Source organism: Sapajus apella, unplaced genomic scaffold (assembly GCF_009761245.1).
Source record: "Sapajus apella isolate SASKATOON/1434 unplaced genomic scaffold, GSC_monkey_1.0 scaffold5, whole genome shotgun sequence".
NCBI lineage: Eukaryota > Metazoa > Chordata > Mammalia > Primates > Cebidae > Sapajus > Sapajus apella.
In genome coordinates this window covers 19,120,374-19,192,462 of record NW_022436945.1, presented here as the reverse complement: position 1 = coordinate 19,192,462, position 72,089 = coordinate 19,120,374, and the positions used below count along the sequence as shown (strand labels likewise).

General features: G+C 32.7%; 1 non-coding gene across 1 annotated transcript; it reads left to right on the top strand.

The window, feature by feature from the left end:
* Positions 1-39,039: 39,039 nt before the first annotated feature.
* On the top strand, positions 39,040-39,144 carry LOC116548891. The gene has a single exon (XR_004267602.1). It is a non-coding gene; the product is annotated as a U6 spliceosomal RNA (small nuclear RNA).
* Positions 39,145-72,089: the final 32,945 nt, after the last annotated feature.

Sequence of the window (72,089 nt, the reverse complement as noted above, 5' to 3'; positions counted from 1 at the left end):
AATCCTAGTTTCTACTTTATCCCACCAAACTGACTTCACTAATTGCCACCAGTAGATTTAAGGAGACAACCTAGGGTGACAACGGTTGGAAAGTGTCATAAAAGAAAAAAAGAAAGACATGTTAAAAACACTGCTCAGGAACAGGGTCAGGTAAGACAGGTTCTCTGGAGTTCTGTGGAACTCTTCAGTACAGAAGAACTTGGTCCCGAGGAGAAGGTTTTTATTTCTACCATTCTACTTTACTATAGAATTTCAATGTTTTTAGGGGTTTTCATATTAATATGTTCAATATCAATAAGAGTTATCTGAAGAAAGGATGAAATCGGACCATTTGTTGTTACTTCCAAATTAGTTATATTAAAGTAAACAATGAGTTATCTTTAGAACGAAATGAATACAGAGAATGAACCAACACCATAGAAAGAGGAAGAGCAACATTACTCTTGGCTCATTCCCATTTGCTGCCTATCCCAGATAGTATTTATAAATTCAAAAAGGAAATTATTCCCAGTCCTGTTTCTAATAGAAAAGGACACCACATCTAAGCCTCAGTGCAAAGGTATTCCTAGCAGTAAGATTCATACAGGCTGGGGAAGAGGTTCCAAACATAGCTGTGTTTTGAAAGTAGTGCTGTCATTGTGAATAAGAATTTCTGGAGTTGGTATATGAGTCTATATTCTTAGAATTTTTTTTGTAATTGGGATTAACAGCCTGCTTAGCTAACCACGCTTCCACTGTTCCCCATTACTTCCTGTTCTTATTCTATATTCTGGTGAGGCAACTATTCAAACAAATGCATAACCAAATTGTCAAATGTTAAATAAATGAAGTAAAGAAAAAAGAATAAAAAGTGATGCATTAATAATTATTGAATTAACTATAAAATTAATGCATGGAACACATCACTTAATTTTGAATAATGGTTTCATTTACTAAAACTTAACACAGTGTCCAATACATGTGCCACACACTGTACTTTGTATATATTAATCTAATATTCAGAACAATCTTAAGAGATAAATATTACTATTAGTTTTACTTAGTATGAGGCCATTTCACTTTTAAATAGAAGAATATGGATTTGGCCCCAACTCAGTATTTTCTTTGAACTTTGCTATAACAGTTTCTTTAAGTGTTTTGCAGTTAATAATCAACAAAGTTAAAATTAGACATTTTCCTCTTAAAATCAAATTTCTTTAAGCGTTATGCAATTAATAATCAACAAAGTTAAAATTAGACATTTTCCTCTTAAAATCAAATATTATAATACATTTTTAAGCATATTGACCACTTTTTCAGTACAATACATGGGTAGCAAAAGGACCTTCCAACAGAGAATAAAAATAAATCTCAGCTCTGAACTAAGCAGAGAATCTCATTTGCATGGACATTTACATAATAATGACAAAGTCTCTCTTCCCTAACTTATTTTATTAATAATATGATATGTCAATAAGAATTATTTTTAAAACCCATAGTTACATGCAGCTAGTTTAATGAAAGACATCAGTCTGGAACCTCATGGAAGCTGTAATTGTACCCTAACTTTTTGCTTTTTTAACTAAAATATGTGTTATGCTCATTCCAAAAATGGATCCAATCTGACATGGGTCCTCTCCTCTCCTTCATAAATGACTTATATTTTATATCCAGGGAATTCTGCCTTGACCACAAAATAGGAAACATTGCATTTTTAATACTGTATATTAATGAGTATAATCCAAATTTCTATAAATGTTTTCCAATGTATTGTCTTAATTACTTCATTATACTCAATGTTGTAAGAGAAAATCAAATAATAAGTAAATAAGTGAATGTCACAGAATTATAAAAAAGAAATGCTAGCAAGATATCTTCTAGTGCTATTACCCCATGGAGACCAATTTTGTAAACTTTTAAATGTCCACATCCTTGTAAAATGTTAAATCTCATAATAAGTTTTCAGTCACTGCAAGGCCTCCAATTTCTTTTGAATTTCAAACATTGCCAATACCTGAATAACACATAAAGATATTTTCTGATACAGATGTGAAGTGTTGTTTATATTTTTATCATAACTTTAGGAAAGGTAATATTACTTAGCAATATGTTGATTACTTACACAGATTCTTTACTCAGTTATACATCTACTTTTCCCCAACCAGACCAATAAATAAAATTTTGCTTTTTGTAAGATAGACTCCATAAAAACCAAATGAAAAACATTTTTTAGAAAAAAATTTCAGGAACCAGAATACTTGAATTCAAAAATTAATTTGAAGATGATTATTAATAATGCAAACCTAGCAATACATGTCACCTTAAATCTGGTTACCATACATTTCCTATTATAATACAAGCTTTCTATTTGCTTGTATGATTTTGACCTTGGCATGCAATCATGCCATTATTTCAGCAATCCAACGTTTCTCACAAAGGTTGAGCAAACAAAGAGATAAAAAAATGTGAATGGAAGAAAAAGCAAAACAGCAGTAAAAATATTCAAAGACTACATTAAAAGTGACAGAAAATATTTTCAACATAATAAAAATAAAATCATAGTAGGAAGTAGTCACTTTGCTTGTATCATTTTGGCACCCATAGTGACAGGTGTCTTTATTCCTAAAAGAGTTTATTACTCCCATAACGTAATGGTTACTGTCAGAAAAAAAAAAAAAAATCCATACCTCGTTACTTTCAATCTCATTTGTTGCTCCATGTTATGCATTTAAGAAAATGAAAACACATTAAAATGCTCACATATCAACATAACCAGTTATGGAATTTCTAGCGGGATTATGCCTGAGGTATTGCAATTTATTAAATCAGTTGGGACAAGGAAATTTCTTTTGTAAATGCAATGGAAAACATTAAGCATATTTTCTGAGCTTATTTCTTACGTTACCTTAATTTCACAGAGGTGCTTAATGGAATTTTTTTTTTTTACAAACAATATAAATAATTTAAAATAATAAAGAGCACATTATTAATAAAATTATCTAATTTGGTAGTGATATTTCAAATAATCATATGGCTTTGTGATGTTGGAAATTATCAGAACACCAAATTTGCTTTGTAAATTAATAATGTTTGGTCTTTCTAATTTTCTTTTTTATACATATTTGAATTACATCAGGCATTGTATTTGAATAATATATTTTAGGGGCCAAGGACACTAATAAGTAATATGCATGCCTTCACCCAAGTTCAAAACTATTTGCAATATATAAATGATTGATTAGATAGATGGGTATTTACTTAATATCTATCAGCTTAGGTATAATAAAAGGTTAATTTGAGGACAGTGGCTTAATATTTAGCTGTTCTGGGTTCCTGATACCTATCTTCTAATTTGAACTTTCTCCTACAAACCTGGATACTTTCCTTTTTCAGGGACATAACTGTCCTTATAAGCAATCTCTGTAGAGAGAATGTTTTAAACGAGAAGCCAAAAAGATAGGGCAACAAATGCTCAATTCATGATTAAGAAACGCAGCTACTGTAGAGTAAAACCATCTGCCATTAACCTCTCCTGCTTTTCACTCTCATAAATTTCAAGCCAAACAAATAAATCTTTGATGAGCAAGATGTGACTGACCTTAGGGTTAGAGCTACGAAATGTATAAGAATTGTCAGAATTCACGGACTAGTCTTCCAATGGCAAACTCCAATGTTATCAACTTCATGAATACTCCTAGGAACACTGTCCAGTCTTTCCTTATTTCTAATGACTTGGCTGATGAGGAAAAAGTGATCGTTTTTCCTTGTTACTTTGCCTCTGCTTAGCCTTTGTCTCCCGTCTAAGCCAGGTGCTGAAAGTAGAACCTGAAAGCTCTCCTTCTTGGATGAAATCCTTGAGACACTCTAATGTAAGCTCCAATGACCTGAGAACCACATAATGCCATCAGTGAGGGATGATTTCCTCAGTTGTGGACAAGATACAGTATAGTTTAGTACACTGATGATTCCGAGAGCATGGCTTCATCGACGCTTGAAGATTCAGGCCGTATGAGTATGATATAATCATGATATATTACTCTCAGCCAGGGCTTTTATGCTCTCTCCGTAAGCTCTAGACAGAGCAGAAGGGGTGTGGCAGCAGAAGACAGCAGGAATCAGTAAAGAAATATCAACGCAAAGGCCTGCAAGGAAACTTAAGAAATTGAAATCTGTGAGTTCATTCCATACATTGACAGTTTCAGTGCCCCTTTGAGAGAGAAAAGAAGCTGCATGAGTAGATGGGAAAAATATGGAAAAATTGATGTCTATGTGTTCACTAGAGCAGTGGTCAGCAAACTACTGCCCAGGACTAAATCTGGCCTTTTGTCTGTTTTTGTAAAAGAGGTTAATTAGAAGCAATCATGCCTATTTGTTTAGGTGCAGTGTTTCCTTTGGGTGCTTTTACACCACAACAGCAGAGATGCTTATATGTGACACAGACTGTTTGGCTGGTTAAGATGAAAATATTTACTACCTGGCATTTTACAGAAAACCTTGATGATCCCTGATGTAGATGAACATTGCTGCAAAGAGTGGGGCGAGACTACGAATTGACTTATCTCTGAGCATCTGATAGTTCTGCCAAACACAAGCACAAAAAAAGGTTTTATTTTCAAAAACTTTATAAGCGTATTTGAAGAGTGGATAATTTTGGAGGAATCTATCAGAATAATCCATACATCTAACAAGGACTTTAATTCAAAAACCTCTCCAGAATAAAGCCAGTCTGCAAATACGTACTAAGTATCTCTTCAGCTCCAGACCTTGTCCTACTTACAAGTGTTATGCTAGTTAATAAGTCCAGCACTCTCTCAGTTTGAATGTGCTTTCATCCAGGGAAAAACAGAGAAAAATAAACACATCAATAATGTATACTCATAGGTCCAAAGTAGAAAATATAGCAGGACATGTAATAACCTGAAAAAGAGTAATGAATGCATTGGTCATATCAGACTCAACACACAACGTGGGACCATGCCCACTGAGCCCAGCTGAACACTTGCCAGCCCTCAGATATGTAAGTGAAATGGACGTGCTAACTTTTTTATGCCATTGTGTTTTGTGCTGCTTTGTCAATCACAATTATTGTGACAAATACACATCACATTTAAATCAAAATAAAAAAATCTTTTCATGGTTACGTAGGTTTATATGATTTATTGTTGATCACCTTTTTCTCATCAAGTATCAGTCTACTTTTTCTTCGTTATACTTCAGCTACACTGATATACTCCTCCTTCAACATGCCAAGAACTTTTCTGACTTAAAGCCCTAATTATGTGGAATGCTTTTTCTTCATGTATGTGTTTGACCTTTTACATTTAATTCATATATGAAAATGCATGTCACTGCATCAGAGAGAAGTTTCCTGACCACACCATCTAAAATAGAACACTGTTTACCATTGAGCTCTTTAGTATATTAATTTTTCTTCTTCATTGGTCTTAATGCCTGGTACTATATTATGCATTTCACCGTTCATTTAGTCACTGTCTCCTCACCTAGAATTTTAACACCAGGACGATAAGGACTTTAATTGTTATATTTGTTTGATTTTCTACTCTATTCCTGGGATACAGAATAATATCTGAAAATATTGTGGTTATATAATAACATTTATTGAATAAATAAATAAATAGTAGGATCACTGGTGGATTTCAGAGTCTCTTATTGCTGTCATCCTTTTTAATATACGTATACAATTTTATCAATTTTTTCAAAACTTATATAAGTTTGATGAATAATGAGCTTGTTTTTGCTATATTAGAGATAAAGGGAACAGTTTAGGGTTATGCTTATGGTTGAAGACAAGCATTTAAAATGCCCTTATAAATTATATTTGAAAGTGTTTAGGAAGAACCTAGAATATCTGCAATTATACAAGAGTTTATTTTCTCTTAAGGAATGACTCTGAAACACTAATAAACATAAACATATGTTTAATTGTAAGAATTGCCTGTTGTTCAAAATTTAAAGAATAATAATGTTAGAAAACAACACTATATAATCTGAGAAAGGGTAGTCTTCTAAAATCCCTTCAATCTTCATGTTCATATTCTATAAAGAGGCACTACATTTGTGAGCCTGCCAGGTGTTTGAAGAGAGGTACAGATAAACACTCAAGTAAATAGCGGGGGAAAAAATGTTAAATGAGATACAGAGGTTTTTGGAAAAGCCTGAAAAATTAGTAGAGAGTATATATATATTTTTAAATCTTAAGTGCTGCTTAGAAATATGGCTTTTTAGTACATAGAAGTAAAATAAAAGTATATATTTTATGGCTCTCCAGGCATGATTTGCTTAGAAATGGAGACATATCACAGCATTTAAAAACATTTCATGCTTTGTAATTAAATGTGCCATCTTTCTCAGTAATGGACCTATGTTTTATTTATGGGTGGTATAGAGCTTTAATCAACATAGATCAATATATTTTGAGATATATTAGGTTTCCAGATAAATTTTTACAAGTGTTTGTGGAAGTCATTGACGGTTGAAAATAATTGCTAATAAGTAGTTAATAATGGGGAAAAACAACAGCTCTTTCAGTATATACCGAAAATTATAATATAAATAGTGGCAAAACATTATGTTACTGGAAAAGTTTACTACTGGCAAATATGACTGATTCACAGGGCCTCAGTTCTGCATACTATAGGGATGCTAAGCAAATCAAATTTACTGGGTCAGTGAAATTTACTGACCCTACTAGTGTTCCTTCATCCACTTACCTCAGGCAAATAAGCATAGTTTGTGCCTATATGACCCAAACAATGGATTGCAGCAAGGTCCATTGATATTTTCACCCATCGAAATGACTAAGTTGGACTGTCACCTGGTCGATCTGATTGAGTGTACATAAGTTATGCCACAGAAGTCAAAGTTGTTTTTCCATAGCTGCTTTCATCGTGGCATACAAACGTAGATGTTTTATGTCTCTCCAGAGTGCCATTTGAAAAGGAGTTCTGGAAAGCACTCTTTTTCTTCTCACAGTGCAGATACCTAAACAGGATACTTCTCACTTGATCGGCCACCACCCGCCCCTTCTCTGAGTCACCACCTGGCACTGCCATGGTTTAGAACACTGAAATGCTTGTAGCCACCATGAGTCCTCTTACATTTTGTTTTATGCCTGGGATTCACAGAACTGATCATTTGCTCCAGGAAATTCCATGTGGGTCTTTGACATCTTTTGGCTGCCTACAGTTCATATTCCCACACTACCGTGTTTGCAGACAAACATAAATTCATAGTTTATTATTATCTATTGTTTATACCTTCCACTAATCACAACCTTCAAATTTTAGTTCAGGGCTCAATAATATTCACATTAAATAAATAAACAAAAAGTCTCCCTAGTTATGTGAAAGGAAATAACTTGCAGTGCCACCATGTGTAATGATTAATGTTGATTTAGAAAACAATTGAAATGGAAATACTCTGAAATTTTAAAACAGAGTTATCTGAGCTTATATTTAACCCGATTATTTTTGTTGGACATTTATAGACCCAAATCATTGAGCCTAAGAATTGTATTTTGATCAGATTTGCTTAATCCCTTTTGGTTAAATGTGAAGTGTTTATACACAAAGAAGGTATTATATATACTTTAGTTTCTATGCTATGGTCTCAAATGTATTGATAATTGTAATAAGGCAAAGATGAATAATATGGGCTCTGTGTACAGTCTAGACATTATTTTTTAATTTTGCTGGAAGACTCAAGATATGAAAATATTAGCATGTTAGAATTTTTTTCTAATAGTTGATAACAAATATTCAGAGAATTTGGTTAGGCAATTCCCACAAAGAGAAAAAATGTGCCCTTTCTTAACGTTGAAGGAAGAGCGGCAAGTCTTATTTCAGTGGGAATTTAAAGCATCTAATAATCTTAATGAATTATTTTTTAAAAACAACAGAAATAATATTTTTAAAGAGGTTGAACATACTGATTTTTTTCCAGCAAATTTATGTCCTTTTATATTTATTGGTAGTCCACTTACATTTGCTATTTCTTAGAGAAGCAAGGTTGTAATTTGCTTATTTGAGGGGAATGATTTGTAACTAACATATGATGAATTTATGAATTGTTTATAAACTTGCACACACAAAATTGACTAATTTTATAATTTTATGAGTTTGTTGTTAAAAATGGAGACTATAAGTATGTTCATTTCAATACTTAGTATTAAAGCACATGAAGAAAGAACAGTCAGAGTATTAGCTTCACATTACCATCCTATTGTGCTAAATTTTTTGACTTTACTATTTTAAAATTAATTTATTTAATTTCTAACTTATAGGAAATCTGTGCTACAAGTTAGTTGACATAAGCTTAAAATAGCTAGCTTTTGTTGCATGTTTAACATGATTTAGAAATATGGATTTGGGAATCACTGGTGTTGTGTATAGCCCACTAGTAGATATAGGAATGTAGAGAGGTTATGTAGGTGGAGACAACAGAGTAAAAGCAAAAATAGAAAGAAATCGTTAAGAAGAAACATTATTAAGAAAGTAATTCTATGATCCTTTGAGCTACTGTCACCTTAGGCTCAATACGTCATTGCCCTGCACAGTTAGAAATGTCTGCCATCTCTTCTATATATGTAGTCCAATTATTCTTTACTGAATAAAAATAAATAAATAATAAAATAAATGAATGGGAAGAAATATAGCTGAAACTTATACATACATTTAGAAAATTTCAAAGCATGAAAATACAAAGCATTCATTTAATCCACATTCATAATTTAAAAACATGAGTAAATGAATGAAATATGAATTAGAAAAATAATTATAAAATGTCAGTTTTTTGTTATGTATAATTAAGATGGGAGAAAAAATAAGTGTTAAAGAGATGACCAAAGACCAAAAATGTATTCTGAGACAAAGGTAGCATGAAACAAGCTGTTAAGAGAAAGTACTTGAACACAATATATTAATTTATTAAATCTATTTGTTCTGATAAAATTAGTTCAAATAACATTTATTTGTCTTGGTTATTGCTCTTTCTGTTACCATTATTTTTTACAATGTATAGCATTCTGACAGTTTCTTTAGGAAAATTAAGGTAAAAATCAGTCAAGATGAAATTAAGTCAATCATAATCCTTCTTAAATCACATCTCATGCCCAAGCCCTTTATGAAAAACTACGATTCAGAGTTACATAAAATTCCACTATTAAATACATAATAGTTAATTACCATATCAATCAGTTTAGCTCTATTTTACATAGTAACATAAGTCATGTGCTCTGGATTTAAATTTTACATTTTATTAGGGAACAAATGACAACTACAAGATATTGTGTAATGATTAAATTAGATAAGGCATATTAGAATTTGCCAAGTAATGGATACTCTTTCATTATCTCACTATTCTCACTCTAGAAAAAAAAATTATTTCAGATCACCTTACTTCCCTTTTTTTTAATCATCCCCTGAAAATGACAATTTCCACTGCCTGAGAAATGTAGTGATGATGATGATGATGGAAACTTGTGATTTGGTCCTGCTATCCATTATGACAAACATTGGTAATAAACTTTGACATGTTCTATATTAATAGATTTCATTATTCAGAGATTTTTAATAATCATTCTATTTTTTAAGGAGGTATAAATGACAAAAATGGAACTTTCATACATACAATTATGTTGAAAAATAACCAGTTTGATACTAAAATTAGTAAAGGCATTATGGAAGGTTAATTTTTTTATTGAATACATTTGTACTTAACTATTATTCAATGAGCCATTTTACATGTAATTATGTATTAAATTATTTCCATTATTTGCATTATGTTAAACTACATATGTTTATGATCAAGAATAAAGTATTGAAGTGCAATCTAGTTATACAAAGGAAATTATACTATTCTTTTTTTTTTTTTACATTCAAAACAGGAATACTTTTCTCTGAAGAATACATTAACTTTGTAGGCAATAACTTAGTTAAAAAGTAAAAGGAAAGAGTTTATTGGTGGAGAGTTTCTTAAAAAAAAGGAAATTACATTAATCACACTTTTATATTTGGATCAGTGATTTTGTTTTGATGTACATTATCCTGTTTGCTCCTTTATTCCTCAAATGATGCTGCAGATAATTTTAACTTTACTAGGAGTTTGTCTATTTTTCTCACAGCTATGATATTTAAGTTACACATTTCTAATAAGGAGGTGGAGAAAGGAGGTTCCAGTCTAAACAAGAACTACATTTGTAGATTTGATATGCTATTCTCTAAATATAGCTCATTGTATATGAGCTTAGGTTTTCTCCGAATAAAAGGAAAATTTTGTGCATTACTAAAAAAAAGTACAAAATGATGTATTTAAACCCAATTCAGGGGACTCAGAAGGATATTTAGGAAAGTCAAAGTCTTTAAAGTTCTTAGGGCAAGATAGAGCAGTGATAATGTTATCTTAATCTTTTTGGTGCTGTTATATTGAAATACGAAAAACTGTGTCATTTTTAAGTGTTAGGAGCTTATTTGATTTGGTTCTGGAGGCTAAGAAGTTTGAGACCAAGGAGCTTCATCTGGTGAGGGTCTTTGGCTAGGCCATAACATGGTAGAAGACTTCAAGTGATGAAAGAGAGGAAGTGGAAGGGGGCTGAACTCATCCTTTTCTCTGGAATCTATGCCGTCGTTTTAATGGAGATGTTCAGACCATTGACATTTAATGCTATTTTCTTTTGGGGTTAGATTTAAATCTATCATATTGCTACCTGCTTTTTTCTCAGCCATATCTTATTTTTGTTCTGTTTTCTCATTGTCTGCCTTATTTTCAATTCTTTGATTTTTGAAAATGATTGTAATTTATCTCCTTTATTGAATTGTTAGTCATAACTCTTTGTTTTGTTAATGTTAGTGGCTACTTTAGGTTTATAGTATTTTATCGTTAACTTACCATAGTTTACCTCGTGATATTATACCATTTTATTTATAGTACAAAAAATTATTATATGCTTCCCATTATCTCTCATAGTGTTTCTTTTATTACTATCTTACAATTTTGCTTATGTTAAATAGTACATACTACATTGTTATTTTGCTTAAATATAATATACTGTTATAATTTTGTATAAAAGATAACTTACCCATTATCTGAAAATTAACAATTCTGTCAATCCAAAGGTGAGGCTGACAGATTGTACAAAAATACAAGATCCATCTATGTGACACCTACATAAAACACCTTTTAACATAATGAGACTAAATTGTCTTAAGAAAAAGAAAGCAAAACAATAAACTTAGCTATGATAGGCTGACTAATGCTATGAGACATGCCCACGCCTTAATTTCCAGAATCTGTAAGTATGTTACATTATTCAGTAAAATATACTTAGAACATGTAGCCAAAGTTATATGCCTTGAAATAAGGATAGTATTACAGGATACGCAGGTGGGCTCAACCTTATCACGTATGACCTTACTAATAGGCATCTTTCCATAGCAGAGGTGGAGGAGATGTGGCAGGAAAATAAGTATGGCACGTGTGGCAGAAGAGAAAGTCAGAGAAATTCCAGCCTTGAAAAGTATTTTACATATCATTTCTGTCACTGAAATGTAGAAGATTATTGCAAGAACAATCCAGAGACTCATGGGAGGAAAATTTGATCACCAGGTAAAAGCTGGAAATAAAATGTGGATTTTAACTCTATTACTACAATGATGTGACTGAGTTCTGTCAACCCAAGGAGCATAGAAAGAGGCTATTAAGAGCTCACTCATAACAGCCTGCTGACACTCGCATTTGGACTTGTGAAATTCAGAGCAGAGAACCAATATGGAAATACAAAATTTATTTTTTTACGTGGTGTTGTTTTTAAATGGCCAAATTTGTGTCAAATTTTATGGCAAAAACAGAAAATTTATACATAAGCAGGATAATTCACCATTTTACACTATCATAGATAATCATATAATCGGGTCAATAGATGCATAAAAATCATTTGACAAAATCTAACATCTATTCCAGGAAAAAAATTATTATCAGTCTAGAGGAAAATTTTTTCAACCTCATACTGGTTATATAGGAAAAAAACATATAGCTCGTATTCTACTTGTTAACTATTAAACAGCTTCTCTCCTACAATTAGAAAAAAAATATAGATATCTAACCACTTACATTAAGTTACATCTTACAGGATGTAACTAACACAATAGGGTAAGAAAAAGGAGAGTCACTCAAATATCAAAGAAGGGGTAAAACTGTTTATTTGCAGACAACATCATTGTGTATATGAAATAAAAAATGGAATCTCCTAACATTATTTGAACTAAAATTAGAAATGAATTTTGCAGCACTGCAGAATTCAAAATCCATACTCTGCAAAGGAGACATACAAATGGCCAACTGGTCTATGAAAATGTGCTCAGCAACACTAATCAGAGAAATCCTAATTTAAGCCATAATGAGATACCACCTTATACTTGAATAGCAAGTCTTAAAAAAGAATACATGTTGGCAAGGATGTGGTAAACTAGATGATGGCATTATCAATGGGATATTTTGCTTTTAACCTGCCTATACTATGAGGAGTCACATTGATATAGATAACTTGGGAAGACCTGCACTGTTTTCCAGTGATTTTCTCATTGGACTTTAAATTTTCTGAGAGCAGCACCATCCATGGTGACTAGATCACAATCTGGAAAGAGATGTGCTGATTTTTTACCTGAATGAATACATAGAGGGATAGTATTCTTCCTTGTCAATTATCTCTTCAGAATTAGTAACCTTAAAATCCTTACCATAGAGGAAAACACCAAAAAAGTAAATAAACTTGCAGGAATCAGGAAAAGTCTAACTTCTACAGCAGGGTGCCCAAGCCCCAGGTCATGGGCCAGCAGTGGTCTGCAGTGTGTTAGGAAATGGGTTCCATGGCCGGATGAGAGCAATAGGCGAGTGAGCAAAGCTTCAGCTGTATTTACGGCTGCCCCCCAACACTTGCACTACCACCTAATCTCCGCCTCCTGTCAGATCAGTGGCTGCATTAGATTCACACAGGAATGAGAACCCTACTGTGAACTGTGCATATGAGGGATCCAGGTTGAGCACTGCTTATGAGAATCTAATCCCTGATGATCTGTTATTGTAGACCACCACTCCCAGATGGGACTGTCTAGTTGCAAGAAAGCAAGCTTGGGGCTCCCACAGATTCTATATTATGCTGAGTTGTATAATTATTTCATTATATATTACAATATAAGAATATAGTAATAGAAATAAAGTGCACAATAAATGTAATGTGCTTGAATCTTGCCAAAAGCATCCCCCCACCAACTCTGGTCTGTGGAAAAACTGTCTTCCACAAAACCAGTCTCTGTTGCCAAAAGGTTTGGGAACCCTTGTTCTGTAGTATTATTATCAGCTTGATAAAATGTTGAAGTTTTCCCTTATTTATTCTGAAATCTGATACACATGGTGGCAGAGTAGTAATCATTAATTTACCCAAATGTTCATGGTGAGGTGTGTGGAAGGGTGCTAAAGTAATCCCTTATTTGCAGAATTCCACCTCTTTCTCGGTCACGTGTACCCTTGTCATTCCCACTGCCACGTGTTTAAGTGCCAGATTGGTCATCATGATCATAATCAGCATTGTTGCTCGTCACTGTTAAGCCTAACCACAGCTTTAACACTACTCATGACACTGCAGTTTACACGTACTTGGAAAATCTGGAGTCATGCAAAACACTGTATGTGCAGAAGATGGTAAGAGGGCTTCAAATTATCTTCCAGATCTCTGCCATCTACTTATTCCACACTCAAATACACAATTTGTTTTGATCGCCTATCAACTTCAATTACCTTTTTTCCCTCAGAGTAAAATGCATTTTTTACAGTTTTGTTGTCCTAGGCATAGCGTACATCAGAAAATATGGCAATTTCTTTTTTTCTTAAAGGGAGTCTTATATTAAAAATAAACAACAACAACAATAACAACAACAACTCATAGTGTAAATGGTGTCTAAATACAAGTGGTTCCTCTATTGTTAATTTTTATGTAAAATCAATTTAAGCCGGGGCTATTTTATGTGCTGGGGAAATGCCACATTCTTGCAACTGACACCAAGGTGCAAAATAAGTGAATAATATGTTATATTGTTATTCTAAACTCACATCCCAATATTGTCATCATTAAAATAAATAGTATACCTGGCCTGCTTGAGCCTCACACAAATGATAAATAGCTAAGCATCTGCCAAATCCCTTAGATATAGAGTTTTCTACATTCTGTGTCTTCGGCTAAAGGGAAATAATAGTTAAAGAAATCCAACTGGCAGCAGCAGTCAAGTAGTCTACCATTTGAAGACAGTGCTAAGTAGCAGCTGTACCAGTATTGGCATAGTAAGCTTCTGGAAGATCCTTGAGAATCCGTCTTTTTATTTCAAGTGTTAATAGGCAACAACATTCAAATGTATTTGGATAACTGATGATAGTCTTCTAAAAATGTGTGAGGTAAGCCATTAAAACTGTAAGGGAGCTGATAGTTAAATATACAGGAGTAAAACATGTGCATTTGTTGATTAAATTATATCACTTTTTCACCTAAATGTGACTGAAAGCATTGCCAATTTGATTGATGAATGCTTTCCCATAAATCTAAGCACAGGATTAGAAAGATCACTAAAAGAACCAAATGCACTGTGACTGGTGCTTGGATACCAAGACATAGAAGGCAAATAATTACGGGATACATATGTTAGCTCCATTTCAAAATTTCAAGTAGTACATTTCAATAATGGGCTGCACTAGTTTTGGCATAAACACAAAATGACCATGTGTTTGTAATTGGAGCAGCCCAATGTATATTAGTGACTAGAGTATTGCTCACATTTTTATTTCATCATGCAAGGATAAAACAACAGCGTTCTGATACAAGACATTTATATTTCTGAGGGTTGGTGGGGATGATGACACGTAGAGCCACCATCCCACCACCATCAGAAGCAAAGTCTTCTGTTCCAGCCAAATTTCTCCTATAAGAATATACTGAATACCACATTTTTTGTTTGTCATTTGATCGAAACCATATAAAAGAAGGAAGCTAACATATGAACAACTTTTTTGACTTTACTACGGCTATTCCATTTTCTTTAAATCTGTTAGTCTGCACACTTATAATTAAGATTTATAAATTTATAAAAAATTAAAGTAACATAATTCTACATTTTTACTAAACAATTTGCTGTTTGTCAATTATTCTAATGTCTTAACAGTAACCAAAGGAACACGTTGTTCCAACCAAATCAACATACTTTACATCTATTAGTTAACAATAACATTTATTACTATTATTACTTTATTAGTAATAGTTAATATTGTAATCTGTGCTCTATTCAAACAATTAGTAATTTATAAAAATAACTATAAATATATATTTTCAATTTTTAAAATATATTTAATTTATGTAACATATATACTAAACTTAAATTTTTAAAATGTTTATTTGACTTATTTCATGCAAGTGCTCATGAATTGTTCTTTTTGACTGAGATACAATTAGAATTTATCTGTATGGCGAAGACAAAAAAGCATGAAATGAATCTATAAATCATTTAGATTAAAAGTTTACTTGCTAGCATTTCCCACTTAAATAATAACTATATCCATTTTGTGGAAAGTGTAAACTGTACTAATAAGGGTTTGCAAGATTTAGTTATATCTCTAAGGCATATATTAGGCATGGTTGAAGGGAAATCCTAATAACATTTAAAATTCTGCCTATTAAATTCTTAAAGGGTACATTTCTTTCATGTCCTGTAATTTTGCTTTATGAATGAACACCTACTGATTTCAGTTAAATAATATATAATTTTTATGAAAATACGTTGGTGATATTTGCTCATGATAAAGTTTATCAGTGCGTAGCTTCTCACATATTTCAGAGTAATTGGCAATAATATTTAAAATCTAACAGTCTTAATCATTTAGCTATTATAATTAATAATTATATTAATGTATCATCTATACTGTCTGGTGGTAATGAAATCTAATTAGTGTTGGACATCTTAAAAGCTGTTGGCTGAAAAGCTTACATGCTGAATATCTAAAGCTTTATAAATATATTTAGAATTTTAAACATGATAATTTTTAAGTGTCTGTATTCATATATTGATGTAGCTTCTCTATATTTTCTCTAAAATCTGAACCTGCTCTAAAATTTGTATTTCAATAATTATGTTTTAGGAAATATACAGATACAGAACTATGAAAAGGTAGCCCTTTTAATATCAATAGAAAATCACTTAATCATTATATTACTAAGATATATATATATATATGTATATTTAAAATTTTGTCCATATTTTCACCTGTTCTTATATTTATGATTGCATTACAATTTACTTTCTGTCTTAAGCAAGTTTATCTCTATTTCTTTGTCTTGTTCTTTTCCTTCTTAAGCATTTTGATTCCTAGACAGCAAATAAATAAATAACTTCTATAGTTATTGAACATATACTATTTAACTTTCTCTCTGTTCTTCCTCCTTTCATTCTGTTTATTCTACATAGGAAATGATTTCAAATTATGCCCTCTCAACTCCAAATTTTCCCTTCATTGTCTGCTCTGTGAAGATGGAGTATGACTATATAACCATTTGTCTTTTGCCAGGTAGCACGATGTTACTCTTTGTTGTAGAAAGCACTAGAGAGACATTGCAGAGGGGTTCTCTTCCTTTTTTCAGTCTACTCAGATTTCCCACTTCTGCAGTGCAAGTAGTTTCTCTAACATCTGGCTTCTACAGTGTAAGCAGCTTTTTTGGGGGCAGGCTTTCCATGTCTGCTTAAACAGATATTTAGTTTATTTATTTATTCACTTAATATTTCATTTTTATTCAATGTCTAGAATGCAACAGATATTATGCTAAAGGAGATATACACCAACTATATTTAACACAAGACCAAAAAGCTCAGGGATGTATCACAGAGAATTCCAGAGGAATACAACTTAGTTCAGGAAAAACATGAATAGAAAATAATACTGTTGTATATTTTGCCTAAATGAAAATTCCTTCTACAGGCCACATGCCAGTGGATCGAAGCAAAGGGCATTGCACATGAATGAAAACAAAAAAGAGAAAGAAAAAGAAAAACGTTTGCTGTGTATCAAATTGTCATCACTTCATACTTTAGACTCCCCATAGAGAACAAATTGTGCTTCTTCATAAAGTAGAATAAAGCTAGATCTTTATCATCAAAGACAGGTGTTAAAATATAAGCATTATACTCAGAGTTGGAGTATTATACATTGCATCTATAAATTAAACAAACAACAAAATAGATAATTTTTGTGATTACTAAAACATATTCTACATATAGTAATTTTGCTTCATTTTAATTTATATAGTCAATATTTAAGCCTTAATTTCTCCAAAACTCACCAAAGAACACCTCTAAAAAGAAAAAATAATAGGTGCCTTGCTATCTTTCGACTTCTAAGTAGATATACAGAACTGAGACAAATTAAAAAAAAATCGGAATTATTTCCAACTATGCTTAAGGTAGCAGCAGCCTTTCGTATCTTATTGCACATCCTTGACTTCTAGACTTCCATTTTTTAACATAATTTCCTTCAATTATTTCAGCCAACAAATATTTGTTAAATGCTTATTATGTATCTGGCAGTGTCATATTCTGGATTGTCAAAAATGGAGAAAATAAACAATATTTTCTTTTAAGGAATTCACAGTCTAGCAAGTAACTCTCTCTGAATTAAGGCAATGTTTCCTAGAGAAATCTCCCATATGGAAAATGCAAAGAAAAGGAAAACCTTTTCTTTGCATTTTCCATATGGGAGATACAGGAAATAGTATGTGAATGCATTGGAGGTTATGGAAAGACAAACAAAAATGATACATTGTGCTATGTGAAGATAATGAGTAGTCTATGATCCTTAAGAGATGAAGGAAGACCTATTCCTCTGAAAAAGTTAGCAGAGGTAGATTTGGAAGGGCTTTTTGTTATGTGTAACGAAGAAGTCAGATCATAACCCTCTGACTATAAACTCTAATTTTTATAGTAATTATGCTAACTTTTACAATGCCATTATTATGTAACAATCTATTACAGGTAAATATTGAGATTAACAGAAAATAAACTAGCTTTATAATTTTCAAGTATTTTTGTAAGCGTATAAGCATCTGAATATAATGTAAACTGACAATGGCCTATGTTTTAATTTGTGGTTAAAAAAATAATAGTTTTAGTCAAGTAAGTATTGGTGCATATAACGCCTACATACAAAACTCAGAGGAAAGAAACTATGAAATAGGCGTGTGAGTTAATTCTTGCTGAAAATAGCTTTTAAAAATAGAATAAAGGGATAGAATAATCTCTGTGTTACCCTACAGATTATGAAGTAATTCCTGCACACCTTTAATCCTCTCTCAATCAATGCCTTGAATTTAGTAGAACAATTTGAGAAAGTTTATGCTGGGACTTAACCTACATCTAATCATCAGTTCACCTTATCAAATGCCTAATAAATTACTTCAGTGTATATTTGAGACTCCACGTCTCAGTGCAGAATTGTCAATTGCTAATTATTATTTTGCTTCTATCACACAGAGACAAGTATTCTTCAAAGAGAAAAACGTTCAGAGAAATAGATATACTTACTCTATCCCTATAATACTTGAAAAAAGCTAATGCAACCATTCTCTTTTTAGTTGTTTTTGTTTCTAGGATAGATAGTAAAATTGTGTACCTTGCAAATCATTCAACTAAAATATGGAATATGTTTTCATCAAAAAAGATACTGTGTTTTCAGTGTTATCCAACGAATTGATATTGAGCATTAACATTAAACTACTATTTTATCAGTAGGAAATAGATAAATATAGGGATAGAAGGATGTCTGCCTTGCAGGAACTTAAAGCTAGTAAGAGACCTTTCAAGGGTTGATTACACTGTGAAAGAATGTGTGAATATTTATAATTTGGTATAGGCTTTAATGGAACAGTTAATCTGTAAAGCATACTGATATGGTTTGGTTCTGTGTCTCTACACAAATATAATGTTGAATTGCAATTCCTGATGTTTGAGGTGGGGTCTGGTGGAAGGTGATTGAGTCATGAGGGTAGTTTCTAATGGTTTAGCACCATTCCCCCTGTGCTTTCTTGTGGTAGTGTTCTCATGAGATCTAGTTGGTTGAAAGTGTGTGATCCCTTTCCTGCCACTGTCTCTCTCTCTCCTGCTGGCCAGATAAATATGTACCTGCTTCCCATTGACCTTTACCATGATTGTAAGTTCCCTGAGCTCTCCTCAGAAGCAGAAGCCAGAACAGCCCACAGAACCGTGAACTGATTAAACCTCTTTTCTTTATAAATTACCTAGTCTCTGGTAGTTCTTTATAAAAGGCTGAGAACAAACTAATACATGTACCTTAAAGCTTGGAAAAATAAATGAAGGTAACTGTTTGGACCATGTCATGGATTTGGAAATACTGAATAGTATAAAAGAAAAGACTGGAATTTTGATGTTGTAATAATCTAAAATGGAAACAACTTTGCTCAGTAGAATAAAATTTAAAAGGATCTACCAAAGTCCATTGTGATGAAGGTTATAATAATCCAAACAATGCTTCATCAACATTGATATTCAACAGTTTGAAGATAAATAAGAGTATAGAAACTCTGAATCTAGATTGACCTATATGGCTGATGTGGATCTATGTAACATTTCAAGAATTACTTAGGATAGGCCCAAAGACTGTGGCCATGAAAGCTGAGAGCATGAAGAATATGACAAACATTTTTAAGGAAAGAATCATGATACCTTAAAGACTACCTGACTGTTTCAGAAAAGAAGATGTCAAGAAGTCTGACACATTTTTCTAAGCATAAATAAAGTTAACAAATTAACTACAGAAAAATATGGAATGGCCCCATTCTTAATAACTTTTGAAAGCATACCAGATAATTAAATAATTGAATTAAGCATGGTTTTCACCAAGAGGATGAAATGTTACAAAAGCCTGAGGAAAAGAATATTTTAATAAAGTCAACAGAGACCATTTTGGAATGAATAATTTCTCCTATAGATTATAAATAAGAAAAAATGCAGATTTTTAAATTTTATATTTGTTAATTGAAGTAGTTTATGTAACTTGGAAATTAACTTCTTTTGTATATTAATAGCCAAATAGTCCAAGTTGTTTGCCCATGTGAAATTATAACTGAAATGTTTCTATTAAATCAATGTTAATATGTGTTGACCTCTTCCATACTGCCATATCCCTGGCATTTGTCTTGACAGGTAGTCCACAAATATATGTTGAGTTTATAAAAGAAAAAATAAAAATTTTAAAGTTGCAAGTTAGTTTCTCTAATATATCCCATGGACTTGCATTCCTTAACTGTGAATCAAAACAATATTCTGTTTTTTGACCCTCATTTAGAAGATTAATATAATTTCCTCTCATCAATATGTTTAAAAAGATAAAAACAACTTTGAATTTTGAATATGTAAAACAATCCCCAGTACATTGATGTTTAAATCAGTGCACGTGTGCTATCAATAATCTGGTGGTGGAGGAGGAATAGTAAGAGAAGGAGAAAGAGAAGGAGAGGCAGCAGAGCTGTGGCAAGAAACATTCAGGAGACAAAGGCAGAGATAAAGAAACAGCAGCAGCAGTAGCCATAGCCAGTTGACATCATATCTGTGTTTAATGAAAAGGACATTCACATCAGAATGGACTCAAGATTCAGGGCAGGAAGTGAGATTATAGGAGAATGTGCCCGCTTGCAATGTGTGAATATTCTGTCTGTTTCCTTTAACTGTGGCCACAGTCCAGACTGTTTTTGGATATCTGGTGCTGGCTAGACTCCCAGGATTGGATCTCTGCCCAGGTCTATCTTGTTGGTCTGTGGAATACTCCTCTAAGCGATTTCATTTGGAAGTAGGAACACTTCAGTGAGTGTCACAGCAGTTCGATTTTTAAGTCTGGTCAGCAGAGTATGCAGTTAGAAAACTGTACTTCTCAAAATCTTTCCTAGAGTAAGAAAGTGACTGCCAGAAGTTCCAGTGTCTGGAATTTGCAGTTGGAGTTGAAACGAGGAATACACAAAACCATCATAGAAAACAGTTAAGTTGCAGTTCTGCTCATATTATCTTCAAAGAAAAAAAAAAAAAAGGAAAAGAGTAGGAATGTAGAGTAAGCCATTAAGTAAGATTGAGAACAGATTGAGCCAGAGATGAAGTGTCCTGATAGAGCAGTTTGTTAAGTTGGGTGTATTAATTTTCTATTGCTGCCTTTAAAATATCACTAATTTAATGTTTTAGCATAAATGCATTACCTCACAGTTCCGCAGATGAGAAATCTGGAAGGATCTGCTGGATTCTCCCCTCAGACACTCATACAACCAGAATCAAGATGTCAGCAGAAGTGGGATTTTGTCCAGAAGCTCGGGAGAATAATTCTTTTCCGAATGGTTCAGATTATTGGTTGAATCCATATCCATGCAGTTATACACCGTTGTTTACATGCTGAATCATTATGAGCTGCTAGAAGTTATCTGCATTTCCCAGTTCATGGCCTCCTTTATCTTCAAAGCAAGTAAGGGCATGTAAACTCCCTCACATAGCATCCCTCCTGCCACTTTTTCCATTCCAATTTGAAAGTCTTTTCTTTTCCATGTCTAATTGCTCTGGATTGGGCTTCCCTTATTCTGCTGACCAAAAATGGTGAGAATCAGCATACTTGCCTTTTTGCCATCTTAGAGAGAAATCTCAGTTTTTCTCCATTGGATTATGATGTTAGCTGTGGCTTTTTCATATGTGGTCTTTACTGTGTTGATGTAAATTCCTTCTGTATCTATATTGTTGAGTGTTTCAATCATGAATGAGTGTTGAACTTTGCCAAAGGTTCTTTTTGTGTCTACTGAGATGATTCTGTAGTCTCCTGCTCTCATTTTGTTAATATATTGTATCACATTGATTGATTTGGGTATGTTGAGCCATTCCTGCATCTTAAGGATAAATCCCACTTGATCATAATATGTGATCCATTAACGTGCTATCAAACCCAGCTTGTCAGAATTTTATTGAGAATTTTTGCATTTATTTTCATCAGGGACAGTGGCTTGTAGTTTTCTTTCCTTGTAATGTCTCCATCTGATTTTGGTATCAGAGAGCTAATGACCTCATATAACAAATTTGAAAGTGTTTCTTCTTATTTTTTGGAAGACGTTAATAAGTATTGATTTTTGTAATATTTGGGATAATTCACCCATGAAGCCATTGGTTCTAGGATTCTCTTTGTCAGGGTTATATTTTGTTGTTATTATTGATTCAATCTCTTTATTTGTTATTAGTCTGTTCAGATTTTTTGGGGGAGTTGGTTTTGGTAGATTGTAAGTTTCTAGAAATTTATCATTTCTTCTAGCTTATCCACTGTGTTGGCATGTCATTGTCTATAAGGGTCCTGCATAGTCTTTTTTATTTATTTAATTTTTATTGTTTACTTATTTATTTTTTTTTTTTTTTACTTTTTTAGAGGCAAGGTCCTGCTCCGTCACCCAGGATGGAGTGCAGTGGTGCAATCATAGCTCACTGCAGCCTCAGATTCCTGGGATCAAGTGATCCTCCTACCTCAACCTCCAAAATAACTGGGATTACAGGTGCATGACAACATGCCAACCCAATTTATTCTTTTTTTTTTTAATAGAGACTGGATCTTGCTATGTTGCCCAGGGTTATCTCTAATTCCTAGGCTTAAGGGATCCTCTCACCTCAGTTTCCAAAAGCACTGGGATTAGAGGCCTGAGCCATGGCACAATGCCTTTTTATTTTTGCAGCATGTGTTACATCACCCCATTCATTTCTGATTTTATTTACCTGAAGCTTATGTCTTATCTTTACTCTTAGTTAAGCTAAGGTTTTGTCAATTTTGGTTATCGTTTCAAAAAAGGTTTTAGCTCTAAGGGCTTATGTAATTATTTTAGGCACAGTTTGGTTTATCCAATATGATCATCTCATCTCAAATTTTATAACCTTAATTATATATATATATATAAAATTATATATATATAATATATTTATATTATATATAAATATATATATTAATATTTATATTTATAAATATAAATATATATATTTAATATATAAAATATATTATATATATTTTATATATAATATATATATTTATATATAATATATATTTTATATATAATATATATATTTATATATATTATATATATTTTATATATAATATATATATTTATATATATTATATATATAATATTTATTTTATATATATATATATATACAGTCCCTTTTGCCATGTAACCTAACCTGTTCATAGTTTCCAGGGAGCTGGGTATAGATATAGATATTTTGGGGGTTCATTATTCAATAATTATTTGCCTATATATAGCTAATAGAACTAAGCAACCATTCATTCATTCTTTAGGAATAAAGAATGAAAAGTATATCTGAATGTAGTCAAAATGAACCACAATAGAATTGTACCCAAACAGAAAGAATCTTTCTATTACAGACACAAATGGAATCAATATTACCTGCCTAGATGTTAAAGTTGTAATGTTTTAAACATATTATTGTGAGATAAGATGTTTCTGAGAGACAATTAAATGACCAGGGAAAAATCCGATTCTCCCTACATGCCTTGGCTAAGAAGAGCATATGGCATAAGATGCTATAAAGCCGGTCCTCATTGAAGTTACATTCTGAATAACTTCCCTATGATATTAAACTTTAATGAGAGCTAAGTTAGAATGAATGTGTTATACCTATTTATAGTTGCATTGAAGAATCTGGTTACACTGGAATCTTTTTGCTTTTTGTTCCTCTAACTTTGCTTTTATTTCAGCAAAAATGGAAATGGTGATATCTTTACTTAATATATTTAGTGACCTGAGAATCAATCTCATGCTGCTTTCTCTTCAAGCTTCAGCTTAAAAGACACCACAGATTTTTTTAAAGGGAAACACCATCTGAATGGATTTCTTCCTAATGACAGGTAATGTTATAAAGTAATGCATTTTGGCATGTGCAGGGACTGTCGCTACTTAGCATTTTGAGGTACATCTGTTTTTTCATATTACAATAGGACTTAGGAAATAAAGACTACTTGGGCAGCATGTAAAATGCCAAACTACCTGTAAGTCCATTTTGGCACAGTGAGATACTGCTGTATTCACCACTTGTCTATTTTAGGGAATTCATAAGCACAGCTTGGCTTGTTTCTTAGAGTTCAAAAACCTGGCAAAGTACATCACTGCAGCTCTTTTTCATCTGCTGTGTTGACACAAAGATCAATGACCCCTTTTGAATGATCAAGATTTTGACAGCTTAATTTCTGTGTTATGTGTTGCTAAGGTAACACAATTTTCGTGAATTCTACAGTTAATAAATCCTTAAGAAATGTCTTCCATTTTTAGTATTGCAAGTAATTTAATGTTGAAGTTAAAAAGATTTATTTCTTGGTTCACTTTCCATTCGCTGAAGAAACTCACTTTACCTGTTGGCTATTGTCTTCCTTCTTAGAATAACTGACTCAATCCGGACAGAAAAAGAAACTTAAAACACGGTGACTTATAACTGAAAAGGAAATAAAATATCTCAAAGAGGAAAATAAAGCAATACATTTTCTTTCTAGCCTGATTATGCTTTAGAGATGAGCAGACAAAAGTACAGCTTTTAATGAAATCTTTAGATTTGCAGTATTATTTTCAAAGTCTGGTATGACACTCAATTTGTATTGATACTACATACAGCATTTTCAGAGAAAAGTAGGGTATTAGTGTTCTAGTGCTGTGTAACAAATTGCCACCAACTTAGTTACTTAAAACAACACCATTTATTATCCTACAATTTGATAGGTCAGAAATTGAAGTATGGTTGAATTGGATTTTCTACCCACAGTCTTGTAAGGCTAAAATCACAGTGTCAGCTGAGCTGTGTTTCTTTCTGACGTGAGGATCCTCTTTCAAATTCATATGGATTTTGTAAGAATTAACTATCTCATAATTATTTGGAGTAGGACCCTCATTCTCCTTCTGGCTGTTGGATAGGAACAAGTTTCTGCTTTTGGAGCTGCCCACAGCCCTTAACCATGTGGCCTCCTGCATAGGTTCTCTCCACTTTCTATGTCTCTAACTTTAAAAAGAGCTCAGTCTTCATAAAGACTCAATTGATTACATTAATCTCACCTAGTAAGCTCCCTCTTAATGAACTCAAAGTCAACTGATCAGTAACAAGATCTCAGGAGTGATATCATATATTCACAGGTTCTGCCAGAACTCCAGGGGAGGGGGTTATAATCAGGGTTTATATGGCAGGGACCAGGAATCATGGGGCCATCATAAAAATCCTGTTTTCTGCCAGTAGATTATGTGTATTCGAATACAAAGTACTGGTATTCATAAAACAAATAATTCCAAGCATGTTTTGGTGAATGACTGATACTATGTTAAACAATCAAATCCTATAATTTTTGTGTTTACAAAGTTCTCCATTATGATACATTTGCTTTGTAATCATAAAATAGAGAAAAGCATCTGGCCCATCTGTCTGCCCATTGACTAAAAATATAGATAGATGATTCAACTGTAATATTTAGATACAAATATTTTTAAAACCGTAATGATAACATCCTAATAAATGTACACTATAAATATAAGTATATAAATATACATTCAATAAACATGTATTATATTAAATATTTAATATTTTTGTAAGAATTGTCTTATACAATTATGGAACTTAAAACTATGACAATTCATTAAAAATTCTCTGTTTCAATGTCCAAGAAAATAGTTCTGTTCCTAGGAACTAGTTCTGTTACTAGGAAGTGTATATCATGTAAAATATAAATAGAAAGCAAACACACAGCTTAAAAACGTATTCTGGGGATAAACCCATTTAAGAAGTTTGTAAAAACTACATGCCCTGATGGAGAAAAATGTAATTGGTTAGACATACAAATCCAGGAAGATTTATGTCATGGCAATAAATATCATATGAGAAATTAATCACCTGTTACAGGCCATAGCAATTTTATATGGAGAATTCAGAATGGGGTCATATGAATGGATATCAAATCTGTAAGTCAGTTATTCAGAAGACAGAAAGTACCCAAATGGATTTTGAACATAGTTGTTGGAAATATTAATATAAAAACACATGTATCAAATTTTTTAAAAACTCTCTACAAATCTCTTCTGTAAAAGGAAATGTCCTTTTGATAAAATATGCAAAGTCCAATATCACATAAAGCAATATTGTATAAATATTTTTTACATAAAACAGAAGCATGTTTTTTAAAACTGCATAAATGTGACTAGGTAGTGAAGAATCCACAGAGGAATTAAATGAATTTGTAGTTTCATATGTTGATGCAATCTGACATCCATATAATGAAGACAGAATTTATTTTCTACTATTTCAAAGATTTATCTCTTCTTGTTGTCTAACATTTTCAGTTGATATCAACACTATCTGCCTAGTCAGAGTCAACACAGCATTATTCCTCAATTATCAGAACAAATCATGAAAGTATTTTTATTCCAGGCTTAAAAGGTACCTTGAATTCATTTCAATTTTTCATATTCATCACAATTTTCTACTAATTATTCTTGTTTTACTTTGGAATTTTTTTTTTTTTTTTTTTTTTTTTTTTTTTTTTTGAGACAGAGTCTTGCTCTGTCGCCAGGCATACCAGGCTGGAGTGCAGCGGCACTGTCTTGGCTCATTGCAAGCTCCGCCTCCTGGATTCAAGCAATTCTCCTGCCTCAGTTTCCCCGGTAGCTGGGACGACAGGTGCATGCCACCAGGCCCAGATAATTTTTTTAAAAAATTTTAGTAGAGAGGGGTTTCACCATGTTGGCTAGGATGGTCTCGATCTCCTGACCTCATGATCCGCCCGCGTCGGCCTCCCAAAGTGCTGGGATTATAGGTTTGAGCCACCGCGCCTGGCCTACTTTGGAAAATTTTAACCCGAGGGAAATTTTTATGTACATATGTTTAGGTTTCTCCAGGTAAATTCTGATTCAGAAAGTCTGGATTGTATCCCAAGCATCTACCTTTCCTGAAAGTTTCATAGGTTATTCTAATAAGGCCTTAGATGAAAACTATTATAGTTTTTTCTGGTTTTCATTGTTGATATACATTTCTTTTTAATAATTTATTTCTTCATTACCATATTTCATGCAAAAAGTTCTCAGATTGTATAATCTTAAAAATTACTGTTAGATTATTTTTCTTTCTAAAAATTTATATATTACCACATCTTTTAGTGACAAAGTTACAGTTTCTGAGCATGATAGCCAAGATTCATCAAAATGTATTGTTAGTCTCATCTGCATTAGTTAATGCATTAATTAAACATTTTGTTCCAATGGTATTGAACTTTTCCTGTTCACCGCCATTGCATACATTTTCATATTCTTGTGACTTTTTGAATACTCCTTTTCCATTTGTTTTCCATTCCCAAAATATATGTCACCTTTTTCAATCTAAGAAAATTTCATCTCATCCTTTAAGATTTGGCTGAAGTGTTATCTCTTCAATAACCTCTTACGGTATTTAACCAAAGTTAGTTGGTCACTCCTCTCTGGTTCCACAAAAGGTTTCTTTTTACTTAGTAAAGTACTTAAATTTGTACAAGTCTGTCTTCTACACCATTCTTCCACTTCTTCAAAAATATAAACCATATCTTATTTACTAGGCCAAGTCCATATTATGTTCTACAGACCAGGGCTCACAGACTCAATACATATTTGTTTTGTAAATAATAAATGAATGTATGCACACATGTGTACATCAGTGAGAGTTTTTCTTCCAACAAACTTTCCAAAGACTATGAGAAATGATAATGCTGAAAGTGTGACAATTTGATTAAGAGTCAAAAATAATATTTAATAGCACAGACATGGGGCCCTTATCACCATTGAGGAAGGTCTAAAACAAAAGGCTGTGATAGTTTTATGGATTGGAATTGAAGGGAGAGCAAGAAGTAAGGGCTAAGAATGGAAAAAGAGTACGGAGCACTGAGTCAAAGTGGGGAAAGTGCCTTCAAGGTCTTCCCCTCCTCCCTCCAATAAGAAATTCTCAGCTGACACACCTAAAGAAGACCTCTACCTCAAGTCCTCAGATAAGAAACCTAGGAATGAAGGAACTGGAAATGCAAATACATACATGAAAGAATGTAACTCACACATGCACACTTCCTGTTGGTTCTGTTTCTTTGGAGGACACAGATTAATTCACCATCTAATCTTTAAAAATTTTAACTATAAATAACTGACTGATCTCTTCTTTTGTTCAATCAAATCATTTGCTCGTCTCAAGATACTGAAGCATGTAACTTTTCTTGAGCTATAAATGGATTTTAGCTTCCTAATCTTTTAATTTATTTGTACTTAATTTCCCAGAAACATAATTGTTTCCTCTAAGGAAGTATTTATCTCATAGTGTTCCCTACAAATCCAAAGAGTTTTATACGTCTAAGCTATCTAATAAGTAGGTTACAATTCAGTCTGTTAACAGCTTAAAGGTTAGTTTACTTTATTTTCTTTTTGTTTTATTGTACTTTAAGTTCTGGGGTACATGTACAGATCTTGCAGGATTGTTGCATAGGCACACACATGATAGGGTGGTTTGCTGTCTCAATCCCCCCAACGCCTACATCAGGCATTTCTCCCAGTGTTATGACTCCCCAATCTCCCCACCCCTCACTGTCCCTTCCCTAGTCCCCCACCCACCAACAGACCCCAGTGTGTGATGTTCCCCTCCCTGTGCCCATGTGTTCTCATTGTTCAACATTTGCCAATGAGTAAGAACATGTGGTGTTTGGTTTTCTGTTCTTGTGTCAGTTTGTGGAGAATGATGGTTTCCAGATTCATTCATGTCCCTCCAAAGAAACTGATCATTTTTTATGGCTGCATAGTATTTCATGGTGTATATGTGACACATTTTCTTTGTCCATTCTATCATTTATGGGCATTTGGGTTGGTTCCAAATCTTTCCTATTGTAAACAGTGCTGCATGAACATACGGGGTCATGTGTCTTTATAGTAGAATGATTTATAATCCTTTGGATATATAGAAAGTAATGGGATTTTCTTGATCAAACTTGTTATTACATAAGTTTTCACATTCATTTGTGTAGCACCTAAAACATGGTTGTAATGTATATGTTTTACATGGTGGTCCTGGATAAAGAATGGAAAATGATAAATTAAAAGTGCATGATAATTATACATATAAATTTATTTATATTTAAGACAATACCAGTGCATAAATAAGAAAATATCTTCAGGAATTATAGACCACTTGACAACTGTTTTCTAAAAATAATAGATGCTCACAATTGCCATTTTTGGATTATAGTTGCCCAGATTTTAATGAAACTAAAACACCCCTATGGATATAAGTATTTTGCATCCTTTTCCTTTCCAGGAAGGCTTCTCATGAGATATTTTTTACAGCTGTACCACAGTTAATGAGACCACTGATGCTTTATGAGTTACATACTTCCATCATAATAAATTGAAGTTCAGTAATTATTTATCTAAATATTGGTTGTTGCTGAATCATGTCTTTGAGAAAATGTCTAAGGACCTTGAATATTTTTACTTCATCCAAGATGGCAAATAAAATAATGATCCTTATATTTACTATCAAACCTTGACAGCAATCCTTATGAGATTTTTCTTCCATCATAGTATTTAGAGTATCTTCCAAACTGTAGACTGCCAGAAACTTGTTGAACATGTAAAAATTCCAATAAAACAAAAAAAAAATATAGCTATATAACTTGATATTGCATTTTTAATGATTTTAAATTAAAATCATTTGAAAGAATAATATGCACTTATATTTATTCAATATATGTTAAATATAATCTCAAAATGAACTCATCTTTCATTATACTATATGTTAATACATTTTTCAAGATATTTTGTTGATTTACTTTCAAAGGCTTTGGTTTCAAATAAACTGAAAGTTTATTGTATATAGACTTAAATACGTGCAATTATTGTATTCATAAATTTTATTAGTAAAGTTGATTGTATAAAATGTATTAAGTAAACTTTATAAATACTTATGACTGATCATGGCCTGCACAAAACAGTAATTTTTTTAATAGTAAAAATGAAACAAAAAATAGTTTCGACTTTTATCATAATGGAATTCATACAAAACAGATTTTCCTATATATTTATCATTTGACAAGAGGAATAGCCATCTTATAGAATTACGTATGTTCTATTTCCCTGGGAATTCAATTGTACCCAGAGCAGGTGGTCTGTATTTAAATAGACAGTAATAGAGCTTGCACATAGACTAATAAAAATGTCTATTTTTTACAGTTTTGGAGACACAAAATATATTACCTGGTAACATGTACATCATTTGTCATCAAACATCGTTTTTCTTAATTATATCAATTCTAGTTTTCTTTTGATTCACGTACACTTTTCTCTAACATAAATGTCAGATAAATATGTGTATATTTGAAGTAGTTTTTATTTACATCAATTTGTTTTCATCTACAAATTGTCAACAGGAAAGATAAATAAGCTTTCCAAGGAGGAAAGTTGATATAATTTATTAGAGACAAAATTATATTTGAACATTGATCTGCGAAATCCATTTACCTTTCTTTTTTTTCTTGATGTTGTGATTTGAAAAGCACTAATTTTTTTTTTTAATTTAATGAAAACTGTCTGGATCATGTGCAACTAGACTGAACGAGGCCTCACAGATCGATGACTGTAAGTCTGGCTGGCTGACTTACATTTCATGAAATCGTAAGTGAATACTGAAGTGTCTTCAGTCTTGTGTAAGTGGAAACCGTGCCTGCACATTGTTAGTGAGGGTAAACGTTTCCAAAACCTCTTCTCTAACAAAAAGAGAAAAGCAAAGATTGAAGAGTGAAAAAGGATATTGTATAACAGTCAGAAAATTTCAAAAGCACTAAGGAGGAGAAAGAGAAACACACCAAGTAGGATTTCATGAAAATTAATCGTACATAATAAGTGAAAACTGTTTTTGAATTTTGCATGTCTTTAATTCCTTCAGAATTTCTCTTTCTCATCAGAACTTCTTAGCCACAATGATTGTTTTTAGAACTATTGGTCTGGATTTTCTAATCCTACAAAAATATCTTTTTAAATTACATAAAATAGAGTACAATCAACTAGCACACTTAATGAATTGAGCATTCCTTATTATTTAATTTTATAATCCCTCATTATTATTATTCATTATATTGTGAACATATTTCTAATTGTTTATATGTCTATGTTAGATTATTTTACAAGTTGCTCAAAAGAAAAAAAAACTATGTCTTAATCACAGTATTTATATCTCTAGTGAAAAACAGTATAACTGCTTTTTAAATGATTTATCAATATAGTTTTACTGATTAAATATTTCTCAGGTAAAATCCAAAATATCTCTAGAGTTTTTACTCTATTTGTTTGGCATCACTTTGATCCAAGTAAGCATGTAAGAGTCATTTAAACTGTAGAGTAGTTCCATCTTCCAAGTAAATCGCTGTATAATTGTTTTGGTTTTTATTTCTCCCTCTATTTGGATATAGTGTGGAAAACATAGAGAAAAATAAACATAGAAGAAAAAAAAGACAAAGTTTGTATAATTTGGAGATGGAAGTTTTTTGTTTTCCAGAATTCCCTGAAAAGTAAGGGGATATCCATTCTCTTTTTTTACCATATAACTTGACCACTGTGGAGCAACTAAAGATAACTTCCAAATTCATGTCTCTGTAGAGTTACTCATAGCTTGCTTTCATGCCAATGTGTATGATGCAGGCATACATTTTTACTGAAGTGTTTAGCAGGACTGCAGCTACATGACTCAACTTTCACATTGGTTATGTAATTTGAAGTAACTCATATGTTAGTATATTATAAGTATATTTAAAATGCCTTCAACATTTCAATTTTTGGAAGGTAATAAAAATAACTGCTTCAGCTTTTCCTTTTAAAAATAATAGGAAGGACAAATATGATAATGTAATTCTTCCCTGATCATAAAACTAACCTCAAACATATGCCATATGGTTAATTTCTCAATATAGGCATTCCAAATAAATCAAAAACAATGTTAACAGAAATAAGAATTAAAAAGTCCCTGATAAATATGTGTTGGTATGTATAGTACTTTTAATTATAACACATAACTAGATTATAAAAATATAAAATTTTGAGGAACATGCTGTCACTTAGGGTCCTGGCAAAAAGAGTATATTCAAATTGGGAAATTTCAGGAGACTTTGATAAATCCATTAGAAAATATGGAAAAACCTCAAGACAGTGTAGGATTTCCTTATAGCTATTGTTAGTGGGCAGTCACAATTACCACACCTTCAATTTCTAGTATCATCACATGGAAAACACAAAAACAAGAGATCCACAGACATTTATTTACTAATAGAGCTCTATGTATAATGCCTAATGCAGAAAATTAAACATTCAGCAATAAAACATACATTTAAATATCACTTATATTTGCACAATAGAATAATACAAATTTTCATATATTTTCCACAAAAAGACATGGTAAAAATGACTTAAATATTTTTAAAAGAAAAATAAACACGTTTACAGTTTTCTTTAGGTATATTTATTGTGTAAAAATTGCATTAATTTGGAGTAGAAAATATTCTGACTCTTAATACGCATTGTTATACCATAAAGACACCATAATGAATATAGTGTCTTCTCATCCTTTATTATAATAGGTCTCTCAAATCACTTTGACCTACCAAAAACAGTGTCATTATAGATTTTTTTTTTTCAATTTAGGGATTTTTAAAAAGTTGAATCATATATACTTTTTCCTTTGTAAACTTTATGCATTTCACAAGAGAAAGGAAAAATAAGTAACACATGGAAGCTAACACAGCAGTAATACTACTAAACTAAATATTAGTTAAGATATAAATATTAAAAAGAGAAATGTATTTAACACTTTAAAAAATCATTAAAATTATTATAGGTTACTTGTCTAAGCAATAGAAAATCAAAATGTAAAGAAAATTTAGATTTAAAATAAATAAATCTGCAGTCATAATATAAAATTTAATGCAACTCCCTCATAAATTATATTTGTCCTGGTTTATTCTGAAAACTGAGCATGTGAAAGAATGCCTATTGAACACAGAGCTTCTGTTTCTCTTTCTCTGAATATATAGAAAGTACTGTGCCTCAAATATAAAGGATTAACAACTTTACAAAAACCAAAGCAATATTTACAAAATGATGACTATATGCCACAAGTAAATTCTCAATACTGTTTAAATAGACATCAATTTATATGAAAAATTCAATAAAAATATTAACAGTATTTAATATTAAAAGCTATGTTCAGAATCTACAAAACATTCTTATCACTAACATGATAAAAATAAATATTTACAGCTCAGGAAAAATGACAATGGATTTTGCCTTCTCAATTTCATTAAGTTCTTCTGTAATTTTACTTATTATATTCTTCTGCTACCTTTGGGGTTGGTTTCATCTTTTTTTCCCCCATTTCTGTTAGGTGCAATGTTAGATTATAAATTTAAGGTATTTTTAACTTCTTGATGAAGGTGTTTAGGGATATAAACATTCCTCTCAACACTGCTTTGGCTACATCTCAATGATTTTGGTAAGTTGTGTCCACATTTTAATTAACTTCAAGTACTTTTTTGATTTTTGTCTCAATTTCAGTGTTCACCTAGGAGTTATTTAGTAATAAGTTGCTTAATGTTCATGTATTTGTGTAGAATATATCTCAATAGATGATCAAAGAAGAAAAAACAGTTAGGATTCCTATTTGTATACCACAGCAGGAAAATATTAAAACACTTTAAATGTGTCCAATAATGGGATTTTAAGTTAATGAGTTTCTAATCATAGTATTATATAGTATACAGTACTGAGAAAATAATTTTATAAATAACCACCTTATATTTTAAATGCAAAATAAGCTAGATATACTGATAGTTAATAGTTACTTGCTCATTTAAAAAGTATGTGTTGAATGAGCTATATCCATTTGTCTATGAAGGGGGTTTTCCTACAGATGTATTTTATAATTGTTAGAAAATAATCTAAATTCTTGTTAATGTTACTATTAAAAAACAGCAGTCATGTAAACATATGAAAGCGTAATCTTCCATGAATTAAACATATTTATATAACATAGAAAAAAAATTACACTATATTTAATAAAAAGTAGTACTGACAATATAAATATGGTTTGCCATTGAGAGAAGATATAAACCCTAAAAATATTTTTGAGGAAAAATATTTCTTCTCTTTTAGCATATTTGGATTATGAAGAAACAGATACTAAAATATTGATAAATATGTATATATTTCTCATTACCTATGGGCTATTCATACATATATTGTTATATGTGCATTGTATATTATATGTATCATATATAACATATATTTATATATCATATGTATGTATCATAGGCAAATATTAATATACATATAATATACATATGTATTATTCATATGTATATGCTATTCGTTTCAGTAAAAATGTGTGTGTCGAGAGGTCATTTGGATTTCTAGGATTTTCCAAATAAGTTCTAGTTCTATAAATAGTTAACATAAATAATGAAATAATGCCAGGCTTTAAGCAATTGAAAACATTTTTAAAAATCAAACTTGCTTAATACTGCCTTATATAATTTTCTTTTATCTGATCTCAGTCCACTTAACAATATTACTTTAAAGTCTGGTGGCTTTTCCCATTACCACTTGCCAATTGTACCCTTGTATCAGAATTTTAGGGTTTGTTTCTTTATTCTCAGCGTTTTGTACTTCCACTTCATGAAAAAAAATTAGGATTTTGGTCTCGATTTTTTAATTATGTATTCCTATTTGACCACATTATTTACTTACTCTACCTAGGCTCTACCTAAACTTTAGGCTCTACCAATTAGTTTCAGCTAGCTGATTGAGTTTCATTTTTCCTATCTTGTTATAAATTCTTAAATGAAGACATCTGAGAAGAGAATAATAAGACTTTAAATAACTTTATTTAACAATAAGACATAAATACTATGATTGATTTAATTTTCAAAACTAAAAACAAATATTTAATATGCATTACCACATCTGTTAATGTTTATTTTAATGATCTTAGAATATATAACCTATATTTAAATGGAACTCCTATTGGAGATTTCTCCAGAAATGATATTATAATCATAAAAATTTATGATTAGCTTTGGATTCATCAAACTACTACAACTGTTCACCATCCTAAAAAAAATGTAAAAATTGATTTTAATTACTAGTATTACTAGGTGTTCTTAATTAAATATTATTTGTTCTTTAAAACGTTTACATTCTGACAAACTATAACAGTTTTGCAATATTTTTAATAAGGTAAAATGAATATTTTGAAGTAAAGGCACTATTAGTAATCAAAATATTATGCCATAAATTCTAAATCCTAATTGAACAAGGCCATGTTAAGAATAGTTTGAATACCTTCAAGCAATAGCCCTGTTTCTATTCACTCTTCCAATTCTTTTCTTTACCAAATATAGGCAATTTCTGTTTATTACTTAGTATAAATTTACCCAAATGATGCATTAACTTATTCTCAATTAATCAAGTTACAAAGCTCTATGGTATCCCAATCCTTGCACTAAAAGTCTCTACAGATGGAGCCCATGCACTATTTGACACAGTTCTTGTTTCCACGTCTGTGGCATTTACAGGATTACACAGAGTAATAGCAAGCTTTGGAAAACAGAACTACAGTTTAACAAGGGTTTGAACTGTGTAGATCTGCTAGTATTTGGATTTGCTTCTGCCTCTGCCACTTCTGAGACAGCAAGAGGAACGATTTCCCTTCCTGTACGGTCCAGCCCTACTAGGGTCATAAGGTGTTCCTTATTGCTATGCTGAGGCACTGGATCTGAGAAATAAGGAGACAAGACACAGAAAGACAAAGAAAGCACAGGTGGGCTCAGGGGGCCAACACCACTTAAGTGGAGACAGGTGAGGCCCCAAGTGTCTAGGCGCCTCTATATTTATTAGGCACAAGACAGGGGGAAGGGTAGTAAGTGATGTCATCTTAAGGACAGTGATAGGGGTCAAGACAATCAAGTGAGCAATAAACAGGGGCCCAACCCCATTAGGTCACCGAGTCAAGGAGGTGGGCAGTGTGCAGTGAGGAGGGTGCAGTGTGCAACATCTCTTATCTAGGGCAGGCTGCTTCTAAGATTTCCTAGGGGAGGATGCTCCGAGTCAGCATAACAGCAACAGAGCTGCAGGGTATACAGCCACCTGCTGGCAGCTTCCAATAATTTCTATAGGAGGATGCTTTGAGTCAGCACATATCAACAGAGCTCACAAAGTATACAGCCACCAAGGCGCGATTATACCGGGGGAGTTTTAAACCTTCGGTTGCTTTTGGGCTTGCCAAACTGAGGTCAGCTTCCACAAGAACTGGACTCAAGGTACTGCAACTCCTTTTCAGGAGGAGTGACTCTTGCTCCAAGCCTGCCATACAGCAGGTATCTCTACGATACTGAACGCTGCTGCCTGCGCCAGCCTGCCATGTAGCACATGCCCTTTCAGGCAGGGGTGCTACCACCTGGGCCATACATTCTTGTCCTGGTGTAACTGTTTTTCCCTTAAATCATGCTCTGCACCATGTCTGCTCTAGACATTCCTCCGACTACCTGTTTATTCCTTAATTCATTCTCTATACCATACCGTGTCTGCTCTAGACATTCCTCTATGAACTAAGATATAATTATATATATTTATATATATATATGTGTGTGTGTGTGTGTGTGTGTATGTGTGTATATATGTGTGTGTATATGTGTGTGTATATATATATATATGGAAATAACTGAGTAGTAAGATATTCTTCAGGCACTAATTGTTCCAACTATAAATTAATACATGATTATATATAAATGATTATATAAAGGAAATAACTGAGTAGTAACTATGATATTCTTCAGGCACTAATTGTGCCGGGGATCTGCTTAGCTCTCCTTCCTCAGTGCCCAGATTGGGGGTTATCCACACCTTCGTCCTCCTTATCACCAAGGTACTCAACATGAAGATGATAAGGTAAAAACCTTTTTGATGATCCACTTCCACTTAAAAATAGTAAATATATTTTCTCTTCTTTATGATTATTTTAATAACATTTTCTTTTCTCTAGCTTTATTGTAAGAATACAGTATATAATATATATAACCTATAAAATATGTGTTAAGTGAGTATGTTATGAGTAAGGCTTCCAGTCAACTGTAGAATATTACAAATTAAAATTTGGGAGACTCAAAAATTATATGAAGATTTTTTACTGTACCAGGAATTTGGTTACTTCTAATCCTTGCATTGTTCTGAGGTCAACAGGACTTGCAAAATTAAAAGTAATAAAGCATTTGAGTCTGGGTGCAGAAGTTAGGTAAATGCTTGAATAAAATTCTTTTGTTGTTAGAAAAATCCAAGAAGTTAATATTAAAAGGCAAATGTGATTGTATAATTAGAGAATCTGGAAGTGATGAAAAAAGAAAATAGTATTTATTAAAATTATCATTTGTACATTGCATTTAATGTTAATTCCACAGGCTTCAGTATCCTAAGGCATACTCCTGCATAATGTTTGACAGAAAAATGAATACTTTCCAATAATAAAAACATCATAACTTACCAAAACTATGCTAAGTTCATTCTTTTGCAGGAATAAGAGAGATGCTTAATCAAGGTTATACAATGGGGGCAGCGTAAAAAAGTCCTTGACAGACTAGTTCTTATGCAAAGCATCTTTAACTAAAGACATTGTAAGATGCATAATGCTATCCAAAATAAAGCTGCTGATACTACATTGTGACAAGTGTCTTTAAAAAAAAATGGCAATTTTCTGAAAGAATAAAACCTAAATTAGAAATATTACATGACACCTTTTGGAAACCCAATGAAAGGAAAAGTATCATAAAAGCAGTCTCTCTCTTACAAGGAAAGAAAGGGAAGAACTTCAGGACAATGTAAATTATCACCTTTATACTACAAGCTCAAAGGCAGATGCTATTTCTATATAGAAGAATACCAGCCTGATTTCCTTACTCCTTTTTCTTTGAGTTGCTATTCTATAGTATCAAGGGGATTAGAAAATCTGGCAGTTTTACACAGTCTTCAGCATTTCTAACTCATTTCTAACTTTGCAGTGACTTGATGATAGTTAATTGTCCAATTCTTTTGTCCCTGGTCAGGACCACAAAGCTTCTTTTGGATGTAAGTAATCAATAAATTTTTGCTGAATGGGATATTAATATGTAGCTAGGAGTGCTTTAAAAAGAGTGTTGTGTCAGTTGTGTTTGTCCTTGATTCTACTTACTTTGATTTTCTCATTGCATTTTTATTAATAATATTTTATATTATTATGGTATGTTATCATTTGAGGGGCACTTTTAAAGTACTCAAGTAACTTTTATGTTTTTTACTATTCTCTACATTACAAATATGTAAATGTTATGCAAAAGGCTGCATGCATATTTATCTAGCATGTGTCTATTGAATACTAATCACATAATGTTATCAGTTTAAGGTGCTGGACAGTAGACTAAATGATAATGCCAAATAATAACTACTAGTTTAATAGCTCCTTGTAATTTATCTGTAAATCTTTTGCATGTAGTGTCTTATTTGCTCGTAAATACATACCTATCTGACTTTGTTAATAAGAAATACTATAACTTTTGTAAATTTCTGTTTCTCACATAAATATCTTTAAGAAAGTGGACACATCATGAAAAATAAAGATTAACAAATTGTAGATGTGATATTAAAATTACAATGCTTTTGAAAATTTATCCACACCATAGACAATAACAAAAAAATCAAGTGAAAATATTCACAGTGGAACTCAATTATATGAAGTGCTTTAATAAAATATATTTTTAAGAAACTTATATAACGTTTTCACTTTTGGTTATTACATTATTCAAGTTTTTCCAGAAAAAACGTAAGTAATGGGATTTAGAGAGAGAAAGAGAAAGATAAAGAGGGAAAAAGGGTGAAAGAGACTACTCACTTTGGCAGCACATAAACTAAAATTGGAATGATACAGAGAAGATTAGCATGGCCCCTGAGCAAGGATGACAGAAATTTGTGAAGCATTCCATATTTAAAAAAAAAAAAAGAAAGTGAAAGAGAAAGAGATGTGTTATAAGAAATAGACTAATCTGATTATGAAGGCTGACAAGTCTCAAGATGTACAGATAAATTAGCAGGCAAGAGATCCCAGAGACCAGAAAGCTGGTGGTGCAGTTCCTGCCTGAAGGCTGGAAGGCTGAGACTCAGGAAGAGCAGATACTTCAGTTTGAATTTCAAGGCCTGCAAAAATACATAATATTTTAATTCCAAGGTAGTTAGGTAAAACAATTACCTTAATCTGAAAAAGGTCATAATTTTGTTTTGTTTACGTCTTAACTAACATGAAGAGGACCAACCACATTAGGAGGGAAATCTGCTTTACTAAATTATATGGTTTGGCTTTGTGTCCCTACCCAAATCTCATGTCAAATTGTAATCCCAAGTGTCAGGGAGAGACCTGGTGGGAGGTGATTAGATCATTGGAGCAGATTTCTCCCAGATGCTGTTGTTGTGACAGTGAGTGAGCTATCATGAGATCTGATGATTTAAAAGTGTGACACCTTCCCCCTTGCTCTCTCTCTCCTGCCACCATGTAAGACATATGTTGCTTCCCCTTGGCCTTCTGCCATGATTGTAAGTTTCATGAGACCTCCCCAGCCACGTGAAACTATGAGTCAATTAAACCTCTTTTCTTTATAAATTATACAGTCTCAGGTAGCGTCTTTATAACAGTGTAAAAACAGACTAATACACTAAGTCTGCTGATCTATAAGTTAACATCCTCTAAAACATCTTCACAAAAACAACCAGCATGATGTTTAATCAAATATCTGGGTATTCAGTGGTCCCGTCCAGTCAACACATAAAATTAATCATCACAGTAATTAAAGATTACTTTACCTACCATGTTGAGGATAAACAAACTAGAACTAGGTCTCATGAAATCTATTTCAAAATGATATGACTGTCTACATTTAATAATACTGAGTTTTTGAATTGCTGGCATGTTCAATAGAGAAGCAAGTTTACTTCTTTTTCTTTTGTTAAATTTGGTAAACTAGACTAAAACTTTCTCATGTTATTTTTAACTTGGGTTGTATTTTCAACAATTATCTATGTACTCAACATGCTTTATGTGGTTTTCTTATGTAGAATAGATCATAATATGTATTATAATTGTAGACGGCATCTGCTAGTGTTATTGAAAAGTGGTCCTGATCCAGACCCCAAGAGAGGGTTCTTGGATCTTACACAAAAAACTATTTGCAGTGGATCCACAGAATACAGTGAAAGCAAGTTTATTAAGAAAGTAAAAGAATAAAACAGTGACTAGTCCATAGAACAGGGCATTCCTGACATCAAGAGGAGGGACACACCCACCTTAGGTGTGATCCTTGTTTAATATACAAGACAATCAAGCCAAAAAATCATGGGATAGATTTGCACTACTAGAAGTGCTCCTGACAAAGAATCAACTTTTGTGTAACTGTTGTCTTCCACATCAATTTATAGTGTCATCTTTAAAGCAAAACTTATTATTAAACTAAGAATTCTTTTATTCTTAAGTTATGAGAACATCAAGACATTTCTGGGCCTGTTAAGCGTCTGTTAAGTAAACATTGTTGACCTGTTCCCTTAACCATAAACATTCCTGTAACTAAGAATGTCTAAACTCCTAGGAATTCAACCAGCAGGACTCAGCCTTATTTTACATAGTCCCTATCAAGATGGAGTCACTCTGATTCAAACGCCTTTTACGATATTACTTAAAATAAGCAGTTTTACTTTTCGTTAGAAACAGCTATAAACCCCCAGGGCACATCCTGATTGACTAGATATGAGTATATTTTCTATGTATGTTTATATCTCAACACACACAGAAAAACTTAATACAAAAACTAAAATTAAAATCTCATGCTAAAACAGAAACTCCCACACAGTAATTACACATAATATTAATTATCCATCAAAAATGGTCATATGACTTTTGGAAGATTAGAGAAGATAAACAGAATCTAACTTAAAGAGAAGTTTGGATCTAATGGCTCACAGAGATGGGAAGTAGGGAAAAACCACATAGACTTTACCAAGGTATAAAGGAAAAACTGAGGAATTGTAGGTGAATATCTTTCCAGCCTGCCATGTGAATTGTGGTTAAAAATAAGGTAATCTGCTGAAACTTTATATGAATAACAGTGTCTACATCTCCTCTAAATCTGAGTCAGCAATCAGCCCCGGATGCCGAGAGATTTAACATTTGGACAAATTGAACCAGAGAAATGGAAATAAAGACAAAAAGCACAGTGAATGCTGAGTAAGGATAAGAAGTAAAAGTAGGGCAGCAAATTTCCATTTAGAACAGCAACAATTTAGAGCACTTGCCCAACTTGGCTCTGAGGTTGTTACCTATGGAAAATCCATATGGGTCTGTAGCAACTGCAATTCTTGCCTCCTCAGAAGAAGCAATTCATCTAAGGTGCATTAGGCAAAAAGACAAACCGAGGCAAGATTTTAGAAAAGGAGGTGAAATTTTATTTAGAAGCTTTAGAGTAGGAATGAAAAGTATAAGTACACTTGGAGAGGGCTAAGCAAGCAACTTGAGAGATGAACTGCACGGTTTGACCTTTGACTTAACGCATACCAAGTGTGTTGGCATACTGCCAGAGTCTTGTGTCCTTTCTCCACTCATTCTTCTCTTGGGGTGGGATGTCCACATGCACAGTGGCCTGCTAGTGCTTGGGAGGGGAGCATGTACAATGTGTTCACTGGAGTTGTATGTGTGCTCCCTTGAGGCATTCTCCCCTTCCAGGTCAAATGTCTCTAGATCATATAGCAGTTTAATGCTGCCATTTTGCCTCTTAATGCGCATGCTTGAGCCCACTCACTTATCTCTTGAGATCTTATTGGGAAGCTGCTAATCAATCGCCACTTTCAGGTTTTTTCTATCTGTTGGGAGACTGCCTTTCCTTGGCACTGGCTGCGACCAATTATTATTTTAGAGAAATAGTGTAACATCTGCCTGATCATCACTTGATGATCATTTAACATTCCTAATGGAAGCAGGAGGGAGCCCTCTCCTGCCGTGCTCGTGCCTGACTAGCTACCTACTGTAACAAGGTCAGTGATAACCAGGCTTAAGCCTCCTAAATAGGCATTTGAAGGGTTCCTCTCTAAAAAAAGTGATTGACTACTTTAAAAATTACAGAATGTCACAATATGAGATGTCTAAATGAAAAGGCAAGTTCTCATCCAATAACTATAAGCTCCATCTGTGCACAGAATGATTCCAATCGGCTTTTTAACAGCTCCATTTCTAAATATTAAATATGAATAGAACATAAAGACTATGCCAGTATGAGAAGAAAGCCTTTAAAAAATAAATGGAACAAAAGAAAAATTAGAAGGGAACAGAAAGTCAAGAAAAATAAAATTAATATATGCAAACATATATATATATATATTTATATAAATTAAGTTAAAATTCTCAGAGAGAAATTCATATACTGCATCCATCACAAGAGAACAAAAGGTATAAGACAGGAACACTTAGATAAAATGCACAAGTTTCATATGTGTGTGTGTGTGTTGTGCATAAAATGTAAAAATATTAACACACACCTACACTAGGAAAGGGTGAAAAAGAGAGGAAGAATAAGAATATACAGTTCTCAGTGGGTATGGGGTAGAGAACTATAAGGAATCCAAACAGTTTGGGACATCTCATTAACAGCAGTGAAACCTAGAATCCAGCACAGGGAGAACTTAAAACATTCTGAGATATTCACTTCCAATAAAGAATTTTCATTTTGTCCAAATTAGTACTTACTTAGAGAGAAAAATAAAAGTATTATAAACCACGGAAAACCTCAAAAAATGACATCTCATTGTTTTATTCTATGGATGCTGCTGTAGGCTCTGATCCACCAAAAAGAATATTTTAAAAACGCAGAGGAGGGGTGTACATGTGTAATATAGTGATACAGGAGACAATACAGAAATGTATTTTTTTTTACTTTCTACAGTAAATTACAGCTTCATGACTAAAATTATGCTTTTGACTTCTAACCCACTTAGCAATTAAAGGATGTAACTATTATATAGCATTTTAGAAATATTCGTATCACTACATGGTGTAATTATAAAAAGTAATTGCAGAATATTTGTGTAATGACTTTTAAAGTTTTCATGTTTTCAGCACTATGCAGCTACCAAAAAAATGGTGAAAGAACTTTCAGAAAGCATTCACACTAAATCCATTTATGCCATAAAATTAAAGAGAATGATTTTTCTGAAAATTTACATTTACATATTTTAACATTAAATCTGTTAAACATTAGAATATCAAGAATATGCATAAAGAAAGTAAATGTACCTGATTACATATGTAAAATAAATATCAAAGTGTATATTTACGTTATATATTCAAAATTGATGTCATTTTTATTAAAACATGCATGTACATAGCTATACATCAAGCAGAAATATAAAGATTTATCAAAATCCAGACTCCCCTCCCATTTATCACCATTATAATCCTAGTGCCATGTTCCAGCAACTTTTTTTATCAACATTTTTAAATTTTCTTCATGGTTCTAAAATACACAATTCTAAACAATACCATGTAGGTACTATTTTATATATATTAATTTTATGTATTATCATTTGTTTTCAATTATAACAAATGAGATTTTCAGTTATTTCTCACAACCAATCCTCAAACATTTTATTTTCAACTCTCAAAATTATTATTTTATTCAAATGAATATATAGTGCTCATATTATTCTGAATATGATAGCATTCTTATTTAAGAGATATGTTGTACTTCCTGTTACATATAGGCTTTATTTTCTTTCTAGAGTTAATTGTTCATTTTCTACTTTCTCACCTAGTTGTCTATTTGCCCATGAGGTCCTTTAAATACATAGCAATTTTTTTATTAATATTGATTTTAATTGATAAATAATTGTGTGCATTTATGAGGTACAATGTGGTTTTAATATACGTATACATGTGAAATGATTAAATCAATAGAATTAACATATCCATTACTGAACCTATTTTTCATGGTGATATATTTGAAATTTATACTGTTATTTATTTTGAAATATATAATACACTGTTATTGACTATAGTTCCTCTATTACACGATATGTCTCAAATCTTACTCTTCTTATCTATCCAAAACTTTGTACCATTTGGTCAACAACTCTCCATCTTTTTCTTCCTTCTTCCCAACCTACTCTCTGATAAATATTATTCTAGTCTCTACTTCTACGAGTTCAACTTTTTTAGATTCTACATATAAGTGAGACCATGTGGTATTTGTCTTTCTGTGCCGGGTTTATTTCAGTTGGTCTTAAAAAGTTCTACAGATGATTCTGATAAAAAACTAAAGTTGGAAATTCATTTTTGTAAAGTGATTAAGCAAAAAGGGACCTTTCTTCTTTTTCCCTTCTCATTGTGAGTATCCCAGTTAGTAAGCTGAGGTAGGAACTTTCTTTTTAGCTGCTCATCAAATTCTTTGAGTGCTTCATTAGGTAGTCCTGGAAAATGAAATTCTTCAAGTGGAAGAAAATAACCGATCATCTCAAAGTTGAGTATGCAAACTTCTAATTAATACGCTGTTTGTAGCACTGTGGCTGCTAGGTTTCTTAACCCTAGAGCTTCCTAAATGTCATTTCTTTAGTACTCAAGCATTGCTTTTACTCTGAGAATATCTGGGAAGAGGTAGAAGCCTAGATACACAGACTAGCAGACTGGAAAATTGAAGGGACAACTGATCTGTGAACACTCTTCACATTTCGTCCCTGTGTTTATTACCTTCTATTTTCCGGAGTACCTCGTGTTAGAAAAGTGCATGGTGAAATTTATATGTGGTATAGTTTCTTTTTATTACCATTTTTTTCTCTTGAACAATAGACTAAACTACATTGTAATTGATTTTTCTGTTGATGGGGCTTATGGTGATAGAATGTTGAAAATAACCCCTTAAAGAACTTATATTTTTACTTGTCTTATTCCTTTGCTAAAAGAATTTACTCTACCAATCGTTTGATTTAACTTATAGTAAAATTATTTCTTTTCAGATATGTGCATTTGAAAAGTCAAGATTCAATAATTCCTACACAAATAATTATTGAACGTCTACTATGTTCCAGATATTGAGCTAGATACAGAATGACATTTTGTTGCCATCTCTCTTAGAAGAATTAAAATCAAGTTCATGTAAAATTGTAGATAGCTATAGGAAATGGAATCCCATTTGGTGTACACACACACACACACAAACACAAACACACACACACACACACACACACACACACATACCCACACACATAATTTTTAGATTACATAGAGATTAATGGAGATTGGAGTTACAAAAATGACGTTACTCAACTGAAATGTGGAATTTGGTTGGGAAGAAGGAAGAAAAAGCATGTTTCTGACAGGTAAATTTATTATGAAATTCTTTCACCTTTTCTTCTCTAAAAATTCAAAGTAACATTTTTCTAATTATAATCCACATTGTGTCTATATTTTACACATTTTTACTATCTTGCCATTAAGATATTTAAAACACTTTCTATATTAAATGTTTTCTAAAATATATATATTTCTGTACATAATGAATTTTAATAAATATATTTATAACTTATTTAATATGCATACTAAATCAATATTTCCAGGCATACACACATATTTACATATATTTATGGGTGTTGCATGTTTGGGCAAATGTCTATATGTGTAGGGACCTGCACCATGAACAACAGTCTTTTCTCTTTTAATTACTAACACAATTGTTCCATTGGAGTAATATCATTCTCATTTTTCAAATGCAGAAATTTTGACTTGCCCAAGGTTACATTGTTAATTAGTTAATGGCAGAGGAGGGATCCACTCCGCTTAGGTTTGACATGATTCACATAAAAAATTACTGCGCTAACCACAATTACCTCTCCTTAAAATTAACTGCATTAAAAAAATTAATTTGAATAGTTTTCTTTAGAAAACATCAGCATGGTTCTTGTTTTAAGGTAGTAGAAACATTGAGTTTTCTATTAGTTTGGAGCTAGATGAAGAAGTAAAGCATTTTTTTGAGAACTGTTGAGCAGGTTGAGAAGATATGTGATCAAAAAGGCAGTTACTTGGGAAGAAGCCAAATTAAAAAGGATAAATTTGAATGAGTCATAAATCGAAAGTGGTAGGCAAAGAAAGTGAATCTGGGTTGAAGCCAAAGAAATAGAGAGCAGCAAATAGTACAAAATGCCTCTGCTGTTAGGAAAAGACAGGAATGGACTAATTCCCAAGAGGGATTTACACTCAGGGAAAGCATCTGGAGATTATCTGCAAATTATTCCTTTTTAACAATTGAATGGGAAATGCTTATAGTTTTATTGCTGTAATTTTAGATTTTTATTACTTGATGATTACAAAATAAATCAATGTCATCAATTTTAACCAGAAAAAAATAAAATTTGAGATGATGAATGCTTGTTACGGATTCACATCAGAATGATCAAATCTGCTTCTATGACCCCAGTTATTAGTACATTATCCTTTGTAATTAAAACGAAGGAATGTGACAGAACTCACATCTTTAGCAATATGATACATCAAATATTCTGAAATCTCCCTGCAGCATACCTCAATATGCTGGATATTCTTAAATAATATTTAATTGCATAGTTTTAGTAAGAAAATTTGAAAGCAAAAAGAAAAAATAAAATAAAATAAAATATATTGAATAAAGCAGGAATTTGAAGCTCCCAAAGAAGCTACAGTTGCCCTGAGGAACTATGCCAGCTCTAGGAGCTTTAAGGCATTTGTTTTAATCCAACAAGCACAAACACAAATTCTTTAGGCTAATAAGGATAAAAGTTAGAAAGCCAGGAACCCAGATATAAAACCAAGATTTCAAAATATCAATGATCAATAAAATATCTAACCACAATACACACACACACATGTGCACGTGCATGTGCGTGCACATACACACACGTGCACACACACACACACACACACACACACACACACACACTGCCAGCTACAAGGAGAACATAATCAGATTTAACAAATAAGGGGGTGGAGTACCAAGATCCTCCTTGACAATTCCTAATCTCCAGTCTGGCCTGAAGCAAGTTTGAAACTGGAAAACACATTACCTACAGAACGTAAATTACCTATAGCACAGACTTTATGTTCAATTTCTGAGTATTGTCAATGTTGGACACTTTGTAGAAATAAACATAGACCTCCTTATAGCAGCAGATACTATCGCAGACCTTCAAAGTTCTCTGAATAAAAAAGTGCCATATTGAGGAAATAAATTTTAAAAATGAAAATTGCCAAAGAAACAAGCTACTATATGGGTGGGCGAGTTAAGAGAACAGATACCAAATAATCAGAGACAGAAGTAAAATATTAAAGACCAAATATAATGTGCTTAAATAACAATAGGTGGTGTGCAAATATCTGAAAGGAGGAAAGCTATCAAAATGCTGAATCTCATTTGGAAAATAACCAATAAAAATTCTAGAAATGGAGAAAGAGCTCTTTAGATACGATATATAGCAGAATAGGCACAAATGAAGACAGCTTGGTTGAACCGAAATACGTATCTTAATAGAATTACTCAATTCAGCATGGAGAAACAGATTGAAAAATATAAGTGATATTGAGAGAATTGAGAGTAAAATAAGAAATTTTAGTACATATCAACTGAGATAACTGGAAGAAGCTAATAAAAAAGCTAGATAAAAAGATATATTGATAAAATTTTATAAAAACTACTCATATTCTGTAATTATTGTGAATCATAGGTGGGATATATGAATATAGCTTTACACCTAGAATAATCATAAAGTAGTTACATAAAATCAGAGATAAAGACAAGACCTTAAATAAATAAGGAAATAAAGTACCTATGATTTTCAATGGAACTTACTTTGAACTGAACTCTTCCGATAATGTCTTTATATAATATTGCAAATAACATTACCTAGATTTGCACAGAAATCAAACGTGGACAAGAACAAAAATGAAGAGCACTGAATACAAACAAACGTTGGAAAGTTTATTGCCAACACAACTACAATCAATAAGAATTAGCCAAACAACCTAATGAGAGAATGGGCCAAAATGTGAAAAGATAAACACAAATGTTCAAAAGGATAGACAAAGAGAATGACAATTTAATGAGTATGAAGTTTCCTTTGGGGCGATGACAATCTGGAGCTAGATACTGGTAAAAGTTATACAACATTGAAAATCTACTAAATTCCACTCAGGTATGCACTTTACAGTGATGAAAATGGCACATTTTATGTGATGTGTATTTTACCACAATAAAAATGATATTCACAAAAATATATTGCCAAAACAGTGGTAGTATATAACTGCTTCAAGTTTACCTTATAAACTATAGTATTACAAGAGTTTCTGAATTCAGATCCTGGCCTTGCAAATTATTATTGTGTATACTGTGATCTTAATCCATTCAGGCTGCTCTAAGAAAATACTATAAACTGAATAGCTTAAAGACAGCAGAAATTTATTTCTCCCATTTCTGGAGGTTGGGAAGGAGAAGATCAAGCTAGATTTGCTGTATTGGGAGGGCTCATTTTCTCGTTCTTACTCAACAACTTCTTGTGCTTTATATAATGGAAAGGGTGAGGGATCTGTCTGGGCCCCTTTTATAAAGGTTCTAACCCCTTCATGAGGACTTTATCTCAAGACTAATAAACTCTCATAGGCCCCACCTCCTAATACTATAATGTTGGTGGTTAGAACTTCAACACACAAATTGGGGGATGGTGAGACATAAATATTCAGATTATTGCAGCTTGTGCAGTTAGGGGCCTTCCTTTGCCTTGGTCTTCTTCTGCGGTAAAATGGAGGTGATTATAATAGTAACTACAGTGTACAGATTAATCATTTAAAAAAGCATGGAAAATCTTAATATCATAAGATCTTAATTAGGTTTTCATATTATTAGTTTTAATTTCTCATCATTATTACTGATGTTTGGCTTCTAATATTTTCCAGTCTAAAATATTCATACAAAATTTTTGTGCTATCCATTATCATTCAAGTTTTCAATTAATTGCACTAGGAATGCTTTTCTTGAATCTTCATTTTACATATATATCTTTCTCTATTTCCCTGGTTTGTAGTATATTACACTTTCTTAAGATTTTGCCATATTGAAATTATTGGTTAATTTGTTTTTTTTTTTCTACTAGTTTCTCAAGTGTAATGTAATATCCAACTTTTTTTTTGATCATATATTGCAACACAACACATACACACACATCCCAAGAATTCACAATTGCTCTGTTGAACAGTGTCATTTACATGATTGGCACATATGTTGTTTCTTTCATTGAAAATATTTTTCCATTTAATTTTTGCCCAACTATAGCACTAAAAATGTCTGAAACTCTCAGTTTCTCATATTAAGGTAAAAACTAATTTATTAACGCATTCATTGAGCAAATATTTATCAGCACTATCTATAGGCACAGCACTATGGCTGTGATAAGTATTTCAGTACTAATTATCAAAATACTTTTGTTTGTTTCTAAGTTTAAGTAGGAAAGAGAAAGTCATTTATAATGCAATGTGAAACTTCAGAAGCTGTGACTAGAGTTACATGCTGACTAGGAGTTTCACTGATTTCCAGCCAGATTTTTTTTTTTCTGGGAAAATATATATATTTCCCTAAATTACAAGAAAAAAACATAGGAAATAAGATTATGAACACATTTTTTTTGTATAGAGTTCTGTCTCTCTTTATTACATAAATGTCTAATACTTTAAATATTAAGCAATTGACATGATTGTGATAAAAGAGCATGATACAGTGAAACAGAATATGCCACAATGTTATCTGTTTGGTACAAAAGACCAAAGAAATGTTGAGTTACATCAGCATGTCATTGATCTATTAAGAAAGAAAAGCTGAGAAAATAAAGCACAAGAGGTTGTTATCTATAACTTTATTCAAAGCTAAGGAAAGAAACACACATATACTAACTTCTTATCCAAATGCTGCAAAATTATAATATTATAACATAGTATACTATGCCTAGCTTATTTCTATTTCTATTTTGAATAGTGCTTGACAGTATCCAGGGTTAGAAAATTTCTGTCAACACGTTTTAATGATTATATACATGCACGGCAGTCATTTCGTGCAGGTTTAGGGGGTAAAGATGGATAAATTAGTGAATTTGGCTTGATTTCATTTAAACAATTTTCCATTTTGTGATACTTATCATAGAGAATGTGTACTATTTTTCATGTGTTTGTTTTCAGGAGCTTCTTAAGTAGCGTACATTATTTTTACCTAACTATATATAATGAAATCAAAGCAATGATGGGGATGGTGATAAATAGGACCACACAAGTTCTTTCGAAACCAGCATACATTTGTCAAAATCACCATCAAGCTTGTCAATAAGGAAAAAAGTATATTTACTGTTCTAGCCCTGAAGCTTTTTAAAATTTTATGACACAACAGAGAAAAAATTTACATTTGGCGAGTTTGAATTAGAGCTTCATAACCTAGGATCGTTTATATTTTGGGAGTGGTCTATATGTTCATTAAGATATTAGCTAGATTAGAAAAGGCTTTCATTCTCCAGAGGATGCCTGGGATGGCCACATCATGACTCAAGAGGCTTGTCCAGTTAACCACTCTTTTGTAGAAATGATTTAGTTTTCTCTATGTGATATTGTGTTAACACCTATGGGAGTCACCAAGACTGCTCTTGTAAAATTGGCAGAAAGTGTCTAAAATCCAATCCCAGTTCTGCTGCATCCACCAAGTAAAACAGGCCTTTCAATAATTAATGGTTGCATTTTCATTCTACATCTTGTTTAATATCTACACAGAGCTTCTGTCATGCTATGGAAATACAGAGAGTGAAATTTTAGGAATATAATAAACAATGCTAACTGTAATAATGATACCCCCAAATCAAGTGATATCTTTGATAGGCACTAACATATATTTATTTACAAGTTTCATTACTATTCTAAGAGGCAATTATCAATAGTCCTTTTCAATCAATAAAAATCATCAGGTAGTTAATATGAGCTATATGCTATGAAAGTTTCTGCAGAATACGAACATGATTAAGGCATAGTCTCTCCTGAAAGAGCTTTCAATCTAATAGTGGAGCCAAATAGCAATGCCAGCTCAATGGGGTAGATTTTATAAAAGAAGTAGTAGAGAAAAATGGCAAATTATAACAATATGAAAGTGAAGTAAGTAATTCTGTTTCAGCAATCAAGGAACATAATTTAGACTTTGAAAAACTTTTCATTTCAAAGAATGTAAAAAATATGTCCCAACATACAAGAGATTACAAGTAAGATGACCATGTTGAGTATAAAATGGAAAAATTGTTTTCTAGGAGAAATAAAATTAAAATTAAAATTGCTTGAAAATATTATCTTGATATTGAAACCAATAGCCAAGTTGGAAATAGATTTTATCAATTCCTCATCTTATTCTTGTGGTGAACTCCACTCAAAAAAACAGTTTCCAAAATAGATGACCTAAAACACAGAGAGTACCAAATACCAGCAGTAATACTCCAAGGACACATAATTTCTTTGCTTTCCTTTATTTTCTTTCATATTCCTATACGATTGAATCTTTACAAAAATAATTTAATTTTTAATGTGACACTTGTACTCTAGTGATAAATATTTGGGACATAAATTCTTATTAATTGCCTAGCAAAAGATAAATGTGTTATGATTTATTTAGTATTTTCTCATGTGATAAGGTCAGACCAATGTATACTATCTCGGTATCTCAAAGCCACTTGATTTAGAATTTTACATTTGCAAAATCTCTTCACAGCACATAGATTAAATATCACTGATATGGTTTGGCTGTGTCCCCACCCAAATCTCATTTTGAATTGTAACTCCCACAATTCTCACATGTCTGGGGAGGAACTCAGTGGGTGGTGATTGTTGAATTATGGGGGTAGGCCTTTTCTGCACTGTTCTTGTGATAATGAATCAGTCTCAGGAGATCTGATAATTTAAAAAATGGGAGTGTTCCTACACAACCTCTGTTTTTACCTGCCACCATCCACATAAGATGTGACTTTTTCCTTTCTGCCTTCTGCCATGATCGTGAGCCCTCCTCAACCATGTGAAATTGTAAGTCCATTAAACCTCTTTCTTTTGTAAATTACTCAGTCTTGGGTATGTCCTTATCAGCAGCATGAAAACAGACTAATACAATAAATTGGTACCAGTGGCGTTGGGTGCTGCTGAAAAGATACCTGAAAACGTGGAAGTGATTTTGGAACTAGGTAACAGGCAGAGGTTGGAACAGTTTGGAGGACTCAGAACAAGACAGGGAAATGTGGGAAAGTTTGGGACTTTCTAGAGACTTGTTGAATGGCTTTGACAAAAGTACTGATAGTAATATGAACAATAAGGTCTAGGCTGAGGGGTCTGAGATGGAGATGAGGAACTGGAGCAAAGGTGACTCCTGTTATGTTTAAGCAAAGAAACTGGCAGAATTTTGCCACTTCCCCAAAGATTTGTGGAACTTTGAACTTGAGAGAAATGATTTAAGGTATCTGGCAGAAGAAATTTCTAAGCAGAAAAGCATTTAGGAGGTGACTTGGATGCAATTAAAGGCATTCAGTTTTATAAGAAAGGCAGAACATAAAAGCTCAGGTAATTTACAGCCTGATAATGTAATAGGAAAAATGAAACAAAAAACAAAACAACAACAACAACAACAAACATTTCCTGAGGAGAAATTCAAGCTTCCATCACAGGCCTGGAGGCAAGGAGACAAAAATTCTTTCATGGGCCAGCCCAGGGCCAATCTGCTCTGTGCAGCCTAGCGACCCTGTGCCCTGAGTTTTAGCCACTCCAGCCATGGTTCAAAGGAGCCAAGGTACAGCTCGAATTGTTGCTTCAGTGGGTGGAAGCCCCAAGCTTTAGCAGCTTCCATGCAGTGTTGAATCTGCACGTGCATAGAAGTCAAGAATTGAGGTTTGGGAACCCCTGCCTAGGTTTCAGAGGATGTATGATAATGCCTGGATATCCAGGTAGAAGTGTGCCACAGTGGAAAAGCCCTCATGGAGAACCTTTGCTAGGGCTGTGAAGAAAGCGAATGTGGAGTGGAAGGGCCCATGCAGAGTCCCTACTGGGACACTGTCTAGTGGAGCTATGAGAAGAAGGCTACCATCCTCCAGACCCCAGAATGGTAGATTCAACAACAACTTTTATCATGAACCTGGAAAAGCCACAGACAGTCAAAACCAGCCCATGAAAACAGGCAGGAGGAAGGCTGTATTCTGCAAAGCCACAAGGGCAGATCTTCACAAGACCGTGGGAATCCACCTCCTCTTACATCAGCATGACCCAGATGCAAGACATGGAGGCAAAAAATATAATTTTGGAGCTTAGAGATTTGACTGTCCTGCTGGATTTTGAGCTTGCGTCAGGCTTGTAGCCCCTCTGTTTCGACCTATTTCTCCCATTTGGAACAGCTGTATTTACCTAATCACTGTATTTTCGTTGTATCTAGGAAATAACTTACTTACTTTTGATTTTACAGGCTCATGGGGAGAAGGGGCTTGCCTTGTATCAAATGAGACTATGGACTGTGGACTTTTGAGTTAATGTCAAAATTAGTTAAGACTTTGGGGAACTGCTGGGAAGGCATCAATGGTTTTGAAATATGAAGAGATGAGATTTAGCAGGGACCAGGAGCTGAATGATATGGTTTGGCTGTGTCCCAACTCAAATATCATCTCCAATTGTAACTTCCAAATTCCCAAGTGTTGTGGGAGGAAACTGATGGGAGGCGATTGTTAAAACGTGGGCACAGGTCTTTCCTGTGCTGCCCTCTTAATAGTGAATGAGTCTCATCAAATCTGATGGTTTTAAAAATGAGAGTTTCCATGCATAATCTGTCTTTTGGTCTGCTGCTATTCATGTAAGATGTGACTTGTTCCTTTTTGCTTTACACCACAATTGTGAGGCCCTCCCAGCCACATGGAACTGTACAATCATTAAACCTCTTTCTTTTGTAAATTACCTGCCCAGTATTGGGTATGTCTTTATCAACAGTGTGAAAATGGACTAACACAATCAAGGATAAATATCTTGGAATATCATTTTAGAATTCTGCTTATCATAGGTAACAAGGTTATGATGGTTTGCTAAAATAAGTTACTTACCAATACCTCTCTAGTAGCTGTAAACATTTATATATAATCCAATCTTAGATTGTTGGTAGAAACTACTGATAAAAAAATTAATCTGTTGTTAGTTAGTAGATATTATTGGTAAAAATAGCTGCTACTCATGTTTTATTTAGTTTTGTATCTTGTGAGTAAATTCAATTTATTTTATGATTATAGTAGTATTACTTGTGCAGGTTTTTTACTGATTCTTGTTTCTGTTTTGGCAATATTTAAATTAATTGGCCTAAAATTATAATATTCATGGATTTTTATATTATTTCTGCATATGTATTTATGCCTCTTTTTTATTTTGATATTATTTGTGATCTCTTTCTCTGTCCTTCTCATCATCTCTCCTTCTCTCTTCTTGACAATTTTGTTTAAAGTCTATATTGCTAGGTGTTATATATTTATATATGCACTTTTCAGATAAAATGCTTACTTCAGGCTCCTCTAACAAAATACCATAGTCTAGGCATCTTACAAACAGCAAGCCTTTATTTCTTATAGCTCTGCAGGCTGGAAGGTCCAAAAGAAATATTACCTTTTTATCTAGTGAGGGCTCACTTCTTCACAGACAGTGCTTTCTAGCTCTGTCCTCATGTGGAGGAAGGGGCAAACAAACTCCCTAGGGCCTTTTTTAGTTGGCATTAGTAGCATTCACCTCTCAAAGACCCCCACTTCCTCATACCATCACCTTGGGGATTAGGATGTCTATTTATGAATTTTAGACAACACAAATACTCAGAACATAGAAAATAATTTTGATCCTATCATCCTCTAAAATTTGTTAAAGATTCATTTGATTCTGAGATTAGTATTGCTCTTTCCTTACAGTTATTTGAATTGACTTTATTTTAGTTTAATAACTTTCAAGTTGGATAATTACATTATTCATTTTCAGACTTTCTTCTTTTCAAACATCAGCATGTAAAGATGTATTTTGTGCTTGGTTTTAAATGCATTTTATACATTTTGAAATATTGTATTATGATTGAAAGAGAGTATATGTATTTTCTGATTTCAAATAAGACTATTGATGCAAGGTGCTTTCTCCATGTTATATTTTTAAATTTCTAAATATATTGCTATGTTTTTCTATATGTCTAATTTGATTGTAGTCTGCCAGAGAAGATAAATATAGTCAAAATTAATTATTCTTTCTGCTCCATATTTCTGCACAAGCATTGATACTTGTATTATGATCAGATATTATCATTATCATTGTCATCATTCTTTTTTTTTTTTTTATTTTTGAGACATGGTCTTTCTCTGCTGCCCAGGCTGGAGTGCAGTGTCGTGATCACTGCACACTGCAGCTTCAACCTCCTGGGCTAAATTGATCCTCTCCTCAGCCTCCCAAGTACCTGGGACTATAGGTACAAACCACCATGACCAGCTAATTTTTCTACCTTTTGTAGAGATGGGTTTTTGCCATAGTGCCCAGGCTAGCCTCTTGAATTCCTGGGATAAAGCAACCCACTGCTTCAGCCTCCCAAAGTGCTGGGATTACAGGCATCAGTCACCACACCTGGCAATGGCCAGATAAATTGTCTAGTTTTTGTAAATGCTGTCGTCCTCTATATCTTCAGAAGAATGAATATTTTACAATGGTTAGATGTAAGGTTCAATATGTATTCATTACACCAAGCTTATTATTTGTATTCTATTTGTTTTTTATTTATTCTACTTCTCCTCAAGATTTAGATTTCTTAGCAGTTTTTTTTAGATGAAAAGAACTTGCTCAATACAATCTGAATGAGAATCTTGTAACAAAGACTCACAATTCAGTAAACATGTACATGCAATTGTCTAGCCACTATCACCCCCAGCAAAATTTCACACTATAAATCACCAAGAATAGATGATGCTTGGTTGGTGAAACTCCCACAATATCACTGAGGATTTTGCCAATTTCTCTTTAAAATTACATTAATGATTAATTGCCAATGTTTTGAGCTAAAAACTAAACATTTATTTAGGGTAAAATTTTGCTGTTGTGTTATTACATAGGAACTGATCTTTTGCTAATACATGTTTCCTGATATTACTATACCTATATCTGTTTTTATCTATTTTGATCTTACTTTAGATATTTCTTTTATTTAAAAAAATCACCAAATATTTCATTCAGTTTGAAAATGTGTTTATTTTAACAGGATAATTTTATCCATTTGTATTTATGTTCTTACTGCTATATTTTGGATTATTTCTCTACCATAATGGTTACTTTACATTTGACCTTCTTTAACTACACCAAACATCCCCAAGTTATTGTTACAGCTATTTTAAAGCTTTTTGTTATCTACAATTTAAGTGTTTCTGCGGGTAGTGGAGGCTCATCTGGTGCAGCCACTGTGGGGAAACCAGCTGCAGCAGGGGAGACACGGCCAGGCTGTGTGCTCCATGAACCTGGCAGAAGATCTGCCCACTACCAAGTTAGCTGACAGGAGCCACATGCACCCAGATGCAGCTGCAGCTGCCCAGCTATGGCTCCAGCCCCAGCATCTCTTCATTCTTGGGGGCTTGAGAAGTCCCCTGCCCTCACAGGCTTGAAAGTACCTGCACTCACTCCTTGGCCTCTCCCTGCTCTGGGTGACCACTCTGAGCTGAAACAAAGTTGTGGCCAAGCCTGGGTGCTGTTGCAACCCAGCCAGGTATAAGAGCTATCAGGGTCATGCTGACATGTCACCCCCTTGCTGCTTTGGCCCCCTCCAGACTTTGGGCACCAATGATCATGGAAGGGAAGTCAAAGGGGTGCTGAGGGAAGTTTGGAGTGGGCCTGCAGGTGCCCTTTGGTAGGAACAGGCTGGGTGTCACAAAACAACATGTTGATGACAACAGGTGGAAGACAGTCTTCTGAGTGTAAAGGGGTGGGTCTTTGCTGAAACTCCACCTTCAAGCAAGGGACAGCCTGAAGCCTAGCATCTGGCTTCCAGTTTTGCGTGGGATTTTCAGTCTAGAGTGAGAACTTTTGGTGCATTTCCCAAGCCCACTCATGGCCACCTATGGACCAATAAGCACATACTTCCTCCTTTTGGAGCTAATAAAATCGCAAGACTCAGTCAGACTTGAACAGATGTTGGAACTACCAGCTGTAGGAAGGAGCTACCTAACTGGGTTCTCTTGTAGTCTTCAGGATGACCTGCATCTGAAGGAGCTACCCACTTGGGTCTCCTGAAAGCTGTCCTGTCAATTAATGAAGCATCTCTCCACCTTGGTCACACACAAGTTGTCCCCATACTTAATTCTTCCTGGTCATGAGACAAGAACTCAGGACCCACAGAATGACAGGACTGAAAGAGCTATAATACAAACAGAGCTGAAACACATCCTTCACACTACTCACCATGTTGTGGGTGATGAGACAGAGAGAAGAGCTACAGCCCTTCTGGGAACTTAGACCTACAGGCTTCTCCAGCTAAGGCTATGACACCCTCTTTGGAACTCTGTGGTTCCTGGCATCTCCAAGATTTTGGGCCCCACCATATTCCCCACATCCAGATGTGGATGCCCACAGCCATGTGCAGTAGGCATGCATGGCTATGCACAGTAGCCAGAACCCATGGTCACTTGCCCTACACCTCCCAATGTTCCACACCTGGCTTGCCCTTGGCTAGTGTGGGATCTAGGCTGACAGCACAAGCTGAACTCAGATTGTTCAGCTGAGTGGGTGGTACGAGCCCAGAAAGGATGAGCAATACTCAGGCAGAAGGTGCTGTGGGCCACGGAGGCTTCCAGCTGGCCAAGAAATATTCTAAGAATCCCATAGCATTTTCTTAATTAAAAAAAAAAAAAACATATAACTAAAGTTTTTGTTCAATTTGAAAACTTGTGTCTTTTAATAGAAAACTTTACTAATTTGTAAAACTAAATATTTTTACTGGTAAAATTTGTGTTATTTTTCTCACCATAATGTTTGCTTTCTATTTGTCCTTATTAACTACACCAAAAATCCCCAAGAATTTTTTTTTGTGTTAGCATTTCAACTTATGATCATTTTTTATAACTACTAAATGTTTTGTTGTAGGTGATTTTTTAGAAAATTTAAGGAATAATATTTCTTAAATTGTAAGTCTTTGATATGGAATTTTCATTCAAATTGTATCCCAACTAAAAGTGCCAAAAAATGTAATAATAAAATATGATAATATTATTTTGATCACCATGATTCCAAAGATTCAATAAGATACATAAATAAAATGTTGAAATTAGGATATAGCGTCACAATTTTGTATAAATAAAATACAAGTAACATACAAATATTAAATTTATCTATTTTGGGAGATATAAAATAGTAAAACAGATATTGTTCTATTTTTTATTGGAGAAGTAAAGGATTAAATCATTAAATTGTCTAAAATAAAAACACCTTATTATAAATAAATTTTAAAATTTAATTTTAGGTATAGCATTTAATTTTTATTGTAAAGTGTTTTTCTTCATATATTTTATGCCTATTAAAATTGTTTTTAAAAATATTTAGTATTGGGTGAATTATAATACAATATTAACTACAGAAAAGGATGATACAAAGCTTCATATTTAAGTATAACCATGACTTTTATTATATTATTACTAGTGCTTTTCTTTGATATATAGGTGGTTTTCTGTAGATGAGTCATACTGAAATTCCCTCAAAACTTCTTTCAACATTCCAGTGTTGAAAAGAAACTTTCTCATAGATAACTTTTATTTTTAGTTCTTTTCAAAATTCTGTTGGCTTAAATTTAATAACTCCAGGCTGAGAAGAAAATATTTTTCTTACATATGTGAGAAGGTATCAGTGGAATATGTAACATTTTAAGAATCAGAAAGTTGATAATCTACCCTTAAGTTTAACATTTACTTTCACCAAACTTCCCCCAAAATATGTCACCACTTTTAGTCACGCAATATATGATTGTCAAAAGGAAATATGACATAATGCAACAGAATTTACTTTGTAATAACATTCTAAATATTATTGTTAACATGAATTATATATAATCAGATTCCAATTGCACAAAGTTGCATAGTTTATGGATGCTCTTTAACGATGAATATCAGTTTACAAAAATTTTATTTTTTCAAACCCTGAATAAACCAATCACAAATAATTGCACAAACATTATGGTAAGTTAGATTAAATGCAGTTATAATGTCATAAGTAGTTTTTAAAAATGCTCAATATGGGCAATATTGGCATTATATTTTCAAAAACTCTGAAACCTATTAAAATGTATGCTTCTGAAAAGCTGACAAGTAAGCTGATACAGTATCATGGATGCTTACAGAAGAGATGAGACTACTCTGTGCAAAGCGGGTAGGATGAATTTCATGTTGAGGTCAGTACTCTCTGCTTCCCCAAGTCTGATTAGACATCATGAAGTGATCTAGGTGGAGACTGAACACTTGGTAGATTTTCTTCTCAGTTGAGGATCCTTGAGCTTAGGAAACTCAGACATTTTAGAGGGGCTACCAGCAACATGGCAAATCTTTGACCTGAAGGGAGACACTACCTTTTCTATTGTGGAGCACAATCTAATATGTCCCCTTCCTTCATAGAAAATACAGTGGACCATTGAAAGACATATATTTTGAACTATACAGGTCCACTTACAGGTGGATTTTTTCAATAAAATTACACCACATGTGTATATCTCTCCTGCCTCCTCTTCCACATCCTCCACCTCTTCTCCATCTGCCAGCCCTGTGACAGCAAAACTGACCCCTCCTCTTTCTCCTCCTCGGCCTATTTACTGTGAAGAAAAGGTTGACGATCTTTCCAATTATAAACTTATATTTGATAAAGTGTAGATATGTTTTCTTTTTGTTATTTTCTCAATGTTTTCTTCTTTCTAGATTGACTTATGATAATGTAATATATAATTCATATAGCATGTATGATAAGTATTATTTATGTTAAAGAAAAGGCTCCTGGTCAACAGTAATATTTATAGCTTGACAAAAGTTATATCTGGATAGTCAATTGCATGAGGTGTCAGTGCCCCGGCCCCTGCACTGTTCAAGAGTCAATCTTTTATGATTGATTGTTATGTAAGCATCCTTCAAAAGATATTTAAGAACCAGAGCTGATACAAGACAAGCAGAATCGTGAGATCCATAAGAAAAAATCTTGTTACTTAAATGAGCAAATTAAACCTCCTGTTTAGAATGTGCCCTACTTGTTTAAACAAATTGGTCAGACTCAGTCTATACATTATGTATTGTCAAGATATTGTTTAACAAATTCAGTCTTAAGATGTAATCAGCATAATGTATTTGGGAGAGAAGGTATTAATCCAGTAGCAATCACAGTAAAATAAAAATGCGATTGAAAGAAAACAGATATTATGTCTTGCAAAAGCTTATGCAGTGAATTCTCCTTAAACATTATTTCATCCAGTAGTAGCACCTTATTCTTAACCTCACTGGACTAAAACTCAGATGCAGCAGACTGCCTTAGGAAAAGCAGACCTCATACTAATGACAGGCTTAACTGTCTTTAAATAATTATTCAGTTTGAATTCTTCATATATATATATATGATAACATATTGTACATGCAAATTTAAAAATTAATAAAACATTTTCAGTATTTTTTATTTTCTTATATATTAGACTATGTTACTAAGTATACACATTTTCAATAATCCAAAAAGAAGTGTTTAGATTATAAAATATTTGGAAATCAGCAAAATTGCATAGCCAAATGTATTTTTTATTTATTCATCAAACAGCATTTGATATCTACTATATGCTCAGTGCTGTCCAACATGTTAGTGGAGATCATAATGAAAAAAATGTATAAATATTCTAAATTTGATGAACAAGTGACACTAAAATTTTATGTTGTTTTCTGCCAAATAATTTTTTTACAAAGAAAAAAAAATAAAGGTTAGAATTTTAGAGAGAGTTTAAAGTAGTCCCTGAAAGGTAAGAATAGTTAGCCTGATGATTGGTGCCTAAATATTGCCCTGACTTTCTTCTATGGATTATTTGATTTAAGGACATATTTCAAATTAGTATAAGTATAAAGCTCTGTTTTAACTACATCTGACAAAGTGATGTCCTGTGAAGCACCTCATTTCATCCAGACCAAACACCTTGAATGAACGGGAACTACCAAACATAAATATATCTGTGGGCATAAGTGGTTGCAGATAATAATTAAATATTGAATCTTCCTCTTTCTTGCTCTCTCTTTTCTCTGTCTGTGTGTGTGTGTGTATGTCTCTCTATATATACATACATATTTCTCATATATATTTATACATCAACATATTCAATATTTCTCTGTCTTTATGTATGCACACATGTATATGTATGTGAGTGTGTGTGTATATATCAGATCAAAACAGAAAAATAATGAGATATCTATATTCTTTCACATTAGATTTTTGTTAAAAACACTGCAAGTTTTCTGTGTTTTATCTGAGGTTGAAAAAGAATGTCTCCAGAAAATCAAATACCACATATTCTCACTTATAAGAAGTGGGAGCTAAACAATGAATACATGTGGACATAAAGGAGGAAACAATAAACACTGGGAACTACAAATGTGTGGAAAGGGAGGAGGGGACAAGGGTACTATGTGTTTGGTGCTACCTATTGGGTACTATCTACTGGGTACTATGTGTTGGGTACTACCTATTTGGTGCTATGCTCATTCTTCATGTGATGGGTTCAATAGAAGCCCAAACCTCAGCATTATGCAATATACTCATGTAACAAAGCTACACATGTACCCCTGAATCTAAAATAATTTTTTTTAAAAAGAAACATTTATTATAGGAATAGTTTTTCATTTTATTTTATATCATTTTTATTCATCTTCTGGAAATCCTATAATGTGTAATCTGCATTGATTTAATGCTGCTCATATAGACATGATTATATTGTGTAAATTCAGGTAATGTCATATGCACTGTATTATAAACATTGTTCATTTAATTTCTACCTCTTGGTGACAACAATATTGCCTAATTATTGGGTTCTAATTGTCTCTGCCAATTAACAATTGTTACACCTAAAATAAATGGAGCATTTACCTTTATCTTTCTCTCTCCAATATAAGCCCAGGTCCTGCATGGAAAAGTTTTAAATTATGTTGGATTTCCAAAATATTTCTGGATATACATGCAAGGAAGTGTACCGGGTAAGTCTTAATATGAGAATTATCATGGTTATTATGAGGGTATTCAATGAACCAATTTGGTTTTTTCTCCCTCATTATGGTGAAATGCAGTTGTCTCCCCTAATCTGTGAAGGGATAGTTTCATGATCTCCAGTGGATGCCTGAAACCAAAAATAGTATTTATGAGAAATGTTAATGTATAAATCTGTCAGAGCAAGAGATTAACAACAATATATAATGATAAAATAGAACAATTGTAGCAATATGGCAGTGTAACTACTCTTGTGCTTTAGGGTCATTATTAAGCAAACTGGGGGTTACTTGAACCGCAAGCACTTGTCAATCTCATAACTGAAAGTGCTACAAAGTGACTCACAGGTGGGTAGGGCCTGTACTGTGAATATGGTGCAGAAAGGGAGACTACACATTCTAGATGAAATAGAGCAAGACGGTACAAGATTTTATTATGATATTCAGAACAGTGAGCAATTCGAAACTTGTAAATTGTTTATTTCTGGAATTTTCCATTTAATATTTTCGTACCACAGTTGACAGGTATCTAAATTCTTGAAAAGCTGAATCACAGATAAGCAAGGGGAACTACTGTAAATAGGACATATCACATTGTTCCCATGAGAACAGTTTTCCTTCAGTATAAGAACTAGACAAGCCCAGGTGTGGTGGCTCATGTCTGTAATCCCAGCACTTTGGGAGGTCGAGGGGGGTAGATCATGAGGTCAAGAGATTGAGACCATCCTGGCCAACATGGTGAAACTCCGTCTCTACTAATAAATACAAAAATTATCTGAGCGTGGTGGCGCATGCCCATAGTCCCAGCTACTTGGGAGTATGAGGCAGGAGAATTGCTTGAACCCGGGAGGCAGAGGTTGCAGGGAGCTGAGATTGCGCCACTGCACTCCAGCCTGGCACCTGGTGACAGAGCAAGACTCTGTCTAAAAAAAAAAAAAAAAAAAAAAGAACTTGTCGCTTTTGAGAGCGAGGAGGCTATGATATCTGCCTAATAAAAAATATATTTCCACTTCCAAATCTGCTGAGACATATTCCTTAAGTCATAGCCGATCTAGGTATTTTGGTTCTAAACAGCTATACTGTTTTTTAAGATAGCTATACATAGTTACACAGTTAAATGTTTGCTATACAGTTTATTCAAAGTGTATCATAGGGTCTCTAAGCAAATAAATTATATAGAAATTTAAAACTGTATTTTTAAATTCAATGTATTCAAAGAAAATGAATGACTGGATGGATATATTGTGCCAGATAGTGCCTGCCACTCGGATTCAGTTAAAAGACAACAATCCTCCCCTTTTTCCCTGAAACTAGAGACTCTCCCTTCCCAAAGGAAAGAAAAATATGAAATGAAGTCATTTTATAGATGATATGTATCATATCAGTATCTTGTTAAAATGAAAAGTAATCTTTATGGAATATATACTTATAATGCAAACAGCAATGTAAAATTTATTTAATGACTTCGAATATGTGTACGTGTTTCAACAAGTAATTTATATTATTTAAAATGATCATGTATTCAGTGTATTAAAAACATGTCTTTTCTATTTTTCAAAAAAATATATATTTATTTGGAAATTTGGAACACTTTACCTAAAATGAAGATACAATTTTCCTGTGACCCAAAGATCTCAGAAGTATGGAATCAGATTTTAATTTTTTTTTAAATTGGGAGTACAGGCTTGAGAGATTCAGGGAAAGAAACATAAATTAGAGAAGTCAATTTTGTTGGAAGCAGTGCCTTTGACAGATTCATGCCAAGATGGAAGAATAATTTTTGTTTTGAACAGTAGGTTGAAAGATTAATGATAAGAAATAGAAAAATCATTTTTATTGGGAGACGCAGGGCTAAGAGATTTGTGATTTAAGAATCCATTTTTTTCTTTTTTCATTCTTGAGATCTGAGGGGCTAAGAGTATTTTTTAAAGTCCCTTTAATTGTCCATAGCTTTTTCTAGAAACCTCAGCTAATGATTTTGTAAGAGCTAAAGAAAAGTTTGCTGATGGTTTTCCCTTGTGCTAAGGTTATTCTAAATAAATCATAAGAAAGCTACTTTACAAATACATCTTTACTTCTGTAATTTCATCTGTTTATGCCAGAGTAAAACATGCAAAGATTCTGGGAGACTTAAATCACCAAAAGGTCAGCGTTTATGCCTGTTTTATTAAATTCTGTATTTTTCAGTCTTCTGGTGTCTCACATGAGAAAAATAAATTTATCTGCTGATAGCCATAAATATATAAGTTCTTCTGTGGATTTATAGGTGATAATTTCCTGCCAGTAAAAAAGTAAGACATATTTACCATTAACATGGCTTGTCATCATTTATTTAAATTGTAGAGAGTTACTTTCCTCAACATGCAATTCAGAAATCAGTTTAGAGCCCCTGTATAATTATAACAATATTAAAATTTGAAGCGATTGCATCAAATCAATTTATAATGGAAAAGGATTACATTATATTATTCAAATTTTCCCATTTACAGTGGCGGTCCACAAAAGACAACACCTTACTCAGAGAATATGTTACAACCTTATACAGTATACCCTTTAGACTCAGATACAGCAGGATCTGAATCCTTACTCTCCCAAGTTCTTCCTGTGGAAAATCGACCAGGTTCTTGAACCTCTTTAAGTACCTTTCCTCATGTATAAAATAAAAATACTACTAGTACATGGTTCAATCAATTTTTATAAAACTTAAATAAGACATTGTTTCTAAAGTAATTAGCATGGCGTCTAACACAGTGGGAAAAGTCAGTAAATGAATAGAAATTGCTTAGTAATTGTTGCCATTAGTGGTGTAGTAATGATAGGTAAATAAAATAATCTGGAAGATAATCCAAATTTCTCCCTATATAGCTCTTTCTGTTGATAAATCATTCAGCTGGACCTTTCAAATAATATATTAAACATTGTTTCTTACTAATGATCTGGAAATAATAAACTAATGCAGAAAATTTCTCAATATCACAAGATTTTTGCAGTCTATTTTTCCTTTTTCCATCTACCATCTTTGACAAATTTGCTTGTGTAGAAGAGTATACTGGAAATGGCATTAATTTGATGTTAAATAAATAACTATAATTAACAAAATAGTTGTCAAATCTTCTATAATATGATATTTTTTGGTACACCTATCTTCCCGCTGTGACCTTTTATCTCTAAATCTATAAAAATGTTCCTCATTATGAATGGCAAGGTTGAGTTCTTACTATGTGTCCAATATTATTCCATGATATTTATTTCTATAAGTTTTTGAGTCATTATAACAAGGATATGAGTTAGATATAGTATGATTACTATGCTATTGTGCTAAGGCTGCCATTACTAAGTACCACAGACTGAATGGCTTAAACAACAGAAATTAACGTTGTCTCTGTTCTGTAAGGCCAAGGTCAAGTTGACAGCCGAGTTTATTTCATTTTAAGAACTCTTTCCTTGGTTTGTAGATAACATTCTTTTTCTGATATCTTCAACTGGTCTTTTTTTGTGTGCCTGTGTCCTGATCTTTTCTCATCAAGATGTCGGTCATGCTGGATTAAGGCATACCCTCCGGCCCACATTTAACCTTAACTATCTGTTTAAATACCTGTCTCCAATTTCAGTCACATTCTGAGGGACTGCTGGGAATTAGAACTTCAACACATGATTTCTGTGAAAACACAACACATCCTGTAACAATCTCTATTTTTAACAGATGAGACAAAGGACAAAGAAAATTTGCCCAAGGGTACATGACTAGCTATTGTAATACTTGGGATTTTAACTCAGGTAATTTAACTAAAAGGCTAAATTTGTTGTAATAGTTAGACCACCCCTGCTAGAAATAAATAAACAAATAATAGCCAGGTCTGGGAAGCATCTGACTGTTTTGGCTATGATAAAATTATAAGTATTTGTTTTGCATCCAGCTGTCCAATGCTCTAGCCTTTGAACGCTACATTAAGACGTAGAGGTGACCTAAAATATTACAGAATATAAACCAGAAAAAGAAAAACTTGTTAACCAAAGCATGTATGAGAATTTTTTATCCATAAAAATGTTTCATATAGAGTCAATTAATCATATAAAAGTATGTGCAATTATGTGTATTAAAGATCTTTCTTTTATATAGAAAAAATTATAGCAACATGATAAAAAATAAGCACTTGAAAGATAAATGAAAAAAATTATACAGATAAGTGGATCATTTAGACATACAGTTCATTTAGACATAATAAACTTTGATTAATGTTCCATGTCAAAAGTAAATGTAATAATAATGAGGTAGAATTTTCCCATTAATTACAAAAAACAAACATTTGTTTAAGTGGACCATCCAGTGTTAGTTGTCAAACAAAGTCATACTCCATTAATGTCCGAAGGATGTATGAAACTCACAGGAATTGAAATTGATAATATATCCAAAAAATTGTCTCATTTTTTGAACTAATATTCTTCTGGGAATGTATCATAATGAAATTGTATTCAATAAATTATCAAAGATTTTACAAACATAGTCATTTTAATATTAGTTAAAATTAATTAGAAACAACCTCAGTGGCAGTAAAGAAAATTATTTAGTAAAGTTTTCACATTTATATGATGAGAAATATCCTGTTATATTAAACAAGTTTGTTAATAACAGGGTAATGTGAATGTTGCAATGTAACAAATGAAAAGAGAAACTGAAAGGAATGACTCAAAATGTAAATAGTTTTCTTTTCAGTGGAAAAATGTGAATTAGTTTTACACCTATTTTTATACAAGTAATATTTCGATATTTTTAAAAAATAAGTCAATATGAACAATCAAAATGAATTTAAAACTATTAAAATGCTGTTTGAATTTTCTCATAGAGATTTTAAGAATCCAGTATATAATTTTGTCTAAGCCCAAATTGTGATATGAGTAAAAATAAGCATAGATTTTGGGATATGATGAACTAGAAGAAGAAAAAATGTAAATTTACATGAAAAGCGTACTGATATTCCTCCATAAGATCAGACCAACATATAAGCATCACTAACCATTAACCAAAAAAAAGCATTTCAAGGATATTTTTTTCATTCATACATATTAATTGAAGGCCTATTATGTAATGGACATTTTTGTTGGCCCTGTAGATATCTAACAACCAGGATAGGAAGAAATCACTACTCTCAATGTAAATTATTTGGCAGAAAGAGAGAGAGAGAGAGAGAGGAACACATATATTAAGTTAGCACATAGGTATGTATATATTAAGTTAGCCAATAGGTATGCATATATTGTTATCAAATATGTACATATTAAGTTAGCAAATAGGTATGTATATATTATGTTAGTAAATAGGTATGTATATATTAAGTTAGCACATAGTTATGTATATATTAAGTTAGCACATACGTATGTATATATTACCTTAGCACATAGGTATGTATATATTAAGTTAGCACATAGGTATGTATATATTAAGTTAGAGGGTAAATGAAAACTCTAATAAAGTGGAAAAAAATGAGGTAGATGTTTCTGGATCAAGGTGGAATTTCAAATTAATTTTGAATAAGGGATGCAAAGAAGGCCTCCATGAAAAGACATTTGGGTCATGAGTGGAAGGTGATGAGAAGCGAATCTCATGGATTTCTGGGTGAGAGGTATTCTAGAAAGAATGGCAAGTTTCAAAGGCCTTGGAAAGGAACATGTCTAGCGTGCTTTAAAAATAAGTCTGGTATGACTAAAATTTTGTGAACAAAGAGGAGAATAGAGGTAGAAAAACCCTGGGTCACTCAGAGATCTTGATAAGTATTCACTATTTCACCTGGCTAAAAATTTCTCTAAGCCAACTGTCAATATATACACCAGCTCCATAACAACTACTAATAGATGAATTAAGCCTTGAAGCATAATTTTTATCATTTATTTTGCATTAAACCATTAGTTCCCATTGTCTGTAAACACTTCTCTTGAAATGCATTTTGTATGCTGCAGATGAATCTAAGTTTTTTCCTATTATAACTATGAATGCTAATAATAAAGAGATACACAGGTAGCTTTTTAAAAATCTTTATTATTGAGTTTTCCCTGATCTTTTAAAAGTTTATGTGTCACCTATATATTTTGGATTTGAGAAGGAGGACATGAGGTCACATGACATTATTCATCTGGGACATCTGCCACATATTAATTTGTACAGCTATTTTTTTCTTTCCAACTTTTATTTTAGGTTTGGTGTGTATATTTGTAGGTGTGTTACATGGGTAAATTGTGTGTTCCAAAGATTTGGTGTACAGATAGTTTAGTCACCCAGGTAATCAGCATGGAACCCAATAGGTAGTTTCTCAATTATCACCCTTCTCCTACCGTCTGCTCTCAACTAGACCCCAGTGTCAATTGTTCCCTTTTTTGTGTTCACATGAACCCAGTGCTTAACTCCCACTTATAAGTGAGAACATGCAGTATTTGGTTTTCTGTTCCTGTGTTAATTTACTTAGGATAGCTAATGCCCTCCAATTACACTTGTGTTGCTTCAAAGGATATGATTTCATTATTTTCATGGCTGTGTACTATTCCATGGTGTATATGTATCACATTTTCTTTATCCAATCCACTGCTAATGGGCATCTAGGTTGATTTCATGTTTTTGCTGTTGTAAATAGTGCTGCGATGAACATATGTGTACATGTGATTTTATTGTAGAAGAATTTATACTCCTTTGGATGTATACCCAAAAGTGGGATTGCTAGGTCGAATGTGAGTTCTATTTTAAGTTATTTGAGAAATCTCCAAATTGTTTTCCACAATGGCAGAACTAATTTACATTCCCCTTGACAATGTATAAGCATTTCCCTTTCTCCACAACCTTACCAGCATGTGTGCTATTTCTGACTTTTTACTAATGGCCATTCTGACTAGTGTAGGATGGTTTATCATTGCAGTTTTGGTTTTCATTTTGTCATAATTAGTGATGTTGAGCATTTTTTTATGTTTGCTGTTTGCAGGTATGTCTTCATTGGAGAAGTGTTTGTTCATGTCATTTGTCCATTTTTAAATGAGTTTCTTCATTTTTTGCTTCCTGATTTCATTAAATTTTTAATAATTTTGGATATAGACTACATTAGTCTGTTTTCTTGCTGCTGATGAAAATGTACCTGAGACTGGGCAATTTACACACAAAAAAAGAGGTTTATTGGACTTACAGTTCCATGTGGCTGAGGGGGCCTCACAATCATCATGGAAGGTAAAAGACACATCTCACATGGAAGCAGACAAGAGCAGAGAGTTGTGCAGGGAAACTCCCTTTTTAAAACCATAAGATATCATGAGACTTATTCACTCTCACAAGAACTTCATGGGAACGCCCTGCCTCCATGCTTCAGTAATCTCCCACTGAGTCCCTCCTACAACATATCGAGATTTGGGTGGGGACACAGCCAAAGCAATATCATAGACCTTTGTTGGATGCCTGTTTGCAATTATTTTTTTTCCATTTCATAGGTTGTTGTTTTGCTCTGTTGATAATTTCTTTTGCTGTGCAAAAGCTCTTAAGTTTAATTAGGTTCCATTTGTCAATTTTTGTTTTTGTTTTAATTGCTTATGGTATCTTCGATGTGAAAACTTTGCCAGGTCCTATGTCCAGAATGGTATTTCCTAGGATTTTATCTAGCATTTTTATAGTTTTACAACTTACATTTAACTCTTTAATCCATCTTGAATTGGTATTTGTACATGATGAAAGGGGTCCAATTTCAGTCTTCTGCATATAAGTAGCCAGTTATCTCAGCACTGTTTATTGAACAGGGAGTCTTTTTCCCATTGCTTGTTATTGCTGGCTTTATCAGAGGTCAGATAGCTGTAGGTGTGTGGCTTTATTTCTTGTTTCTCTATTCTACTTCATTAATCTATGTGTCTGATTTTGTACCAGTACTATGCTGTTTTTGTTACTGTAGCCTTGTAGTATAGTTTGAAGTCAAGTTGTGTCATGCATCTTTGTTTTTTTCTTTTTGCTTAGGATTGCCTTGGTTATTCAGATCTTTTACAGTTTCACAGAATTTTTGAAAAGATTTTTCTAATTCTGTATATGGCCATACCACACTGAACATACCTGATCTCATCTTAAAACTATGTCATCATTAAAATATTTTGTTTATTATGATCTTTATTAACAAACTTATTTTCTTTCATTATGGCTGTTTTCATTGATTTCTTCTACTGACATGTTACTTAAATTCTACCTCATAACAACATTGTCATTTTTAAAAATATACGAATGTGTGTATATATATATATATATATGTTTTGTGTGTGTGTGTGTATGTGTGTGTATATATATATATATATATATATATACAGCATGTGTGTGTATATGCGATGTAGATAAAATATATTAACTTTTCTTCCACATACATGGTGTGTGAATGAGTTCATGTAAAGAACACTTTATCCTAAAACATCAATATCGTGTCAAATTTTGATTCATATGTAAAATATTTCCTAAATTTAAAAATTTTGCTTTTCTATTTTTACATTAATATTTATTTTTAAATTAAATACATGGGATAATTATGAATATTACTGATTAATATCTAATTTATACTAAAATAGCTTTGTTGTTTAAAGGAGGTGGGTTTTGAAAAGTGGTTTCCTTGGATATCTAGAACCTCGATTCCCTTATTGGTAAAATGATGTTAATAACTATTGCTCTGCCTTACTCATGGGTTGCTGTGTGAGTCAATTCAGATACAATATGTAACAATGGTTTGGACACTGTAGATGACATAACCCAAACATATGTGGTTGTTGTTAGATATGTGAATCTACCAAAATTGGTATTAGCTAGAAGTTTCCTCCAGTGAAAACAAATGATAGATGAAGAGGGGCATTGAAAATATTACAAGGCCAAATGGCTAATTCTAAATTTATAGAAGAAAAGACAAAAATCTAGCTCCAGTTTCAAGAAAAATGTGCTTTTTCTTTGTTATCTAATTAAAGACTCATTAAGGTATGTGTGAAACAGGTGAGTGTGACAGCAAATGAAGCTGAAAGTTTTTGTGGAAAAAATTAAATTTTCAAAGAGAGGAAAACAATCTATGTAATCTATAGAAAGAAAATAATGATATGGCTATTTATTAAATAAATATTTGAAAGAAAAAACAAAATAATTCTAATTAAAAATTTAAGATGCTAATTACAAATAAAGTAAGTTGATAATAATAACAGAATAATGATTCAACAATTTAAACTTAGAGTTACGGATAAACAAAGGTATACACTACCAAAGGAGAACTAAAATTGTCAATTGGTCAAATAACTTCAAAAGGCACCCATTTAGCAAAGATAAACCAGAAAAGTTTTCTGCTACCTACAAAGCAAAGTTTTAAGCCTGCCATTATCTTTGCCAACTATTTTGAAAACAGTTGGTCTATCTTTATTTACATCATTCTCCTCCTTAAGTCAAATTGTTTATATTCTATTCAAAGTCTACCAATTTTACATTTTATAATTATCGTGTCAATGAAGAAGTTTTACTGTTTCTGTTCTCTACTATAAATATTCCTGTGGTGGTTTTCTTCTTCTTTTTACCTTTTAAACAATATTACTTATTTTGGTGGTCACTATTAAGTTCTAACTT